Source organism: Triticum aestivum, chromosome 5D (genome assembly GCF_018294505.1).
Source record: "Triticum aestivum cultivar Chinese Spring chromosome 5D, IWGSC CS RefSeq v2.1, whole genome shotgun sequence".
Classification (NCBI taxonomy): Eukaryota; Viridiplantae; Streptophyta; class Magnoliopsida; order Poales; family Poaceae; genus Triticum; species Triticum aestivum.
Window position 1 is genome coordinate 115,349,280 of NC_057808.1, and position 72,089 is coordinate 115,421,368.

The 72,089-nt window shown below is 43.9% G+C and overlaps 2 protein-coding genes across 2 annotated transcripts; one reads left to right on the top strand and one right to left on the bottom strand.

Moving 5' to 3' along the window:
* Positions 1 to 32,340: 32,340 nt before the first annotated feature.
* On the top strand, positions 32,341 to 38,915 carry LOC123119773 (uncharacterized). The gene is made up of 11 exons (XM_044539695.1): positions 32,341 to 32,620; positions 32,815 to 33,148; positions 33,232 to 33,428; positions 33,704 to 34,153; positions 34,377 to 34,734; positions 34,813 to 34,898; positions 35,091 to 35,182; positions 35,605 to 35,821; positions 36,548 to 37,327; positions 37,432 to 37,627; positions 38,191 to 38,915. The coding sequence occupies exons 2-11, from the start codon at positions 32,827 to 32,829 to the stop codon at positions 38,721 to 38,723; spliced, it is 3,231 nt and encodes a 1,076-aa protein (XP_044395630.1). The 5' UTR covers positions 32,341 to 32,620; positions 32,815 to 32,826; the 3' UTR covers positions 38,724 to 38,915.
* Positions 38,916 to 40,556: 1,641 nt separating this feature from the next.
* LOC123119774 (calmodulin-binding protein 60 A) lies at positions 40,557 to 45,141 on the bottom strand. Its single transcript, XM_044539696.1, has 10 exons — positions 44,844 to 45,141; positions 44,621 to 44,720; positions 43,956 to 44,008; positions 43,329 to 43,813; positions 43,079 to 43,239; positions 42,796 to 42,993; positions 42,131 to 42,287; positions 41,924 to 42,039; positions 41,205 to 41,400; positions 40,557 to 40,967 (listed from the first exon to the last, which is right to left on the bottom strand). Exons 1-10 carry the CDS (start codon positions 44,939 to 44,941, stop codon positions 40,834 to 40,836), a joined length of 1,698 nt encoding a protein of 565 aa, XP_044395631.1. The 5' UTR covers positions 44,942 to 45,141; the 3' UTR covers positions 40,557 to 40,833.
* Positions 45,142 to 72,089: the final 26,948 nt, after the last annotated feature.

The following is a 72,089-nucleotide window of genomic DNA, read 5'->3' on the forward strand; positions in this document are numbered from 1 at the left end:
TGTGGGACTATCATTATCAACCTTACATCTTTTGGTATTCACACTATGAATATGTGTAACACTACGTTCGAGATTCATTAAGAATAAACCATTAACCAGCGGGGCATGACCATGAAACATATCTCTCATATAAATAGAACAACCATTATTCTCGGATTTAAATGAGTAGCCATCTCGAATTAAACGAGATCCTGATACAATGTTCATGCTCAAAGCTGGCACTAAATAACAATTATTGAGGTTTAAAACTAATCCCGTAGGTAAATGTAGAGGTAGCGTGCCGACGGCGATCACATCGACCTTGGAACCATTCCCGACGCGCATCGTCACCTCGTCCTTTGCCAGTCTCCGTTTATTCCGCAGCTCCTGCTTTGAGTTACAAATATGAGCAACCGCACCGGTATCAAATACCCAGGAGCTACTACGAGTGCTGGTAAGGTACACATCAATAACATGTATATCACATATACCTTTGGTGTTGCCGGCCTTCTTGTCCGCTAAGTACTTGGGGCAGTTCCGCTTCCAGTGACCACTTCCCTTGCAATAAAAGCACTCAGTCTCAGGCTTGGGTCCATTCTTTGGCTTCTTCCCGGCAACTGGCTTACCGGGCGCGGCAACTCCCTTGTCGTCCTTCTTGAAGTTCTTCTTACCCTTGCCTTTCTTGAACTTAGTGGTTTTATTCACCATCAACACTTGATGTTCCTTTTTGATCTCCACCTCCGCTGATTTCAGCATTGAATATACCTCAGGAATGGTCTTTTCCATCCCCTGCATATTGAAGTTCATCACAAAGCTCTTGTAGCTCGGTGGAAGCGACTGAAGGATTCTGTCAATGACCGCGTCATCCGGGAGATTAACTCCCAGCTGAGTCAAGCGGTTGTGTAACCCAGACATTTTGAGTATGTGCTCACTGACAGAACTATTTTCCTCCATCTTACAACTGAAGAACTTGTCGGAGACTTCATATCTCTCGACCCGGGCATGAGCTTGGAAAACCATTTTCAGCTCTTCGAACATCTCATATGCTCCGTGTTGCTCAAAACGCTTTTGGAGCCCCGGTTCTAAGCTGTAAAGCATGCCGCACTGAACGAGGGAGTAATCATCAGCACGCTGCTGCCAAGCGTTCATAACGTCTTGGTTCTCTGGGATGGGTGCGTCACCTAGCGGTGCTTCTAGGACATAATCTTTCTTGGCAGCTATGAGGATGATCCTCAGGTTCCGGACCCAGTCCGTATAGTTGCTGCCATCATCTTTCAGCTTGGTTTTCTCTAGGAACGCGTTGAAGTTGAGGGCAACATTAGCGTGGGCCATTTGATCTACAAGACATATTGTAAAGATTTTAGACTAAGTTCATGATAATTAAGTTCATCTAATCAAATTATTCAATGAACTCCCACTCAGATAGACATCCCTCTAGTCATCTAAGTGAAACATGATCCGAGTCAACTAGGCCGTGTCCGATCATCACGTGAGACGGACTAGTCAACATCGGTGAACATCTTCATGTTGATCGTATCTTCTATACGACTCATGCTCGACCTTTCGGTCTTCCGTGTTCCGAGGCCATGTCTGTACATGCTAGGCTCGTCAAGTCAACTTAAGTGTATTGCGTGTGTAAATCTGGCTTACACCCGTTGTATTCGAACGTTAGAATCTATCACACCCGATCATCACGTGGTGCTTCGAAACAACGAACCTTCGCAACGGTGCACAGTTAGGGGGAACACTTTCTTGAAATTATTGCGAGGGATCATCTTATTTAAGCTACCGTCGTTCTAAGCAAATAAGATGTAAAACATGATAAACATCACATGCAATCAAATAGTGACATGATATGGCCAGTATCATATTGCTCCTTTGATCTCCATCTTCGGGGCGCCATGATCATCTTCGTCACCGGCATGACACCATGATCTCCATCATCGTGTCTTCATGAAGTTGTCATGCCAACGATTACTTCTACTTCTATGGCTAACGTGTTTAGCAATAAAGTAAAGTAATTTACATGGCGTTATTCAATGACACGCAGGTCATACAAAGAATAAAGACAACTCCTATGGCTCCTGCCGGTTGTCATACTCATCGACATGCAAGTCGTGATTCCTATTACAAGAACATGATCAATCTCATACATCACATATATTTCATTCATCACATCCTTTTGGCCATATCACATCACAAGGCATATGCTGCAAAAACAAGTTAGACGTCCTCTAATTGTTGTTGCATGTTTTTACGTGGCTTCTATAGGTTTCTAGCAAGAACGTTTCTTACCTACGTAAAACCACAACGTGATATGCCAACTTCTATTTACCCTTCATAAGGACCCTTTTCATTGAATCCGATTCGACTAAAGTGGGAGAGACAGACACCCGCTAGCCACCTTATGCAACTAGTGCATGTCAGTCGGTGGAACCTGTCTCACGTAAGCGTACGTGTAAGGTCGGTCCGGGCCGCTTCATCCCACGATGCCGCCGAAACAAGATAAGACTAGTAGTGGCAAGAAAATTGACAACATCTACGCCCACAACAAGTTTGTGTTCTACTCGTGCATAGAAACTACGCATAGACCTAGCTCTGATACCACTGTTGGGGATCGTAGCAGAAATTTAAAATTGTCTATGTATCACCAAGATCAATCTATGGAGTCATCTAGAAACGAGAGAGAGGGGAGTGCATCTACATACCCTTGTAGATCGCGCGCGGAAGCGTTCAAGAGAACGGGGTTGATGGAGTCGTACTCGTCGTGATCCAAATCACCGATGATCCTAGCGTCGAACGGACGGCACCTCCGCGTTCAACACGCGTATGAAGCGGGGACGTCTCCTCCTTCTTGATCCATCAAGGGGGGGAGAAGTTGATGGAGATCCAGCAGCACGACGGCGTGGTGGCGGAAGTAGCGGGATCCCGGCAGGGCTTCGCCAAGCGCAAGCGGGGAGGAAGAGGTGTCACGGGAGGGAGGGAGGCGCCAGGGCTTGGGGTGCTGCTCCCATGCCCCTCCCCACTATATATAGGGGTGGAGGAGGCTGGTTTCTTGTCCTCCAAGTCCATTGGGGCGTTGGAAAAGGTGGGGGAAAGAAATCCCATCATTTCCCTTCCCCACCGATTGTTATCCCCCTTTTTTAGGGATCTTGATCTTATCCCTTCGGGATATGATCTTATTCCTTCTAAGGTGGGATCTTGGTGTGCCTTGACCAGGGGTGTGGGACCTTGCCCCCACTACCCTCGTTCATGTGGGTCCCCCCATGCAGGTGGGCCCCACTTCGGAACCTTCTAGAACCTTCCCGGTACAATACCAAAAAATCCCGAACATTTTCCGGTGGCCAAAATAGGACTTCCCATATATAAATCTTTACCTCCGGACCATTCCGTAACTCCTCGTGACGTCCGGGATCTCATCTGGGACTCCGAACAACTTTCGGTTAACCGCATACTAATATCTCTACAACTCTAGCGTCACCGAACCTCAAGTGTGTAGACCCTACGGGTTCGGGAGACATGTAGACATGACCGAGACGACTCTCCGGTCAATAACCAACAGCGGGATCTGGATACCCATTTTGGCTCCCACATGTTCCACGATGATCTCATCGGATGAACCACGATGTCGAGGATTCGATGAATCCCGTATACAATTCCCTTTGTCAATCGGTACGTTACTTGCCCGAGATTCAATCGTCGGTATCCCAATACCTTGTTCAATCTCGTTACCAGCAAGTCACTTTACTCGTACCGTAATGCATGATCCCGTGACCAAACACTTGGTCACATTGAGCTCATTATGATGATGCATTACCGAGTGGGCCCAGAGATACCTCTCCGTCATACGGAGTGACAAATCCCAGTCTCGATTCGTGCCAACCCAACAGACACTTTCGGAGATACCCGTAGTGCACCTTTATAGCCACCCAGTTACGTTGTGACGTTTGGCACACCCAAAGCACTCCTATGGTATCCGGGAGTTGCATAATCTCATGGTCTAAGGAAATGATACTTGACATTTGGAAAAGCTCTAGCAAACGAACTACATGATCTTGTGCTATGCTTAGGATTGGGTCTTGTCCATCACATCATTCTCCTAATGATGTGATCCCATTATCAATGACATCCAATGTCCATAGTCAGGAAACCATGACTATCTGTTGATCAACGAGCTAGTCAACTAGAGGCTCACTAGGGACATGTTGTGGTCTATGTATTCACACATGTATTATGATTTCCGGATAACACAATTATAGCATGAACAATAGACAATTATCATGAACAAGGAAATATAATAATAACCATTTTATTATTGCCTCTAGGGCATATTTCCAACACCAGCAACCCCGGAGTGACAATAGTCGGGACACTTCCCGATGATGACCGTAGTTTGAGGAGTTCATGTATTCACTAAGTGCTAATGCTTTGGTCCAGTACTATATTAAAAGGAGGCCTTAATATCCCTTAGTTTCCAATAGGACCCCGCTGCCACGAGAGGGTTGGACAAAAGATGTCATGCAAGTTCTTTTCCTTAAGCACGTATGACATTATTCGGAATACATGCCTACATTACATTGATGAATTGGAGCTAGTTCTGTGTCACCCTATGTTATAACTATTGCATGAATAATCGCATCTGGCATAATTCTCCATCACCGATCCAATGCCTACGAGCTTTTCACATATTGTTCTTCGCTTATTTACTTTTCCGTTGCCACTGTTACAATCACCACAAAACTATCACTGTTACTTTTGCCACCGTTACCGCTACTATCATACTACTTTGCTACTAAATACTTTGCTGCAGATATTAAGTTATCCAGGTGTGGTTGAATTGACAACTCAACTGCTAATACTTGAGAATATTCTTTGGCTCCCCTTGTGCCGAATCAATAAATTTGGGTTGAATACTCTACCCTCGAAAACTGTTGCGATCCCCTATACTTGTGGGTTATCAAGACTATTTTCTGGCGCCGTTGCCGGGGAGCACAACTCTATTCTTTGAGTCACTTGGGATTTATATCTGCTGGTCACTATGAGGAACTTGAAAGACGAAAGAACCAAAATTTATCCCTCAACTACGAGGGGAGGTTAGGAACTGCCATCTAGCTCTTCACTTGATTCACCTTCTGTTTTGAGTAAGCTTGCGACACCTAAACCTGCTTCTGCTATTAATTCTGATATGTCGCATGTTCTTGATGATGCCACTTCTGCTATGCATGATACTTATGATGAAACTACTTCTATGCTTGATAATACCGTGCCACTAGGTGAATTTCTTGATGAACAACTTGCTAGGGCTAGAGAGAATGAAATTATTGAAACTGATAATATCGATGAAAGTGATGATGAAGATTCTCCCCCTAGATATGAATTGCCTGTTGTGCCTGAGGGTTATGTTATGGATGAAGAAACTGCTAGAGACTTTCTTGCTTGCAATGATAGGAGCGATCTTAAGAAATTATTAGCTAAGCTGAAAGAAAAATCTCTGAATGCTAGAATGAAATATGACCCTGCTTATGCTACTTCACCTATCTTTGTTACTGATAAGGATTATGATTTCTCTGTCGATCCTGAGATAATTACTTTGGTTGAATCTGATCCTTTCTATGGCTATGAATCTGAAACTGTTGTGGCACATCTTACTAAATTAAATGATATAGCCACCCTATTCACTAATGATGAGAAAACTCGTTACTATTATATCCTTAAATTATTTCTGTTCTTATTAAAGGGTGATGCTAAGACATGGTTTAATTCTCTTGATCCTGGTTGTGTGCGTAGTCCCCAGGATATGATTTATTACTTCTCTGCTAAATACTTCCCAGCTCATAAGAAACAAGTTGCTTTAAGGGATATATATAATTTTGTGCAAATTGAAGAAGAAAGTCTCCCACAAGCTTGGGGGAGGCTTCTCCAATTACTTAATGCTTTGCCTGATCATCCTCTCAAGAAAAATGAAATACTTGATATCTTCTATAATGGACTAACCGATGCTTCCAGAGACCACCTGGATAGTTGTGCTGGTTGTGTTTTCAGGGAAAGAACTGTTGATCAAGCTGAAATTCTATTGAATAATATGTTGACTAATGAAAATAATTGGACACTCCCTGAACCAACTCCTAAGCCAACTCCGAAGAAAAGAGGTATTCTATTTCTCAGTCCTGAAGATATGCAAGAGGCAAAGAAATCTATGAAAGAAAAAGGTATAAAAGCTGAAGATGTTAAGAATTTACCTCCTGTTGAAGAAATACATGGCCTTAATTTACCACATATCAAAGAAATACATGGTGTTGATAACCCGACACAGGTAGTAAAGGTAAATTCTCTCTATAGATTTAATGAAGGTGATATTCCTCGTTATAAGTCTGCTAGCCAATGCTTAGATGAGTTTGATAATTTTATTGTTAAACAAGAAATTTTCGATGCTTATTTTGGTAGACAACTGAAACACAATGCTTATATGATTGAACACTTGAGTGATTATATGTCTAGAGTTAAAGGTGAACTTAAACTCATTAGTAAACATGCTTCTATGGTTACCACTCAAGTAGAACAAGTACTTAAAGCTTAGAATGATTTGCTCAATGAATTAAATAGTAAGAATAATGACTTTGCTGTTAGAGTTATGACTAGAGGGGGTAAAATGACTCAGGAACCTCTATATCCTGAAGGACACCCTAAGGGAATTGAGCAAGATTCTCAGAGAACTAATGTAGATGCACCTAGTCCTTCTAAGAAGAAGAAAAAGAAAAATGATAGGACTTTGCATGCTTCTAGTAAACCTGTTGTTGACACACCTGAGAATCCCAATGATATTTCTATTTTTGATGCTGAAACACAATCTGGTAATGAGCATGAACCTAGTGATAATGTTAATGATGATGTTCATGTTGATGCTCAACCTAGTAATGACAATGATGTAGAAATTGAACCTGCTGTTGATCTTGATAACCCACAATCAAAGAATCAACATTATGATAAGAGAGACTTTGTTGCTAGGAAGCACGGTAAAGAAAGAGAGCCATGGGTTCAGAAACCCATGCCTTTTCCTCCTAAACCATCCAAGAAAAAGGATGGTGAGTATTTTTAGCGCTTTGCTGAAATGATTAGACCTATCTTTTTGCGTATGCGTTTGACTGATATGCTCAAAATGAATCCTTATGCTAAGTATATGAAAGAAATTGTTACAAATAAAAGAAAGATACCGGAAGCTGAAATTTCCACCATGCTTGCTAATTATACTTTTAAGGGTGGAATACCAAAGAAACTAGGAGATCCAGGAGTACCAACTATACCATGCTCCATTAAAAGAAACTATGTTAGAACTGCTTTATGTGATCTTGGAGCCAGTGTTAGTGTTATGCCTCTCTCTTTATATCGTAGACTTGATTTGAATAAGTTGACACCTACTGAAATATCTTTGCAAATGGCCGATAAATCAACTGCTATACCTGTCGGTATTTGTGAGGACGTGCCTGTTGTGGTTGCAAACGTTACTATTTTAACAGACTTTGTTATTCTTGATATTCCCGAGGATGATAGTATGTCGATTATCCTTGGAAGAGCCTTTTTGAATACTGCAGCGGCTGTTATTGATTGCAACAAAGGCAATGTAACTTTTCATGTCAATGGTAATGAGCATACGGTACACTTTCCAAGGAAACAACCTCAAGTTATAGTATAAATTCTATTGGAAAAATTTTAACGATTATTTTTGGAGGTTTCGAATTTCCTCTTCCTACTGTCAAGAAGAAATATGATATTCTTATTATTGGGGACGTGCATATCCCCGTTGAGGTAACTTAGTGTTATTCGAAATTTCTCCGGTTCCATGTTATTCGGAATGAGTTTGTTAACAAGACTTGATCAACCTTGTTAGTGGATTCCTTTTGATGAGCATGAGATGGATGAAGTTAGAAAGCACAACCTTCTGTATCCTCCTTTTACTTTCTGTTATTTAGATTAAATAAAGCAAAAACAGTATATTCTGTCAGTTTTCTGAATTATCCGTGCAAAAAAAACCCCAAAAATAAAAGTTCTCCAAAAGCCCCGAAATTGAAATATGATTTTTTCTGGAATATTTGAGAATATCTGGCACTGAGAACGCAACAGGGGGAGCAAGCACCTGGCCACGAGGGTCCGGGGCGCGCCCACCCCCTGGGCGCGCCCCTGCCTCGTGGGCCCATGGTGGCTCCCCTCCACTTATTCCAGCCACCACACACTCCTTCTTCCTCCCAAAAAAAATCACCAGCCAGCTCAAGCACGAGTTCTAGCTCATCTTGCTGCCATTTTCGATCTCCTTGCTCAAAGCTCCATTCACAAAACTGCTTTGGGGGATTGTTCTTTGGTATGTGACTCCTCCAATGGTCCAATTAGTTTTTGTTCTAGTGCTTTATTCATTGCAAATTGTTGCTGCTTAGGTGACCCTGTTCTTGAGCTTGCATGTCAAATTTATTTGGTCCCAAGTAGTTCTAATGCATGATATAGTCTCTAGGCACTTGCGGGAGTAGTTGCTATCAATTTTGCTGAGTTTGGTTCATTTTTATTTGAAGTTACTAAAAATTTCTGAAATTTTCAGAAAACGATGAAGAGATTTTTGAGGGGCTCTTCGAGCCGAAGCTCGAAGGATAAGAAAAGTGAAGAAGACAAGAGGCCCAAATATAATCTCCCTCGCACCGTGGAGGTTCGGCCGTGTGAATGGCCTTGTGATGATTTCTTGAGAGCAGCCGGAATTTATGACAATTTTTATGAGTTGGCTGAGAATGTAGGCCTCACCGACTTCCTCCGCGACCAACGCGAACAGTATCTCTTACTCACTAATATTTTTGTTCAAAATTTTCATTTCCATGCTAGGAGGTCACCACCTTCGGTGGATTTCTATTTATATGATGAGTATAAGGAGATGTCCCTCTATGAACTTTGTGAGGTTTGCACGTTGCCCTTTTCGGGCAGCATAGAGGAACCACATCGTAACGATGTGGAGGGGTTTATTGATACAATTGTTGTAGGGGAAACGAGGAAAGTTTCCGACGCAAGAATTACTAGCATAAACTTTCCTGTTCTACGTTACTTTGCATTATTTGCTAGTAGATGCTTAATTGGTCGCGGAAACTGTGGCAACCTTAGTGCCCCTGATATTGTCATTTTGTGCCATGCCTTGTTCCATTTGATCTACAAGACATATTGTAAAGATCTTAGACTAAGTTCATGATAATTAAGTTCATCTAATCAAATTATGCAATGAACTCCCACTCAGATAGACATCCCTCTAGTCATCTAAGTGAAACATGATCCGAGTCAACTAGGCCGTGTCCGAACTTCACGTGAGACGGACTAGTCAACATCGGTGAACATCTTCATGTTGATCGTATCTTCTATACGACTCATGCTCGACCTTTCGGTCTTCCGTGTTCCGAGGCCATGTCTGTACATGCTAGGCTCGTCAAGTCAACCTAAGTGTATTGCGTGTGTAAATCTGGCTTACACCCGTTGTATTCGAACGTTAGAATCTATCACACCCGATCATCACGTGGTGCTTCGAAACAACGAACCTTCGCAACGGTGCACAGTTAGGGGGAACACTTTCTTGAAATTATTGCGAGGGATCATCTTATTTAAGCTACCGTCGTTCTAAGCAAATAAGATGTAAAACATGATAAACATCACATGCAATCAAATAGTGACATGATATGGCCAATATCATTTTGCTCCTTTGATCTCCATCTTCGGGGCGCCATGATCATCTTCGTCACCAGCATGACACCATGATCTCCATCATCGTGTCTTCATGAAGTTGTCACGCCAACGATTACTTCTACTTCTATGGCTAACGTGTTTAGCAATAAAGTAAAGTAATTTACATGGCGTTATTCAATGACTCGCAGGTCATACAAAAAATAAAGACAACTCCTATGGCTCCTGCCGGTTGTCATACTCATCGACATGCAAGTCGTGATTCCTATTACAAGAACATGATCAATCTCATACATCACATATATCTCATTCATCACATCCTTTTGGCCATATCACATCACAAGGCATATGCTGCAAAAACAAGTTAGACGTCCTCTAATTGTTGTTGCATGTTTTTACGTGGCTTCTATAGGTTTCTAGCAAGAACGTTTCTTACCTACGTGAAACCACAACGTGATATTCCAATTTCTATTTACCATTCATAAGGACCCTTTTCATCGAATCCGTTCCGACTAAAGTGGGAGAGACAGACACCCGCTAGCCACCTTATGCAACTAGTGCATGTCAGTCGGTGGAACCTGTCTCACGTAAGCGTACGTGTAAGGTCGGTCCGGGCCGCTTCATCCCACAATGCCGCCGAAACAAGATAAGACTAGTAGTGGCAAGAAAATTGACAACATCTACGCCCACAACAAGTTTGTGTTCTACTCGTGCATAGAAACTACGCATAAACCTGGCTCTGATACCACTGTTGGGGATCGTAGCAGAAATTTAATAATAATTTTCTACGCATCACCAAAATCCATCTATGGAGTCATCTAGCAACGAGAGAGAGGAGTGCATCTACATAGCCTTGTAGATCGCGAGCGGAAGCATTCAAGTGAACGGGGTTGATGGAGTCGTACTCGTCGTGATCCAAATCACCGATGACCGAGCGCCGAACGGACGGCACCTCCGCGTTCAACACACGTACGGAGCAGCGACGTCTCCTCCTTCTTGATCCAGCAAGGGGGAAGGAGAGGTTGATGGAGATCCAACAGCACGACGGCGTGGTGGTGGAAGTAGCGGGATTCCGACAGGGCTTCGCCGAGCGCTGCGGGAGGAGGGAGATGTGTCACGGGAGGGAGAGGGAGGCGCCAGGGGCTGTGTTGCATATATTAGCTGGTTTACTTTCTTGCTTGTAGTAGTAGTAACTAAAAGAAAACCCAAAAAGATTTCCTGTTCTTCTTTTGTTTGTTGGGAGCTTTCCCGTGTAAATAGTCTTATTTCTTTTCTTTTCTTTGGGGGTCGATAGGAGAAGACCATAATGAAAATGTTGAAGTGGCTCTTATATGCATTATTGTTGATTTAACCAAGAGCCCATATTGCCTTGTCTTCTCCTGTTTATTGAATGCTTGCAGATTCCAGCTTAGTCTAATGCACATGCACTACTATTATTATTATCATCGTTCGGTCGTGCAAGTGAAAGGCAATTGTGACGATATATGATGAACTGATTGAGATGAGAGAAGCTGGTATGAAGTCGACCTCTCTTGTTTTTGTAAATATGATTAGTTCATCGTTCCTGATTCAGCCTATTATGAAGAAACATATTTGCAATGACAATTAGAGATTATAGTTGCTTATGCCATGCTTAATCAGCTAGGAGTTTATAATGGTTTATCTTGCGTGCCAACATGCTATTAAAATGATTGTGATGTGGTATAATAGGGTGGTATCCTCCTTTGAATGATTCGAGTGACTCGACTTGGCACATGTTCACACATGTAGTTGAAACAAAATCAACATAGCCTCCACGATATTTATGTTCATGGTGGATTATATCCTACTCATACTTGCACTCAATGTTTATTAATTTTAATGCATGTTCATGACTCTTGTCGCTCTCTAGCTGGTCGCTTCCCAGTCTTTTTCTAGCCTTCACTTGTACTAAGTGGGAATACTGCTTGTGCATCCAATTCCTTAAACCCCAAAGTTATTCCATATGAGTCCACCATACCTTCCTATATGCGGTATCTACCTGCCGTTCCAAGTAAATTTGTATGTGCCAAACTCTAAACCTTCAAATGAAATTCTGTTTTGTATGCTCGAATAGCTCATGTATCAACTAGGGTTGTCTGTATCTTCCATGCTAGGCGGGTTATTCTCAAGAGGAGTGGACTCCGCTCCTCACTCACGAGAAAATGGCTGGTCACCGGGATGCCCAGTCCCATGCTTTAAGAAAATCAAATCAAAATAATTTAAACAAAACTCCCCCAGGATTGTTGATAGTTGGACGACACCCGTTGTTTCGGACAAGCCATGGAGTGTGATTGTTGGTGGAGGGGGAGTAAATTTTTTACCTTTCTGCTTGGGAACCGCCTATAATGTGTGTAGCATGGAAGATATCGAGATCTCTCGGTTGTTATGTTGACAATGAAAGTATGCCGCTCAAAATATTATTTATCTCTATTTCAAAAATCAAGCTCTGGCACCTCTACAAATCCCTGCTTCCCTCTGCGAAGGGCCTATCCATTTACTTTTATGTTGAGTCATCACCCTCTTATTAAAAAGCACCAGTTGGAGAGCACTGTTGTCATTTGCATCCATTACTATTAATTTATATTGAGTATGACTATGACTGGATCTCTTTTACCATGAATGACAATGTCTAGTCAGTCCTTGATCTTTAAGGGTGCTCTGCATTTATGTTTTGCGGTCTCAGAAAGGGCTAGCGAGATACCATCTTGTTATATCATATTAGGATTGTTTTGAGAAAGTGTTGTCATCCAAGATTTATTATTATTGCTCGCTAGTTGATTATGCCATTGATATGAGTAAACATGAGACCTAAGTGTTCTTGTGAATGTGGTTAGTCATAATCATTGCTGAAAACTTGAATGTTGGCTTTGCATATTTACAACAACAAGAGCAAACAGAGTTTGTAAAAGTTTTTCTTTATCACTTTCAGTTTATCAACTGAATTGCTTGAGGACAAGCAAAGGTTTAAGCTTGGGGGAGTTGATACGTCTCCGTCGTATCTACTTTTCCAAACACTTTTGCCCTTGTTTTGGACTCTAACTTGCATGATTTGAATGGAACTAACCCGGACTGACGATGTTTTCAGCAGAATTGCCATGGTGTTATTTTTGTGCAGAAACAAAAGTTCTCAGAATGACCTGAAACTTCACGGGGATTATTTTTGGAAATAATAAAAAATACTGGCGAAAGAATCAAGGCCAGGGGGCCCACACCCTGTCCACGAGGGTGGGGGCGCGCCTACCCCCTGGGCGCGCCCCCTGCCTCGTGGGCCCCCTGGAGCTCCACCGACCTCAACTCCAACTCTATATATTCATGTTCGGGGAGAAAAAAATCAAAGAGAAGGATTCATCGCGTTTTACGATACGGAGCCGCCGCCAAGCCCTAATCTCTCTCGGGAGGGCTGATCTGGAGTTCGTTCGGGGCTCCGGAGAGGGGAATCCGTTGCTATCGTCATCATCAACCATCCTCCATCACCAATTTCATGATGCTCACCGCCGTGCGTGAGTAATTCCATCGTAGGCTTGCTGGACGGTGATGGGTTGGATGAGATTTATCATGTAATCGAGTTAGTTTTGTTAGGGTTTGATCCCTAGTATCCACTATGTTCTGAGATTGATGTTGCTATGACTTTGCTATGCTTAATGCTTGTCACTAGGGCCCGAGTGCCATGATTTCAGATCTGAACCTATTATGTTTTCATGAATATATGTGAGTTCTAGATCCTATCTTGCAAGTCTATAGTCACCTATTATGTGTTATGATCCGGCAACCCCGAAGTGACAATAATCGGGACCACTCCCGGTGATGACCGCAGTTTGAGGAGTTCATGTATTCACTATGTGTTAATGCTTTGGTCCGGTGCTCTATTAAAAGGAGGCCTTAATATCCCTTAGTTTCCGATAGGACCCCGCTGCCACGGGAGGGTAGGACAAAAGATGTCATGCAAGTTCTTTTCCATAAGCACGTATGACTATATTCGGAATACATGCCTACATTACATTGATGAATTGGAGCTAGTTCTGTGTCACCCTATGTTATAACTGTTGCATGAATAATCGCATCCGGCATAATTCTCCATCACCGATCCAATGCCTACGAGCTTTTCACGTATTGTTCTTCGCTTATTTACTTTTCCGTTGCCACTGTTACAATCACCACAAAACTATCACTGTTACTTTTGCCACCATTACCGCTACTATCATACTACTTTGCTACTAAATACTTTGCTGCAGATATTAAGTTATCCAGGTGTGGTTGAATTGACAACTCAGCTGCTAATACTTGAGAATATTCTTTGGCTCCCCTTGTGTCAAATCAATAAATTTGGGTTGAATACTCTACCCTCGAAAACTAGTGCGATCCCCTATACTTGTGGGTTATTAGTCAACAAGACCACCAGTTTCAAGAAAAAGGGTAAAGGAAAGAAGGAGAACTTCAAGAAAAATGGCAAGCAAGTTGCTGCTCAAGTGAAGAAGCCTAAGTCTGGACCTAAGCCTGAGACTGAGTGCTTCTACTGCAAAGGGACTGGTCACTGGAAGCAGAACTGCCCCAAGTATTTGGCGGAGAAGAAGGATGGCAAAGTGAAAGGTATATGTGATATACATGTTATTGATGTGTACCTTACTAATGCTCGCAGTAGCAGCTGGGGATTTGATACTGGTTCTGTTGCTAATATTTGCAACTCGAAACAGGGGCTACGGATTAAGCGAAGATTGGCTAACGACGAGATGACGATGCGCGTGGGAAATGGTTCCAAAGTCGATGTGATCGCCGTCGGCACGCTACCTTTACATCTACCTTCGGGATTAGTTTTAGACCTGAATAATTGTTATTTGGTGCCAGCGTTAAGCATGAACATTATATCTGGATCTTGTTTGATGCGAGACGGTTATTCATTTAAATCAGAGAATAATGATTGTTCTATTTATATGAATAATATCTTTTATGGTCATGCACCCTTGATGAGTGGTCTATATTTACTAAATCTTGATAGCAGTGATACACATGTTCATAGTATTGAAGCCAAAAGATATAAGTTTAATAATGATAGTGCAACTTATTTGTGGCACTGCCGTTTAGGTCATATTGGTGTAAAGCGCATGAAGAAACTCCATTCTGATGGGCTTTTGGAATCACTTGATGCTTGCGAACCATGCCTCATAGGCAAGATGACTAAGACTCAGTTCTCCGGAACAATGGAGCGAGCAACGGACTTATTGGAAATAATACATACTGATGTATACAGTCCGATGAGTGTTGATGCTCACGGCAGGTATCATTATTTTCTTACCTTCACAGATGATTTGAGCAGATATGGGTATATCTACTTGATGAAACATAAGTCTGAAACATTTGAAAAGTTCAAAGAATTTCAGAGTGAAGTGGAAAATCATCGTAACAAGAAAATAAAGTTTCTACGGTCTGATCGTGGAGGATAATATTTGAGTTACGAGTTTGGTCTTCATTTGAAACAATGCAGAATAGTTTCGCAACTCACGCCAGCCGGAACACCACAGCGTAATGGTGTGTCCGAACATCGTAATCGTACTTTATTGGATATGGTGCGATCTATGATGTCTCTCGCTGATTTACCGCTATCGTTTTGGGGTTATGCTTTAGAGACAACTGCATTCACGTTAAATAGGGCACCATCTAAATCCGTTGAGATGACACCTTATGAACTGTGGTTTGGAAAGAAACCCAAGTTGTCGTTTCTTAAAGTTTGGGGTTGCGATGCTTATGTAAAAAAGCTTCAACCTGATAAGCTCGAACCCAAATCGGAGAAATGTGTCTTCATAGGATACCCAAAGGAGACTGTTGGGTACACCTTCTGTTGGGGATCGTAGCAGAAATTTAATAATAATTTTCTACGCATCACCAAAATCCATCTATGGAGTCATCTAGCAACGGGAGAGAGGAGTGCATCTACATACCCTTGTAGATCGCGAGCGGAAGCGTTCAAGTGAACGGGGTTGATGGAGTCGTACTCGTCGTGATCCAAATCACCGATGACCGAGCGCCGAACGGACGACACCTCCGCGTTCAACACACGTACGAAGCAGCGACGTCTCCTCCTTCTTGATCCAGCAAGGGGGAAGGAGAGGTTGATGGAGATCCAACAGCACGACGGCGTGGTGGTGGAAGTAGCGGGATTCCGACAGGGCTTCGCCGAGCGCTGCGGGAGGAGGGAGATGTGTCACGGGAGGGAGAGGAAGGCGCCAAGGGCTGTGTTGCGGCTGCCCTCCCTCCCCCCTCCTATATATAGGCCTCCTGGGGGGGCGCCGGCCCTGGGAGATCTGATCTCCAAGGGGGGCGGCGGCCAAGGGGTGGCTTCCCCCCCAAGCCAAGTGGGGGGCGCCCCCACCCCTAGGGTTTCCAACCCTAGGCGCAGGGGGAGGCCCAAGGGGGGGCGCACCAGCCCACCAGGGGCTGGTTCCCCTCCCACTTCAGCCCATGGGGCCCTCCGGGATAGGTGGCCCCACCCGGTAGACCCCCGGGACCCTTCCGGTGGTCCCGGTGCAATACCGGTAACCCCCGAAACTTTCCCGGTGGCCGAAACTGGACTTCCTATATATAATTCTTCACCTCCGGACCATTCCGGAACTCCTCGTGACGTCCGGGATCACATCCGGGACTCCGAACAACTTTCGGGTTACCACATACTAATATCTCTACAACCCTAGCGTCACCGAACCTTAAGTGTGTAGACCCTACGGGTTCGGGAGACACGCAGACATGACCGAGACGACTCTCCGGTCAATAACCAACAGCGGGATCTGGATACCCATGTTGGCTCCCACATGTTCCACGATGATCTCATCGGATGAACCACGATGTCGAGGATTCAATCAATCCCGTATACAATTCCCTTTGTCAATCGGTACGTTACTTGCCCGAGATTCGATCGTCGGTATCCCAATACCTCGTTCAATCTCGTTACCGGCAAGTCACTTTACTCGTACCGTAATGCATGATCCCGTGACCAACCACTTGGTCACTTTGAGCTCATTATGATGATGCATTACCAAGTGGGCCCAGAGATACCTCTCCGTCATACGGAGTGACAAATCCCAGTCTCGATCCGTGTCAACCCAACAGACACTTTCAGAGATACCTGTAGTGTACCTTTATAGTCACCCAGTTACGTTGTGACGTTTGGTACACCCAAAGCACTCCTACGCATCCGGGAGTTACACGATCTCATGGTCTAAGGAAATGATACTTGACATTGGAAAAGCTCTAGCAAACGAACTACACGATCTTTGTGCTATGCTTAGGATTGGGTCTTGTCCATCACATCATTCTCCTAATGATGTGATCCCGTTATCAATGACATCCAATGTCCATAGTCAGGAAACCATGACTATCTGTTGATCAACGAGCTAGTCAACTAGAGGCTTACTAGGGACACGTTGTGGTCTATGTATTCACACATGTATTACGATTTCCGGATAACACAATTATACCATGAACAATAGACAATTATCATGAACAAGGAAATATAATAATAACCATTTTATTATTGCCTCTAGGGCATATTTCCAACAGTCTCCCACTTGCACTAGAGTCAATAATCTAGTTACATTGTGATGAATCGAACACCCATAGAGTTCTAGTGTTGATCATGTTTTGCTCTAGGGAGAGGTTTAGTCAACGGATCTGCTACATTCAGGTCCATATGTACTTTACAAATATCTATGTCTCCATTTTGAACACTTTCACAAATGGAGTTGAAGCGACGCTTGATATGCCTGGTCTTCCTGTGAAACCTGGGCTCCTTGGCAAGGGCAATAGCTCCAGTGTTGTCACGGAAGAGAGTCATCGGGCCCGACGCATTGGGAATCACCCCTAGGTCGGTAATGAACTCCTTCATCCAGATTGCTTCTTGCGCTGCCTCTGAGGCCGCCATGTACTCCGCTTCACATGTAGATCCCGCCCCGATGCTTTGCTTGCAACTGCACCAGCTTACTGCCCCTCCATTCAAAATATACACGTATACGGTTTGTGACTTAGAGTCATCCAGATCTGTGTCGAAGCTAGCATCGATGTAACCCTTTACGACGAGCTCTTCGTCACCTCCATAAATGAGAAACATATCCTTAGTCCTCTTCAGGTACTTCAGGATCTTCTTGACCGCTGTCCAGTGTTCCATGCCGGGATTACTTTGGTACCTTCCTACCAAACTTACGGCAAGGTTTACATCAGGTCTGGTACACAGCATGGCATACATAATAGACCCTATGGCCGAGGCATAGGGGATGACACTCATCTTTTCTCTATCTTCTGCCGTGGTCGGGCATTGAGCCGTGCTCAATTGCACACCTTGCAATACAGGCAAGAACCCCTTCTTGGACTGATCCATATTGAACTTCTTCAATATCTTGTCAAGGTACGTACTCTGTGAAAGACCAACGAGGCATCTTGATCTATCTCTATAGATCTTGATGCCTAATATATAAGCAGCTTCTCCAAGGTCCTTCATTGAAAAACACTTATTCAAATAGGCCTTTATACTTTCCAAGAATTCTATATCATTTCCCATCAATAGTATGTCATCCACATATAATATGAGAAATGCTACAGAGCTCCCACTCACTTTCTTGTAAACACAGGCTTCTCCATAAGTCTGTGTTAACCCAAACGCTTTGATCATCTCATCAAATCGAATGTTCCAACTCCGAGATGCTTGCACCAGCCCATAGATGGAGCGCTGGAGCTTGCATACCTTCTTAGCATTCTTAGGATCGACAAAACCTTCCGGCTGCATCATATACAATTCTTCCTTAAGAAAGCCGTTAAGGAATGCCGTTTTGACGTCCATTTGCCATATCTCATAATCATAGAATGCGGCAATTGCTAACATGATTCGGACGGACTTCAGCTTCGCTACGGGTGAGAAAGTCTCATCGTAGTCAACCCCTTGAACTTGTCGATAACCCTTAGCGACAAGTCGAGCCTTATAGATGGTCACGTTACCATCCGCGTCTGTCTTCTTCTTAAAGATCCATTTATTTTCTATGGCTCGCCGATCATCGGGCAAGTCAGTTAAAGTCCATACTTCATTTTCATACATGGATCCTATCTCGGATTGAATGGATTCAAGCCATTTGTTGGAATCTGGGCCCGCCATCACTTCTTCATAGTTCGAAGGTTCACCGTTGTCTAACAAAATGATTTCCATGACAAGGTTGCCGTACCACTCTGGTGCGGAACGTGTCCTTGTGGACCTATGAAGTTCAGCAGTAACTTGATCTGAAGCTTCATGATCATCATCATTAACTTCCTCCCCAGTCGGTGCAGGCACCACCGGAACATCTTCCCGCGCTGCGCTACTTTCCGGTTCGGAAGGGGTGACTATCACCTCATCAAGTTCCACTTTCCTCCCACTCACTTCTTTCGAGAGAAACTCTTTCTCCAGAAAGGACCCGTTCTTGGCAACAAAGATTTTGCCTTCGGATCCGAGGTAGAAGGTATACCCAATGGTTTCCTTAGGGTATCCTATGAAGACGCATTTTTCCGACTTGGGTTCGAGCTTTTCAGGTTGAAGTTTCTTGACATAAGTATCGCATCCCCAAACTTTTAGAAACGACAGCTTGGGTTTCTTCCCAAACCATAATTCATATGGTGTCGTCTCAACGGATTTCGACGGAGCCCTATTTAAAGTGAATGCGGCAGTCTCTAAAGCATAGCCCCAAAATGAGAGCGGTAGATCGGTAAGAGACATTATAGATCGCACCATATCCAATAGAGTGCGATTACGATGTTCGGACACACCGTTTCGCTGAGGTGTTCCAGGCGGCATGAGTTGTGAAACGATTCCACATTTCCTTAAGTGCGTACCAAATTCGTGACTTAAATATTCTCCCCCACGATCTGATCGTAAGAACTTTATCTTTCGGTCACGTATGTGGGACTATCGTTATCAACTTTACATCTTTTGGTATTCACACTATGAATATGTGTAACATCACGTTCGAGATTCATTAAGAATAAACCATTGACTAGCGGGGCATGACCATAAAACATATCTCTCATATAAATAGAACAACCATTATTCTCGGATTTAAATGAGTAGCCATCTCGCATTAAAGGTATATGTGATATACATGTTATTGATGTGTACCTTACTAATGCTCGCAGTAGCAGCTGGGGATTTGATACTGGTTCTGTTGCTAATATTTGCAACTCGAAACAGGGGCTACGGATTAAGCGAAGATTGGCTAACGACAAGGTGACGATGCGCGTGGGAAATGGTTCCAAAGTCGATGTGACCGCCGTCGGCACGCTACCTTTACATCTACCTTCGATTAGTTTTAGACCTGAATAATTGTTATTTGGTGCCAGCGTTAAGCATGAACATTATATCTGGATCTTGTTTGATGCGAGACGGTTATTCATTTAAATCAGAGAATAATGATTGTTCTATTTATATGAATAATATCTTTTATGGTCATGCACCCTTGATGAGTGGTCTATATTTACTAAATCTTGATAGCAGTGATACACATGTTCATAGTATTGAAGCCAAAAGATATAAGTTTAATAATGATAGTGCAACTTATTTGTGGCACTGCCGTTTAGGTCATATTGGTGTAAAGCGCATGAAGAAACTCCATTCTGATGGGCTTTTGGAATCACTTGATGCTTGCGAACCATGCCTCATGGGCAAGATGACTAAGACTCAGTTCTCCGGAACAATGGAGCGAGCAACGGACTTATTGGAAATAATACATACTGATGTATACAGTCCGATGAGTGTTGATGCTCACGGCAGGTATCATTATTTTCTTACCTTCACAGATGATTTGAGCAGATATGGGTATATCTACTTGATGAAACATAAGTCTGAAACATTTGAAAAGTTCAAAGAATTTCAGAGTGAAGTGGAAAATCATCGTAACAAGAAAATAAAGTTTCTACGGTCTGATCGTGGAGGATAATATTTGAGTTACGAGTTTGGTCTTCATTTGAAACAATGCAGAATAGTTTCGCAACTCACGCCAGCCGAAACACCACAGTGTAATGGTGTGTCCGAACATCGTAATCGTACTTTATTGGATATGGTGCGATCTATGATGTCTCTCGCTGATTTACCGCTATCGTTTTGGGGTTATGCTTTAGAGACAACTGCATTCACGTTAAATAGGGCACCATCTAAATCCGTTGAGATGACACCTTATGAACTGTGGTTTGGCAAGAAACCCAAGTTGTCGTTTCTTAAAGTTTGGGGTTGCGATGCTTATGTAAAAAAGCTTCAACCTGATAAGCTCGAACCAAAATCGGAGAAATGTGTCTTCATAGGATACCCAAAGGAGACTGTTGGGTACACCTTCTATCACAGATCCGAAGGCAAGATATTCGTTGCTAAGAATGGATCCTTTCTAGAGAAGGAGTTTCTCTCGAAAGAAGTGAGTGGGAGGAAAGTAGAACTTGATGAGGTAACAGTACCTGCTCCCTTATTGGAAAGTAGTTCATCACAGAAATTAGTTCCAGTGATTCCTACACTAGTAAGTGAGGAAGCTAATGATGATGATCATGAAACTTCTGATCAAGTTACTACCGAACCTCGTAGGTCAACAAGAGTAAGATCTGCACCAGAGTGGTACAGTAATCCTATTCTGGAAGTCATGTTACTTGACCATGACGAACCTACGAAATATGAGGAAGCGATGATGAGCCCAGATTCCGCGAAATGGCTTGAGGCCATGAAATCTAAGATGGGATCCATGTATGATAACAAAGTATGGACTTTGATTGACTTGCCCGATGATCGGCGAGCCATTGAGAATAAATGGATCTTCAAGAAGAATTGTATATGATGCAACCAGAAGGTTTTGCCAATCCTAAAGGTGCTAACAAAATGTGAAAGCTCAAGTGATCCATCTATGGACTGGTGCAAGCATCTCGGAGTTGGAATCTACGCTTTGATAAGTTGATCAAAGCATATAAATTTTTGAAGTAGTTCAAAATGGAACAGTCAAAGAAAGAGTTCTTGCATGTGTTGCAAGGTATGAAGTTGAGTAAAGACTCAAAACCCGACCACGGCAGAAAATAGAAAGAGAATGAAAAGTCATTCCCTATGCCTCAGTCATAGGTTCTATAAAGTATGCTATGTTGTGTACCAGACCTATTATGTACCTCACCATGAGTTTGGCAAGAGGGTACAATAGTGATCCAGGAGTGGATCACTGGACAGCGGTCAAAATTATCCTTAGTGGAATAAGGAAATGTTTCTCAGTTATGGAGGTGACAAAGAGTTCATCGTAAAGAGTTACGTCGATGAAAGCTTTGACACTGATCTGGATGACTCTAAGTCTTGATCTAGATACATATTGAAAGTGGGAGCAATTAGCTAGAGTAGCCCCGTGTAGAGCATTGTAGACATAGAAATTTGCAAAATACAACGGATCTTAATGTGGCAGACCCATTGACTAAACTTCTCTCACAAGCAAAACATGATCACACCTTAGTACTCTTTGGGTGTTAATCACATGGCGATGTAAACTAGATTATTGACTCTAGTAAACCCTTTGGGTATTGGTCACATAGCGATGTGAACTATAGAGTTTTAAATCACATGACGATGTGAACTATTGGTGTTAAATCACATGGCGATGTGAACTAGATTATTGACTCTAGTGCAAGTGGGAGACCGAAGGAAATATGCCCTAGAGGCAATAATAAAGTTGTTATTTATATTTCCTTATATCATGATAAATGTTTATTATTCATGCTAGAATTGTATTAACCGGAAACTTAGTACATGTGTGAATACATAGACAAACAGAGGGTCCCTAGTATGCCTACTTGACTAGCTCGTTAATCAAAGATGGTTAAGTTTCCTAACCATAGACATGTGTTGTCATTTGATGAACGGGATCACATCATTAGAGAATGATGTGATGGACATGACCCATCCGTTAGCTTAGCATAAATGATCGTTTAGTTTTATTGCTATTGCTTTCATCATGACTTATACATGTTCCTCTGACTATGAGATTATGCAACTCCCGAATACCGGAGGAACACCTTGTGTGCTATCAAACGTCACAACGTAACTGGGTGATTATAAAGATGCTCTAAAGGTATCTCCGATGGTGTTTGTTGAGTTGGCATAGATCGAGATTAGGATTTGTCACTCCGTGTATCGGAGAGGTATCTCTAGGCCCTCTCGGCAATGCTCATCACTATAAGCCTTGCAAGCAATGTGACTAATGCGTTAGTTTCGGGATGATGCATTACGGAACGAGTAAATAGACTTGCCGGTAATGAGGTTGAACTAGGTATGATGATACCGACGATCGAATCTCAGGCAAGTAACATACCGATGACAAAGGGAACAACGTATGTTGTTATGCGGTTTGACCGATAAAGATCTTCGTAGAATATGTAGGAGCCAATATGAGCATCCAGGTTCCGCTATTGGTTATTGACCGAAGATGTGTCTCGGTCATGTCTACATAGTTCTCGAACCCGTAGGGTCCGCACGCTTAACGTTCGATGACGATCGGTATTATGAGTTTATGTGTTTTGATGAACCGAAGGTTGTTCGGAGTCCCGGATGTGATCACGGGCATGACGAGGAGTCTCGAAATGGTCGAGACATAAAGATCGATATATTGGATGACTATGTTTGGACATCGGAATGGTTCCGAGTGAGTTCGGGCATATACCGGAGTACCAGGGGGTTACCGGATCCCCCCGGGGAATATATGGGCCCTAATGGGCTTTAGTGGAGAGAGAGGGGCAGCCAGGGCAGGCCACGCGCCCCCTCCCCATCTGGTCCGAATTGGACTAGGAAGGGGGGGCGGCGCCCCCCTTTCCTTCCTCCCTCTCTCCCCCTTCCTTCTCTCCTAGTCCAACTAGGGAAGGGGGAAATCCTACTCCCGGTGGGAGTAGGATTCCTCCAGGGCGCGCCATAGAGGGTCGGCCCTCCACCCTTCTCCACTCCTTTATATACGGGGGAGGGGGGCACCCCATAGACACACAAGTTGATCATTGATCTCTTAGCCATGTGCGGTGCCCCCTCCACCATAATCCACCTCGGTCATATCATTGCAGTGCTTAGGCGAAGCCCTGCGCTGGTAGCTTCATCATCACCGTCATCATGCCGTCGTGCTGACGAAAATCTCCCTCGGCCTCAACTGGATCAAGAGTTCGAGGGACGTCACCGAGCTGAACGTGTGCAGATCGCGGAGGTGCCGTGCGTTCGGTACTTGGATCGGTTGGATCGCAAAGACGTTCGACTACATCAACCGCGTTACTAAACGCTTCTGCTTTCGGTCTACGAGGGTACGTGGACACACTCTCCCCGCTCGTTGCTATGCTTCTCCTAGATAGATCTTGCGTGATTGTATGAATTTTTTTGAAATACTACATTCCCCAATAGGGGCCCCCTCACGTTTGCGCGAGACGGAGGGCACCGTAAGACAGCACCATAAATAAAATATACAATCATACCAACCAAGATCACGATTAACCCACAGGACAAAATGGATCTACTCAAACATCATAGGATAGCCATAGATCATTGGGAAATAATATAGGGAGTTGAGCACCATGTTTAAGTAGAGATTACAGTGGGGAGAAGGGTCTTACACCGTTGCATAGAGGGGGAGAGAGTTGGTGTTGACGGTAGCAAGATTTTTGATGTAGATCGCCGTCCCGATCATTGCCCCGGCGGCACTCCGGCGCCACCGGGAGAGAGGGGGAGAGAGCCCCCCTCCTTCTTATTCTTCTTCCTTGGCCTCCCCCTAGATGGGAGGAGAGTTCTCCCTCTGGTCCATGGCCTTCATGGCTGCGGAGGGGCAGGAGCCCCTCCGAGATTGGATCTCGCTCTCTGTTCTCTTCTGTTTCGCGTTCCCCAGATCTGGCCGAAAACCGTTTCTTATGTTCCCGGAGATCCGTAACTCCGATTGTGCTGAGATTTTAACACGATTTGTTTTCCAGATATAAGCTTCCTTGGGCCCGAAGTAGAGCTCCAACTGATGTACGAGGTGAGCACAACCCACCACCACGCGCCAGGGGCCTCTGGCGCACCCTGGTGTCTTGTGGGCCGTGTGGGCCTTCGTTTGCGGTGATTCCAACTCCCAAAAATCACATATATTCCAAAATAATTCTCCGTGAAATTTTATTGCACTTGGACTTCATTTGATATGGATTTTCTGTGATACAAAAAACATGCAAAAAACTGGAACTGGCACTGGGCACTGGATCAATAGGTTAGTCCAATAAATCATATAAAAAGTTGCCAAAAGTATGTGAAAGTTGTATAATATTGTCATGAAACAATCAAAAATTATAGATACGATGGAGACGTATCATAATCATCATTGCAATTTTATATGAGGGAGAGGCATAAGCTAACATACTTTCTCTACTTGGATCATATGCACTTGTGATTGGAACTCTAGCAAGCATCCGCAACTACTAAAGATCATTAGGGTAAAACCCAACCATAGCATTAAAGTATCAAGTCCCCTTTATCCCATACTCTATACGCAACAACCCCCTTACTCGGGTTTAAACTTTTGTCACTCTAGCAACCCACTATAAGTGAATCATGAATGTATTGCAACACCCTACAGCGGGAATCCTTCACGTGTGCGCGGCATGGAAGGCACCATAGGACAGCACCAAAATAAAACATACGACTCAAACCAATCTAGATCATCAATCAACCCAAAAGACAAAAGAAATCTACTCAAAACATCATAGGATGGCAACACATCATTGGATCATAATATGTGGCATAAAGCACCATGTTCAAGTAGGGGATTACAGTGGGGTGCGGGGTAGTGGACCGCTTAAAAGAGACGAGGAAGATGATGAAGATGGTGATGTTGATGAAGACGATCACCGCGACGATGATTCCCCCGGCGGCACTCTGGCGCAACCGAGAGAGAGGGGGAGAGAGTCTCCCCCTTGTGCTTCTTTCTCCATGGCCTCCCCCTAGATGGGGAGAGGTTCTCCCTCTGGTCCTTGGCCTCCATGGTGATGATGGCCCCCTCCGGCTTCCTCCTCCATGGCCTCCGGTGATGATGGCCCCCTCTGGCAGGGTGCCGAAGAGGGCCTAGATTGATTTTTCGTGGCTACAGAGGCTTGCGGCGGCGGAACTTCCAATCTAGGGTTCTTTTCGAAGGTTTGGGGATTTATAAGAATTTTTGGTGTCGGTCTCACGTCAAGGGGGTACCCGAGGGGCCCACAAGCCATAGGGGTGCGCCCTGATGGCTTGTGCCACCTTGGTCCCTTCCTGGACCAGCTCCAGTGCTTCGGGGGTCTCTTTTCATCCATAAAAAATCATCGTAAACCACCAAGGATGAACTGCCCCATGCAGTTTCCTTTCCCATCGCGGCAAACAGTTGCAGCCGCTCCATCTGTATGATTTTGAGAAATACTTGCATCAACATGTATCTTATCATACCCATGTAGAGGAGCCTTAGGGCGTACCATAGTCCTGCTCATGGTGATAGGTGCAGATGATGTCTTCCCTGGAGCGATGTCTAGTTCTTCAATGAATTTGCATATAAAATGGTGAGTGGCCGAAGGACTCTGAAAGATTTCTTCATGTATTGCTTTTCTTCTTGACCACCATATATCCCACAATGTCACAGACAATCTTGTGAAAGCTACATGTGATAACCTATCTATCATGGAGAAGATCCACTACTTGGAACTTGGTTCTATTGTTGCACATAAATGCTCAGCTAGCTCTCCATCAACTAGTGCCCAAATGCATCTCGCCATCGAGCATTCAAGCAAAGAATGTCGCCAAGAACCTTCTGCCCCACACAATCCACAAGAACTCGTGGTAGACATATTCCGATGTGCTCTAACGTCATTTGTGGGTAAAGAGTGTTTAGCAAGTCTCCATAGAAACATCTTGATCTTCCCTGGGACCAGAACTTTCCATAGAAGCTTCCAAGATGACGCATCACGGTCCCTACTGGAAGAACTTGCCGCACCATCCAACCATGTCACCCTTCTAAATTTTGTGTTAATCATCATCCTGTACACCGGCCTCATAGTGAAGATCCCACTTTTCTCAAAGTGCCATGCCCAACTATCATATATATTTGATGTACATAGAGGAATGCTCACAATCACGGCGATATCAATGGGAAGACACGGCTCATCTAGCTTCGCCTGATCCCAAGTAGCCAAGGTACTGTCAATCAAACTGGATACTAACTCGGGGGGGGGGGGGTGTTAGGCACCCGACATCCAAAGGGTCGCATCATAGCATCTCTAGGGATCCAATTATCTCCCTAGATATTAGTGGTCTCACCATTTCCAATCTGCCTTATCAAACCCTGTTTCAAAATGTCTCGTCCTTCAAGTATTGACCTCCAAATTTGACTTGCATGGCCTCCAAGTTCAGCATTTAAAATGGACCCGTTGGGGAAGTAAATACTCTCCAACGGCCTCGTGCTAAGTGATCCCGGGGATGTCAAGATTCACCAAGCATGCTTGGCCAACAAAGAAAGGTTAAATAATTCAAAATCCTTAAACCCCAAAGCTCACATGCTCTTCGGTTGTGTCATTCCTTCCCAAGATACCTAACTGGGCTTACGTATCCCATCTTTGCTTCCCCACCAGAATTTCCTTACCAACATATTTAGATGCTCACACAGACCCCTAGGCAATTTAAAGCAAGACATGGAAAAATCGGGACTGCATGTGCAACTGCCTTTTACTAGAACTTCTTTACCTGTTGTTGACATTGTGTGTTCGATCCATCCTTGCACCTTGCTCCACAGATAGTCCTTTAGATACTTAAATGCACCATTTTTTGAGGACCCCAGCTGCGTGGGCATACCAAAATATTTTGCACTAAGGGTTTCATTTGGGATATACAATAACGCTTTTACTTCCTGTTTAACAAAATTTGGGCAACCTTTGCTGAAGAAGATAGATGACTTATCATGATTTATGCGTTGCCCAAATGCTTGGCAATAAGTGTTCAACACCTAGTTTACCTCATTAGCTCGACCGACACTTGCCTAGAAGAACAACAGGCTGTCAGCAGCGAATAATAAATGGTTGACTGGTGGCGCCGAAGTAGCCACCTGAAGACCATTCAGGTTGGACGACTCATCTGTAAATTTTAGGAGGCACGAAAGTCCCTTTGCTGCTATCAAGAAAAGGTACGGAGAAATAGGGTCTCCCTGTCGAATCCCATGAGATGGTTTAAACTCCTGTGATTTCTTACCATTAAAGAGAACTGGAAATTTTACTAAACTCACCATGCTCATCACAATTTCCACCCACTTTTCAGAAAAATCAACTTCAACATTATTGCTTGCAAGTAATCCCACTCCACTCTATCATATGTGTTCATCATATCCAGCTTCAAGGCACAATACCTGTTTCTCTCGGCTGTATTCCTCTTCATAAAATGGAGGCATTCATAGGCCGCAATTATATTGTCAGTAATGAGTCTACCTAGGACGAAGGCAGAATGCTCCTCTGATATAATGTCTGGATTTCAGCCTATTGGATATGACTTTGGAAGCAATCGTCTACAGCACGTTGCATAAGGAAGTAGGTCTAAATTGTGTCAATTGGGTGGCTCGCCTTTGGCATTGGAACTAGAATCTCTCATTAATATTTTCAACTGACTCAGTACCTTTAATAATGCGAAGAATAGCCTGGGTGATGTCAGCCCCACATACCTCCGAGTGGCGCTAAAAAATGCGCTGGAAATTCATCTGGCCCCCGTGCCTTAGTAGGGAACATCTGAAATAATCTGCTTTAACTTCCTCTTGAGTGTACCTGACATTTAAAATATCATTCATTGCTGGAGTTACTCTAAGTGGTACCACATTTAACACCTGGTCCATGTCATGAACTCCCTCGGATGTAGACTAACCATAGTGGAAGTAACATAGATGACACATAATCAAAAAATATGATGTGGCAGCTAATTAATGAGAAGAGAGACAAATTAAATAACATATCTAGTTACTCACTATGAGTAATATCACACATACCAAGACAAGATGAGTCTACAACCTAATATGTTACTCCCCACTATAGAGGATTAGAGGTAAGTAACATAGACTAGTAACATATGCATGTTACTCCCTCCGGGTTTATTAAGCCCCACTTATTTTGGGCTAAAGTTTGACCTAAAAATGCAACTAACAAAATGTAAATTATATGTCACAAAAATTATATTGTTAGAAAGCTCTTTCAAATACAAATCTAACAACATAATTTTTATAGCATATACTTTATATTTTAGTAGTCTAAGTCTGACCCAAAATACGAAGGGACCCAATAAACCCGGAACGGGGGTATTATTAGTCTAGGTTATTCCCCACACTATGGGTAGTCGTATACAAAGTTTTACTAGTAGAATGCCCGTGCGTTGCCACGGGCTTCTGAAATAGTCATAGATAGAGACAATATAGCACGGTCATAGTTGCATAATAATTTAAGTCCATTTCACTTGTAATGTAAAGTGATAACAAAATAGCAAATTAACAATGTATACATATAAAGCGGTGATCCAACTAAAAATCTATTACAAATTATTTAGATCTACTTGATGCACTTAAGAAATCCTCTCACACTATCAGACAAGTTGTCTTTAGCTTCATTCGCATGATGTTTGAGCAAGTATAATAAAAACTGCTTCCTCAACTCATACCCATCCTACAAAAGCAATATATGTAGTTAGCACGAATACTTCACGTGGAATGTTTTAAAACATGTGTAGCGCACAATACTCACCGCACAAACCGGCTTCGCCAGGTCTTTACCGTTCCACAATAGCATAAAATGAAAGACAAAATAGCCGGACAAATCCCTGCAATTTCCTAAATTGTTATTGTATTACATGTGGTGATAACAAAAATAAATTAGCCTTCTACGCTCGTTGGAAATCCATTAGGAAATAAACGTTGCCATTTTGATATATCAGAATTCCATCCTGGTTGCTTTATTTCGAGTGCTTCTTTGAATTCCCTTGCAAACATTTTAATTTCACTAAGTGCCTTAGAATTTTCATCTCCGACGATTTTGTTGTATGAATAGGGTCCAGAATAGATAAACGACGTGCCTCTTTGTCGATGACGTACAAGATGTATCGTCCGATGGATTCATATGGAAGATAAATCTACAAGTGGTAGCTATTACAGACAACAATAAACCATGATAAACAATGAACAAAAGACCTTACTTACCATGTTGCATGATGAGATTTTGTTTATCCTAGGCCAGCAATCAAACAAAGTTGCCAACTTCTGAATAGTTTTCTTATCGCAGAACTTTTGATCTCGTGTTGAATCCCGCATCATGGACTGGGTAAAAAACTATTTAGAAACATGTTGATACTAATGATATTGAATGAAGAATTTTGATAACTTACACAAAATTGTCCATGTAGTGTATATGAGGGTCTGTGAACATACTCCCTTGTCACATGCCAGTATACGCACGACACTCCCTTGTCACATGCCAGTATACGCACGACAATGTTGAAACAATCATTGTCTATAGACTGCTCCATGTTAAGTATGCCCTGAAGTTTTTTGAGACTTGAACCCATTGGACGGGGTGTCGAGCTTCAGACCCATTCCTTCCTGAAAATTGGATGGTAAGAATAACAATAATGTATACTGGCACATTACATATTGATAAATGATACTTACTCCAAACACTTGGCATCATCAATCGACATGATGTAGTTGCAGAGGCCGGTAAATAATTCACATTGATCTGTGGGCATGACGGAGATTGGGCTAGGACGTTTATCTTTGACTCCATCAAGTGGATTCTCCATGAGCTCGAGATCAAAATTAGATAAACTATCTTCATTGTCAGATTGATGGTATATCGGACATCCTTTTAGCTTATTGAGTTCTGAATCTAGCAAAATGACAGCTAATTTTCGTCGAAAGTGTTTCATATCTTCCTGCAAGATATAAAAATACAAAATTGATATAATATTTTGAGATAAAATGACGAGATAATGTATACAAATGAAATACCTTGGTGAACTGATCTGTTAATGCATTTGTTGTCCAATATTCCATATAATTTAGCATAAACAGTCCACATGATGCGCTATAATATCATAAAATAATGTTTTAGAATATCACGTAGAGGAATCAAATAAATGGACCATTTGAACAAGTGTTCATCATACCCACTTGCTTGCATCAACTAATAGATACACTACGACACTTTACTATCAATATTTTCTATTATATGATATTTTTGTGTTCATGAGTACCAAACATAATATTTTTCAATTTGTGACAAGTGCTTACCCAACCGTTTGTATTGCCTCCTGAAACAGTTCTACGACATTCCATTTTGTAACGTTGAGATCGAGCCACTTATAATCTCTGTTAAACTCCTATGTTCTCCAAGTTTCAGACGCTTTTCAAGTCATCGTAACTATGTTATATATGAAAAATAGTAGGGGTTAAGGCAAATAAAACATATGTTAAGAGGACCAAAAAACAATAGTAGTTACCGTAGTAGTAAGGTCACTCTGTTCGATCCTAGAACCAAGTGAGTCCAATACTTGAATCTCACGTTTTTTGGCGTTGAGATACCAATGAGTTTGAGGCATGCTAATCTGAATGAACAGCTGGTGTAAACATCATATAAGTCGTAGTCACAATTAGATATAAATAATAATAAATCATTATACACATGGATTAATTAAAAAAATACATAATGATATGCATGGATAATAAGGCGATACAAACCATATCTTATTGTAGATAGGTATTAACATGTTCTACGATGTGACAATATTTTGATGAGTCTATGTCTTTTTCTCTGTCTTTTTCTCTGTCTTCTTTCATCTGGCCAGAAACGAACGTGTTAATAATATGTATCTTTTCATCCGCCCTGTCTCGTAGATGGTCGTGAGCATTTATAATACATTAATCATTTATCACCTGTAATTCCATGTTTAGATTATATATATATGTTTTATGATATATAGTGTTACTATTCATCACCCAGGGTGCAGAATAAGTTATTCTTCACCCGAGGTAATCTTACGATCATTTCATAAATAAATTATATTTTAAATACAAATAGTTACATTCATATTGATTTAATGCATAAAATTTGGCATAACAAAAAAATATAGGTCAAAAATTGTATTTTATGTACATTTTACACTAAGTTTTTACATTTGTAATTTTACGTAACATAAAAAAATATTTATGACGATTATAGGTTTTCTTACGTTCTCCTTTTATGTCTAAAATAAGACAAAATTTACGAAACGTAAAATTACGGTGCATAGATGTTAAAATAGAGGTGGGTGAAGAATAATTATTCCTCACCCAGGATGACGAATAGTCAATCCCGATATATATATATATTTTATATTATTAATTATAAAGTTAATGCAATTGATCTTACACCATCGTCTAAGAATATATCATCCTTCGTAAGGCATCCGAGGCAAAACGTTTCCGAAAAGGACACGAATAAAAACCGGCTCACTGCGCCGCGCTACTGGACCGGCCCACCTCGGGCGCAGGCAAGGTGGGCCTATTCGGGCGTCCGTCGGTGTGCGCGAGTGTCGCGTTCGTGGGCTGCTGGGGTTTATCCGAGGCCGTCACCGGTTCGGCTTCGGTCGGAGGGGTTTGCCGTTCCTCAAAATAAAAAAAAGGCCGGAGAGGTTTGCCATTGCCATTGCTTTGCCTTCTCCGGCCGCTCTTGTGCGGTCGTGCGTTCGTTTTTTCCGCTTCTCGAGGTTCCGGCCGTGCGGTCGCTGTTCGGTTCGGTGGGCGGTCCCGCAGCTGCGCGGGGTCGCTTCTGCGGGCTTGGTCGCCGTCGGCGGCGGCTGCTCGGTCGTCGTTGTCGGCGCGGTCGCCGGTCCTCTTTCTTGCCCCGCCCTTTGTTCTTCGTTCGGTGCCGTCGACGGGCAGGCGGGCCGTCCTTGGTGAGTGCCTTCGCTTCTCTATTGTATTTTCCCTATTGATTTGGGTGAACAGATTTGGGCTCGATAGCGGTGGGTGTTCGTTCCTACTATTATATTCGGTATTGATAGGCAATTTAGGGATTTTTTGTTAGGGGTTTGTGCATTGCTATTTGTCTGTGCATTGTTGGTTTATATGTTGATCCTCGTATCTTTAGGCCTGCATTCACATGTACCAGACGCCGCCATACCCAGGCGCAGCGGAGGGCGCCGTTCCTTCTAGTTTGATGGATACGCCTCTTACCGAGGAAAGAAGGGCGGCTAGGCGAGTTCGCCGGAGGGTTTGCTCCTCTGGCTCGCCAACTTCTCTGAACCATGGCGAGTCAGACGATGCACAAGAAATGAGCACAAATTCCACCGAGATATCAAGCAGTGATTGCTATACTCAGTTGTCAAGTGAAAGTTCAGACGAAGGATGCGAAAATAGAAGCTCAGGCCATCGCAGAAAACGACGCAAGACATCTGTCATATCCTCTGCATCCGAGCAATCAGGTAATGTTGTTTACTTGCTTGCACATCCGTGTCGAACTTTAAATTGCTATTATAGTCCATTTACCTGTGAACATTTTGTACAGGGCAAGACAGTCCTTCTGCATGCGAGTCTCTTGAGTCGGATGATGTTCAGATAACTCCAGGGAAAGATTATGTGTTACCGCAAAGGTGTGATCTATCTGACGCAGAAAAGAATAGAGTAGTTGCGCTTATCAAAGAAATCAAAGCTAAAGTTACTGTTTTTGTGGCTATCATGTTGAGGTCTTACTCTTCATATGTGGTAAGTTCACTGTTCTTTTCTGTTGAATGCACAGCTCACTGCTTTCAGTCTTAACTCTTTGTTGCTTGCTGATGTGCTACATTCATGTTTTCAATATTATTGAAGAATTATATTATCTGCAAACTTTCATGAACTTTTGGAGAACTTATGGATAAAAAAAAAATTTCTTGCTTGTCAATGGAAACAATACACTTTTTGGGTTCCAAGCTTAACTTTGGTATATTATATTTTTTTTGTTTGAAAGTGGCATAACATTCTGTTCCATCTGTGGTCAGACCATTCCTAAGGAATATGCTGCTGTGCACTTTCCACCTGAAAGTGCAACCATCACGCTTCGGAGTCCAGGCAAGAACAAGAAGTGGCATCCCAGATTCTACAAGAAAGGAACTATGATCAAGCTTACGGGCAGTTGGTTACACTTTGTGCGTGACAATGACGTGCATGAGGGAGATATCTGCATTTTTGTACCGGCAAAAGGTGGAAAGCCATTCATGTTTACAGTCCATCTACTTCGCAAAGAAACAACTGATTCTCAAACTGAAGTTTCTCATGAATCTTCGGAGTGTGAGGACTCTCATGGTCAGCCGCCCTACATTTTACCATATGGAGCCCGTCTATCTCCCTCTCAGAGGAGTGCCGTTAAAAAGAAAGTGGACTCCATCCAATCTGAAGTTCCAATTTACGTGTCAATCATGACAAAGAGCAACCTTGGTTCCAGACACATGGTAGTAAGCTAATTCCTTTTTAATATCGAATTGTTACCTTTTGATCTTTATTAACTTTTATGAGTATATGATTCTTGACCTTCCTACAAGAAACTATATTTGGTTAACTATATAACTCCAAATTAAACCTAGAAATACAGTTTCTGATGTTTTAATGGAAAATTATTCAGTCTGTGACTAAAGTCTATACCATGTATCTAACTATCTATCTATGGAATACCAGGAATTGAGTAAACGATATGCCGCTGAACATCTCCCCCACAGAAATGTAACTTTGATGTTCCAGTACATGGGAAAGATATGGAATATCAATATGTTGTTTCATGATCGGAAGTACCCCAAAAGGTGGTACCTTATCGGAGGTTGGTCCAAATTTATCTCTGACAACAGTCTGCGATTAGGAGATATCTGTCTCTTTGAACTGAAAAAGGACGAGAAGGAGCTTACCGTGATAGTCCATCTACTTCGCAAAGAGAGTATTGATCACCCCTCTGGTGTAAGTCCTGTTCTGGACTCGAATTATGTGAGGGCAAGCACAATGATTGCCTCAACAGTGCATGTTGGGGAGGAGCCAGATGACGGTATGACAGTATTACACAAGTATTAGTACTATAAAAATTCACATATTTTATTTCTGATTTATGCGAAACCTTGTTCAGAAGAAGAAACCGCCTCTTCAGGGCGTGAAGAACAAGGATTCGATGACGAGCCTATCGAGCATAACTATTCCGAGGGAGCCTCTAAGGTCTCCTATATGCTTTTCTATGCCAACTTCACTTCTCTTAAATATTATGTTTGATATTCCTTAATAACATTCTGGTCCTTTTAAACATTTTGTTGAGTCGTTTTTTGTAATATCCTGGTTCGTTTCTCTTAGTACAATATTTCCATGTTCATCAGACGACATAAAAGTTGTATTGTCAATTTTTTTGTACAGGCACACATGCCTACTGCTCCATGCTCAGAGAGTAACGCGTCTGGAATCAGCCCGTCACCGGAAGCTAGAGAGCAAGCTGCTGGTTGTTCAAAGTAATTCACTTAGCCATGCATAAATGCCTGTATTCATTTAATTACTAGATGCTACCTTGATGTCACTTGGCATGCATTTAATAGCCTACTCCCTCCGTCCTCAAATAAGTGGACGTTTAGCATTCCAAATTTGTCCACAAAAGAGTGTACTTTTATCTTCTCGATGCACTTTAAAGTAGAAAAAAATGCTTCTTTTTCATCACACGAGAATCAAACCCAATAACATTCAACACATGGTCTCCACATTTTTTACATGCACTTAGCTCATTGGAGGTGATGGAATAAAAGAGGAGAGAGGTGGTGGCTTGCACCTTCCCAATGCATTTTCTACTCCACGCCATAATTTGTCTTGACATTTCTATATGTACACTTATTTGAGGATGGAGGGAGTAACTGATTTTTTGATCACCTTATGTTTGCAGCAAAAGTTTTGCAACAGAATTTCCAAATAAGCCTAGCTCCACTATGGAACACAACAGGATTATCCACACTGACAGAGCGGCAGCATCAGAAGTTATTGGTTTGTCAGACTACAGGATCCACAACAGTTGTGATAGTATTGATTCACAAGGAGGAGAGTCTCTTGCTGTTCAACAGCAATCGAGTCCTAGTCCTGGAATTGGCAATTCGGTTAATCCGGTATGGGATAGCTTGTTCTCTGGAACACCTTCAAAATGCTGTTTTTGCTTGTTTATATAATCCTCTTATTTCAACAGAGCAGGTGTTCTATTTTTAGAAGTTTTTTTGTGCAGTGTCGTGTTTCTAGCATATGAGTTTTGTCAGAGCAGGTGTTCTATCATATGCAACAGATTTTTGAGTTTTGACCGTGACACATTCACAACCAATGTCGTGTGTATATAAGACTAGCAATATTGAACCTCCAGTAAAGTCTCCATGAGCTGTGTTGTTGATAGACGGCAGATTAGTTGTTTATAAGTTCTTGTTCTTCGTGACATACCAAAATACGAATTTAGGAGGCTAATATAGTATATGGTCTTTTTTGGCGTTCAAACATAGCAATGCGAATTTAGTTAGTCAGTCCCTTCCCAGCATTGCACAGCATAGCCATCAAGCTAGAACTGTATGTTGTATGTTCCTTTTCATACGGAACACTCTTCGGAGCATGACTTTGCCCATTTGTTTGGTTGTACTTAAGTTGTGGATATTCTGTCTGGTGCAGCTTACAGTTTGTCTATCTCTCAGGGTCAGTGCTGAGCAGTGTTCATGTTTTAATTGGTGTTAATTCAGTGCTTCGTGGAGCCCTGTGGTGTACATTTCCTATCATTCTGCAAGTATTTTATTTTCATGCTATTGTATTGTATACTCCGTACGTTCCAGAATAATTCATTGTATGACATGTATCAGGATTCTTCAAGTGGTGACCATAGAAGCGCTGAACGTGTGGAGGGAGAGAGTGATGTTGCTTTACAGTCATTAGTAAGAGTTACAGGCCAGCAGGTAGGCGATGCTGAAAAGGAAGTTAATGCCAGCGGTGGAGAAAATAGTCTTGCAGATCTACCTCATTTAGAGCCTCAAAATGTGGCAGCTGTGCCCAGCCAGGCTGCCTTGCCCATGCCTAAAGAAAAAACTGATACTCAGACAAATCGATCTGCCCAACCAGATGTAGCGCAAGCACAACCTCCACAAGGAGAGGTAGAGCAAGCAGGTCTGTCTGGTGTGGCATCGCCTCAGCCTTTACAACCAGCACAACTTGCGCAAGGAGAGGCAGAACAAGATCTATCTGGTGTAGCCTCACCTTCACAACCTGAAACCCGACCGTCAATATCTGGGTTTGTCGAAACTCGGTCCAATCTTGTAACTCAGTCTGTCGAACAAAGTATAGCACCCGTACAATTTCCACAAGAACAAGCAGGTCTGTCTGGTGTAGCATCTGCTCAGCCTTTGGTGCCTGAAATGCAGCCATCAACCCCATTGTCAAATATTCCGCTCGAAAGAGCACACCCGAATCGGGGTCAATCAAGTCGTCAACCAGAGGCCGCAGCTGGTTCTGCCCAGCCTGCACAACTCTTTCCGGCGCCGTCGATGATGTTTAATCACCCACCAATTGGTGATGAACCACTGAAAAATGAGCTGCACAGGTTACGGTTACACATTGACTCACTTGATAAAATCTATGAATTAAAGGTTTGCATTCTTTCCTCTTGCTTACATACATCTTGAGTTTGAATTTGTCATGCTAATTCTGGATTCATCATGTTCTCATTGATTCCACTTTCACTTATGAACAGCAATCGCAACTTCAGACAGAGTGCAGCCAAGAAATTGAGAAGATAAAACAAAAATATGATTTGTTACTTGAGGAACAGGATTCTGTTCACCTTGAGCAAATGAAGACACTTGATGGTTTATTGGAGAAAGTTGTCTTCCACCAATCACTAGCTGCCGATTTCCGAGCCAAATTCATATCACCATCTGCAGCACAAGGTAATCAATATAGGCAATCATATTTGATGTGTAGAGAAGGATTTTGTGAGCCAAATTTCTGTTGCCACGTCTTATTTTTATCGTGGGTTTTGGATTCGAAGATTCTGTTTTCCTCTCTACATATTTGTTTTCTGTTCTTCAGTGTTTGGATGATCAATTATGTTTATGCTTTATTACTTTGTTTTCATAATGAGTTCCTGAGCGCAACTGCCAAGCGTGTATGCTTGTCAAGTTGTCATGCTCTCATGGTTTGAATAGGCTCGTGCTGAAAATAGTACTACCTCCGCCCCGGTGTATAAGTCATTCGCGTAGTTCCAGGTCGACAATTTAACTATCTAAATATGTATTATATGTGACAAAAAATATATATTTAGAAACTACATCCGTGTAGAAATCTAGTGATATACTTTTCATGACATATAACACATATTTAATTCCTCAAATCGATGACCTAGAACTACGCGAATGACTTATACACCGAGGTGGAGGTAGTAACAGTAGTTGTGAATTAAGTTTATCCTCACAGATTTATTGATCACTAATGCTCATTTCTTTCTTTGCAGCAAAAGCCTATAGCCGTCCAATTCATCAGACACCTCAGGCTTCTCAGCAAGCACCCATGAGGCCGCCAGGTATGACATCGACTTCGCCGCCAGCTGCGTGGTCATCAGCTGGTCGACCAGTAGTGCCGGGAGGTGCACAGCCATCACAGGTGGATCGACCATCAACGCCGGCATCATCACAGGCGCCTCGTCCGCCATTGCCATCTACACCAGTAGTCCGGCTTCCCATAAACCCTGGCAACCTTGTCAGAACAACAGGTGCCCCCATGCCTCGAGTTCCACCACGTGGAAGCCATGGAGTTCCGAGTGCACCCGCTCCTCATCTTCAGTGCAGATTGCCGCCACGGGCGCATTCCACGGCCCCTGCAAATCAGAGGCAGCAGCAGCATGCCACATCTGTAAGCCCGCAGTCTTCACATGCAGTTCCCCCTGTGAGCTCATCACCCTTGCCGCCGTCAAGTTCACAAGCAACTCACCATGGTTCGTCGACTCGGATGGATGTGGATGTGGTATGCCTGTCTGATGATGAGTGAGGAAGAGGACCTAGACTAATGGCTAGAGAGTAGGGGTAGGGGAGCCTGACAAGGAATGGAACCCATTCATTCGGCTCCATGTTTGTGCACCGCCGTAGTACCGCGCCCTGTATATGACCGTCCTTACCTTCTGTTGCTGTAAATTACGAACCACCAGGTGTTAAGAATGTGTACTTGTTCGTCCATGTTTAATTATGGGTCCTCATCTCATCCTAAAATTCTTATGTTATTAATAGTTGTTACGACATTGATAAATTTGATACACCAATGACCCAAGAAGGAAGCAAACTCCACACAACAGAGCAAGCCATTCTAATTTAATTTATGAACAATCATGAAAATCACCATATTTATTTTGGTTTCCAAAGTTTTACCTGAACTATCTTGCCTTTGCTGTTTTTTTTTCTATTTTCACTTCTAAAAGGTCCCATGGCTTTCAATATTTTACTCGTATCTCAAAAACAAATCACACGTTTTTTAAAATGAAATTTGGTTGCTGAGAAAGATTTTTTTTACTTGTTTTATGTACTCCCTCTGATCCATATTAATTTGTGTACTAGGTGTACCGGCCAAAGCCATTTAAAAAATTGTAGATCAATGCTGTACAACTCAAACTGGCATTCAACCCTCACATGCTCCCATGATACCAACTTACAAATTTCAAATTTAAACATCTCAAAAAAAATTCTGAAAAAAGCATGCATGTTTAGAACACATGTGTCGACAACCCCTAAAAATTTCAGATCAAAATTCGAAATACACATGGAGAAACAAAAATGACAAATTCAGACATGATTAGTGTCATTTCTGCTTTTATCTTCTTTTGACACTATTCATGAAGATTTGTCTTTTTTGTTTCTCTGTGTATATTCTGAATTTGGATCTAAATTTTTTTAGGGGATGATTCGCAAAATAAAATAAAATAGGGGATGTCTACATATATGCTGTGAACATCCATGATTTGTTTCGGAATTTTTTGAAACGTCTAAATTTGAATTTTTTAAGGTGGTAGCATGGGAGCATTTATGGGTTGGTATCACCTTATACGTCCAGTGATACCAGCCATTTTAGAAGACACCCAAAAAAATGAGAGAGAGAGAGAGAGAGGGAGGGAGGGAGGGAGAGTTTCGAGGGCACTGCGCCTCTGTCTCAATCGATTGAGAATTAATATACCCTGTCATTTTTACAAATCGATTCATATAAATCAAAAAGATGTTCACCGTGTTATGAAAATATATTTATCTAGTAAAGATGGTAATATAAAAATATGTTCACCATGACATAACCTGTTCATCTAGCGCAAAAAAATACTCCCTCCATCCCATAATGTAAGTGGGACGGAGGAGTACTAGTGTTTTCTCTCTTAGTTTATGAAAATATGAAATCTTGCACTGATCTCAATGTTAAATCGGTGGTCTTCGATGCGACTAAGATTTAACTAATTCTCAGGCGAATGAGAATTAGCATATGAGATAAGAACTAGTTTCTGTAAGTAGAACAAAAAAAATGGACACAAACCACCCTGTACAAATTAAACTATTGCAATAACAGAATGCCAATACAAGAATTAAGAATATAACCACCGTTATTAAAAAAATCTCTGTGCTTTAGGAAATCCAATCTTTGTGGTTCATTCCTGTGCCCGACTGCCAGCTCTTAGAAACCATTAGATATGTCTTATCTGGGTTACTTTGAATTAGATGACACAATTTAATCCGACCCTTTCTAAAAGAGGTTCTAACTCAAACCTCTCTACTATCTAATAATGTCAAAGCTAGTATTTTAAGTCTGCATGTCTCAGTTAAGCAGAAGTGCACTTGAAGCAGGAACACAAGATCGAAATTCTTTCAGACTTATGAAGAGCAGCTAGTTCAGTAAAATACAGATTGCATTCGCGTGCAATACTTGGAGCTTCTTTTATGAATTTACAAGACATTAACAATTCAATATATAGTACATCACAAACCAAACAATGCCGTCCATCACCGCTGACAAATTTAACAGAAATGTCAAAATAGCATGACTATGTAAGTGTCAACTATAGTTATATATGTTACTCAGGGAATCCTTTAAGATCTGATCAATGTCGTTGCAGTGCCAGTCGTATTGTTCAAACAGATGGTTCTGCTCCCAATGCTAGCATCTCGTGACAGTCGCTCTCTCTGAAGCTGACATGCCTCGAGTAAATAGGCTCATCTGTGAAAGCGCCTAAAGCAGACACATCAAACAGATGGAGTGAAGCATCTGCAAAGGAAGTATCAGTGAGTTTGGAACTTGTTCTAGGGATTTGCTATACAGAAGAATGCATACTACTCTAGCCGAATCATGTAATATCATCTTGACAAATAACATAGGGAGGTTGTTGATTAAAGAGGGGGAAATCGACAAAAGCTTTGGGCGTTGATGCACCAAGGAGAAGAAAATGCTACAGGGGGTATTTTATATTTGCAAACAGAAGATTAAAATGTACTGAGTAATTACCACTGGGTACAAAAGGTATGTCATAGTCCTCATCGACCATTGTCAAGGATGCTTGCTTTAATAACACTGATCCTGAAAATTCGTCTGCAGCAGGGCAATGGAGCGTGACTGAACCTGGTATGTCATTTGCAGCGGTGCTTCCATGGTATTGTTCGGAGCCAGAACCAAGGTAAACACTGATGTCAAAAGACGCATCCTGGGAGAGTACGATGCACATAATGGTATCAGATGACAGATTATAGACCAACTGAGTTATTAAACATAGAGGAAATTTTGGGCCACCTTTGAATGTATTCTGTGTTCCTGTTTTGAAAGAGATGGTAAGAGCCCTCCCATCCATTAAAGAGAGATGGCAGGAAACAAAGCACAACTTTTGCAAACAAAGGAAAGAGGATATTCTATTGCAGTGCCAGTTTGAGCAATCCCCCCGGTTTCAAGTAAACGAGGAAAGTAAAGAAGAAGCTAGCTACATATGTGCCTTAATACTTGCTCTATTTTTTCCCGAAAAGAGAACTTCCCTTGGGCTTCATAGCCAGAGTATAACAAAGACAATTCTGTACAGAAGTAATTCTGATGAAATGTACTACAAAATCACAAAAATAGTATAGTCCCGAGTAAGATTGGGAATAATGACAATTCGCTCTGGAGGATATGAAAGTAGCTGAATTGCATTACAAATATACTTTTTGCAGGACCTATTATATAACAGCATTACTTACTTCTTCATTTGGTGTCACTCGTATGGATCCAAGCCTTTTTAATGTGCACTGCTTGGGATGACTGCCTGAAGTACCTTGATGACCATCAGCTTCATGAACATTTCGCTCTGCACAATCTAAGTTTTCATGCCAATAAAGCACTTCAGTTGCTTGTTAAGAAGTTAATATTGTTGTCAAAAAAGATGACAGGCATGTGGACAGTATTACTCTGTTGATGTCCTTGCATAAATTTAGGTTCCAGCATGATCGACCCTTGGGAAATACTCTGGTTGATTGGTCTTGGTTTTCCATTATCCATTACATAATCAGGCTGAAGGTTGGTCCAAGTTTCATATGCAACTTTGCTCCATTGTTCCACCCGCCCCTGCAAACGTGAACCCCGATAAGTGTACATATATTTCAGAATATGTTTGTGAAACCAAAGCAAGATTAACAACCTTTTCATCTTTCTGCAACACTAAGTTCGGAACTTCGAGGCCTTTTTTGATGATAAAGAAAATATTCACTGGCCTGCATCCTGAGATGCACACAGCCAAGAACTTCATGTACCCAAATTATATGTGCATGTTATAAAGTGCATTGAGATAGCTCATAGCTGACTGATTGAGGTTATACGTTTGCGGAATGTATCTGTTGTTTGATCTTTTGTCAAAGTCAACAACTGTCATGAGTAAAAAAATACTAGATTTCCAAAAACTAATGATAATTTGTTATAAGAAGAGATGTATGTCCATACAAAACTTATTTATTCTGAATTCTGATGCATTTCTCTTGTATGCATGGAGCTGTTATGTTAAAATGGCAAATTCATTATGCACAACCTGCAATTCAGAAATTTCTAGGAGAAGCTCAAAATAGTATGAGAGGAACACCTGCATCCGTTGATTGAGGTCCTTGAAGGGAGTGTACTGGTCACTGGATGTGACTCCAACAATCCTATAGAAACAGTTGAAGAACAGAACAACATCATGGCCTTCCACGATGAAAGAGTAAAGCTCCTTTCCAGGATCACACTTTTTAGCATGATCAACAATAGTCGTCCATACTAGCTTTGTGGCCTTTTTGAGAACCTAAATGCAGCGGGAAATAAACTTAACTTGCTATCATACTCAGTATCAAAGTGAGCAAGTAGTACAGAAGGAATTCATTTCTTACTTTGCGGAGAGTATGTTCATCCTTGTAATATGACGTCAAGAAATCCTTCACAGAAAAGATGCCACTCCCTTTGAGTGCCTCATGGAAGACACCATCCTTTGAAATTTTCTGCAGGCGCCAAACATCATCATCCAATGATGGAATGGCATGCTTTTGGGATCCTGCAAGTACAAGAAATAGATTGATCACTAGTTTCAACATCGCAAAAAAACTAAGTTAACACAAAATCAAATTTTAAATCCAAGCCTACCTTCTCCGCGACGATCCTTTACTGTGAAAGGTTCAGTTACCCCTTCTAGGATCCGTTCACCAAGCTCGTCAACAACCATTACCCCAAGCCTGAACTTGCCACTCCTCGTGAACTTGGAGTTATCAATAAAAGTAGCGTCACGGAGATCAGCCTTGCCATTCTTCAGGCTAAGCTCGAGCTCTCCCGTCAGCACTGCCCCAATTTTGTCCCGTGGACGTACGATATGTCTGCTGAAATTCTCTAATGTCCAGCAATCTTCATTATCTATGTTGAAGTCGCCATCGAGAACAACAATTTTGATCTTGGCAGAAAGAAGGCGATGAGAATTGTTCTCTTGTTGGTTGTTGTCCTCCAGACATATCTTGAGAGGATCGCCATTTGCTGCGCGGATTCCCTTCTTTGTGAAAATTTCATTACTCAAGCCATTCAGGAACCTAAGCTTGTATCTTGGAGGCTGGTTTTGGTCAACCACCGTTCTGCACAAACTGTGTAACGCAGCACATGAGAAGGTCAAGGCAACCATAAATGGTATTTAAAGGGCAAAAATTTAGTAAAACAAAAACTTATATTATTACTACTATTTTATGGTTGGACAGAAAAGTGGTGTTTGTAGTCAGGAAATGGTACCTAGGAGCACGGCTTAAGTAGCCTGTAATCGCTTTAGTCACCGCTTCTGGTATCTGTCAAAAGGAAGAGGAAAACTTTGAGTGGTTGACCTTCCGAAAAAGTCCAGAAATTGCCATAATAAAGTAAACTACTACCTCCATTCCTAAATATAAGACGTTTTGGCAGTTTAAATTGAACCAACAAAACGTCTTATATTTATTTTTTTAGGAACAGAGGGAATACAAAAGAACAGGATCACGAAAGACTGCTATCTTCATAGTATTATGCATCACTAACACCAATAGCACCCTCTGTTAATGAAACATATAGCACATATCCTGTCATCTTGATTTTGGTTTAAACCAATTTCGACAGCCACTGGAATTAGCTAAGGTTTTCAATTTGGCCGAAGATCCAGCATTTTCGTCTGGATCTCACTGAAATGAAATCACCGCAATTTCCAGAAAATATCTCTTTGCAGAATGTCAATGGAATTTGAAATTGGCCAACCTACTAAATGGCGCCTAGTGTTCCGTCACATCAGATTGCATTGCAGACAAATAGGTTCCGTTCAATAGACTAGTTAGTGAACCGCGTGCTACTGCTACATGATCAACGAAACGGTCAATCAATATATACCATGTAGTTTATCAAGAATCTTCATGGAGTGTGAGATGATTGATTACCCGGCTGATGGCAGACTCAATCACGGACTCAACCGCAGCCTCCACCCTCTGCACGCAGTTGGTGACCATCTCCTCCAGATGCCTGCATCCCCTGATCTCTCTGCAGAGTAATCAATCAAACGGTCAATATCTCTTACGAGTCGAGAGTTGAGACAAGAACGGATCAAGAAAGGGACGGAACGCGAGGGAAAGAAGAAGAAGAAGAAGAAGACGGGAGACTCACAGGTCGAAGGAGCGACACCTCTTCTTCAGCGCTGGCGAACGCGCCGGCGACGGGGAGTCCCCTCCGCCGCCGCCCTCCAGCGGCCGCTTCGCCGGCATGGGCGGGCGCTAGCTAACTGGCTGCTCAGCGCGGCGGGAATCGGCTGCAGGTCAAGCCAGGTAGTCTCGCTCGCTCGCTTGCTTGCTTGATTGCTGCTCTAGACTCTCTAGTCAATGTCAATGTGTGTGCTTCTGGTGAGGTGGGGAGTGGGGAGTGGGGAGTATCGGCGCTCGGCGGTATGTTTATATATGGCCCCGCTTGAGACGGGAAGGGAAATGTTCCGCACTTTTCCTCCTCTCCCTCTCCGGGGCGGGCGAGGCGAGCGACGCGGCCGGGGAGAAGATTCCTAGGAGAGACGCGGCCGGGGCGAACCGATGTGTGATATCTTCGTCCACTAGGATCCAAGTCCTCAACTTAAAATTGATGCTCACTTTATTTCTGAATTTATTTTAGGTTTTCGGTAATGTTTGGTAAGAGCACCTCCAACAGACGCACGGTTACGAAGCGTGCTAATTTTTTTTGCAGCGCTGAAATAGCGTTTTCGCACGCTAGGCTGGTGTTTTGCTTTACCAGAAGCGCTATATTTCACGCCGTACGTAGCGCTTCAGCAGGCGCGCTAAATTACAACTAACACAAACAACACTTCTCATTCAACATAGAAAAACACACACAAATAAATCAACAATAAATAGTTCAATTATTGTTAGAACTCAAACAAATAGTTTATCTGCAATGCAACAAATAGTGCATGACCACCATTTCTCAATTAGATCCTTTTGAAGGTCATCATGCGTTTCACCACGTCGAATGACATGACAGGAGGCAACAAAGCGGGCCACCCACGCAGCCCTCCTTCGCACTCGCACGGGATGTCCCATCAACTCATACTAAGACCCCATGCTCATTCTCGATGATCATGTTATGCATGATCACACAAGCGTTCATTGTGTACCAAATGATCTTTTGATCCCAAAATCTAGTCGGTCCTCTCACAATAGCAAATTGGGCTTACAAAATCCTAAAAGCTCTCTCCACATCTTTCCTAGCCGCCGCCTGAGCATTGTGAGAATCAATATTTTTCTTACCTTGCGGTGCCGTCAACGGCTTGACAAATGTTTGCCACCTTGGGTAGATGCCATCCGCAAGATAATAGCCATAGTTGTATATATGGTCATTTTTACAAACTCCACCGGTGGAGTTTCACCATTTGCAATCCTATTAATGAGTAGTGACCGTTGAAGAACATTGATGTCATTACAAGATCCAGGCATTCCGAAAAAAGCATGCCAAATCCAAGTCTCATAATCGGCCGCTACTTCAACGATTATAGTGGAACCCTTTTTCTGGCCGTGGAATTGTTCATACCATGCCTTAGGACAGTTCTTCCAACTACATGCATGCAATCTATTGAGCCAAGCATACCTAGGAACCCGCGAGCTTTATTCGTCGCCAAAAGCCTTGCGGTGTCTTCAGCATTGGGAGCTCTCAAATATTCCAGACCAAACACTTACACAATTCCAACTACGAAGCGCTTGACATACATGATGGCTTGACTTTCACCCATGGCAAGTGGTCATCAACTAGATCCGTCGGAATACCATATGCCAACATACGCAAAGCGGCGATCACCGTTTGAAAGGTGATATGCCCGAGTTCTCGGGTGGCATTCCTCCGTTACTGAAAAAACGATCATGGCTCGTCAGTTTCTCCGCAATGTGTTTGAACAACTCGATGCTCATCCTAAAACGGCGCCGAAAGTAGGACTCGGGGTATGTGGGATTGTTCACAAAATAGTTCCTCATAAATTTGTTGTGGGCATCTATCCTTTCCGTCCATAATTTCTGACGACCGAAAACCGAACCACCATGCTTCGGCTTTTTATTGACGTGCATAGCTAGGATCATTGCGACGCCCCCTCCTCTTGAAGATCAAATTCTTCATCGGAAGAATCATAGGACGAACTCATCTACAAACTTTAATTTAAACTAATTTAAAACTACAAACAACATGCACCAAATTCATCTACAAATGTAAAGTCAGAAACAATATATACCTTGCAAGTATTTTTTCAAGCACCTTGTGGGCACCGAGCTGCAAACGGCCGACGTGCACTTTTCGTCCGAGGAACGGTGCGCTCAAGGGGTGGCGGCGAGGAGAGAAGCAGCTTCAGCCACCGGGAGAAGCAGGGGAAGCGGCGGCGCGCTGGGCATAGGCGAGGGAAGCGCAGACGGGTCGCCAGAGCGAATGGGGGAAGGTGTGGGCGGAGGCGCCAGCGCCTGGAGGTTTCAGATCTGGTGGTTGGTGAGATTTGCATGCCCGATTGGCTTGTCTAGCGCGCGTGAACGGGCGCACCAAATACATAGCGCGCGATGCCATTTTTCTCAGCGTGCTGAACCTACTTTATCGCGCGCGCGATATTAGCGCGTTGCTAGAGCGCGCCGTATAGCCATTTTTTCAGCGCGCGACTTATCTAGCGCGTCTGTTGGAGATGCTCTAAGTGGGAGGAGACGTTCTCGTCGACTGCGAGGCGTCTGTGGTGACTTCGTAAAATCTAAGATATTATGTTGACTCAGTCTCTGAAGATGCTCATAGGGGTAGGATATGCGTGCATGCATCTATAGGGGTGAGCGTATACTTATATATGAAGCGACTTTGATTGTATTGTATTAAAAAAAGTTGGATCGTGGGAGTGTCCAACTGCTCTTTTCCTCATCGATTTCCCCATGATAATGAAATAATGAAAAAAACAGCAACATAACCCATCTCCGAACTCATCCTTGACGCCCTTAACCCTGTCAAGTCTCAAGCATAAAATCCCGGTGATTAGACTTCTAAAGTCTGTAGAGCACCATGCCATTCAAATTCTAAAAAATAAAAAATGATCAGACAGACATGAAACCTTGTTTGACGTAATATCATGCCACCAAGATGATGTGGTAAAATAATTGGTCTGTTTGACGAAAATTTGGACACACATCCCTCACAAACTGGAGCAACTCACTAGAAGGCTTGTGGTTTCGAGAGCGAACAATGCAAGTTTGATGACGAACGGGCGATAGCTTTCTCTTATGGGCTTCAAAAAAATTCTATAGTTAACGTGCACTAATATAACTGTCATGTCAAAATTTGAAAAATTTCAGGGGTCATTTGACCTTTTTAAGACATTTAATTGATTTTCTAGCCATTTAATGACCGTATTCAAAATTTGAACTACATCTAGATGCAGCTGCTAACCATAACGGTTGAAAAATATATTTGTGTACTTGTGTGCGAGTTAATTCCATGTGCAGAAATTGAAACGAATTTTCAAACATATTGGTGTCACGGCTTGGACACATGCATGGAGTGACATGCATTTAAATTCCAAAAAAATAAAAAAATCATCGGACGATGTAAATATCTGGTGTTTAAAAAAGAAAATGTAAAGATCTGGCAAGACAACCGGGCCCCGCAAGATTGGCACTCTACCAGGGTTATTAATCAGACACGGTTCTGTATTGAAAATCGTCGGCTATTAAGTTCACACACGGATTTTGCTGCGCGAATCATGTGTAATTCAAACTATAGTACACATAAATTCCGGCGACCGGCGTGTGTACTGTTCCCGTCGATCTAGATTCCAGCTGCCAATAAATACTACCTTGCTCACATCGTCCCACCTGCATTCTCATCTACATCCTCCCCCCTCTCTCTCTCTCTCTCAAATCTTAGCCATGGCGCCGTCGATCTGCCCACGCGCCGACGAGGAGGCACCGTCCCCCGAGGACGCTCAATCGAAGAGCAGTGATGAGGAGGACCCCTACGCGCCGCCGGACGAGGTTGCGTCGGACCCCCCAATTTCGGAGTGGTTTTGGGGCCAGTATAATCATTGTCTGTGGAAGTCGCTGCCGCCGGCTGAGAAAGCCAGGCAAGTGGCGTTCAAGAAGGAGATGGCGGAGGAGGAAGCCAGGTACCAGGCGGCCTGTGAAGCCCATGATGCCACCTGGAAAAAGGAGGCGGTGGAGCTTTGGGGGCGGGCGCGTCGTCGTGCGGAGGAGGTGTATGAAGAAGGGTACTTCGTGAGGAAGGTCAAAGGTGCTAGGCGCCTCATCGTTGCGTGGAGGTGGGCCGATAAGCTCCAGTGTGCCACCGACGAGGAGCGCCGGTGGGCGCCCAACGAAATGGCAAGATCTTTCGCGCTCGTCCGCCAGCAAGAGGCAGATCAGTACGTCAAGCGCTGTGAGGCGGAGTACTGCTTCCGTGCTAGGAAGACGTCGCGCACCAGGTGTCGGTGTCAAAACCGGCGGATCTCGGGTAGGGGGTCCCGAACTATGCGTCTAAGGTTGATGGTAATAGGAGATGGGGGACGCAATGTTTACCTAGGTTCGGGCCCTCTCTATGGAGGTAATACCCTACTTCTTGCTTGCTTGATCTTGATGAATATGAGTATTACAAGAGTTGATCTACCACGAGATCGTAATGGCTAAAACCCTAGAAGTCTAGCCTGTATGATTGTATATGTTTCCGGACTAAGCCCTCCGGTTTATATACACATCGGAGGGGACTAGGGTTGTACAAAGTCGATTACAGAGAAAGGAATCTTCATATTTGGTCGCCAAGCTTGCCTTCCACGCCAAGGAGAGTCCTATCCGGACACGGGAGAGAGTCTTCGGTCTTGTATCTTCACAGCCCATTAGTCCGGCCCATGTCCAGCAGGCCGAACGCCCGAGGACCCCTTAGTCCAGGACTCCCTTAGTAGCCCCAGGCTTCAATGACGAGGTGTCCGGCGCAGATTGTCTTTGGCATTGCAAGGCGGGTTCCCCTTTCCGAATACTCCAAGACAGTCTTCAGATGAACGAACGTGTCCAGATCTGCAACACAAGTACCACACACACAGCCGTAGAGAGTATAATATTTCACGAGTCCCAGCCGCTGACAACTTTTCGCAAGATGACATCACGTCTACGCGGTCATTATTTCGAACCGTTTTCGTCTGCCTTTCCGCATTTCGAGATGCAGTTTCCATTGGCACGTCTTGTCAAAGCAGAGATCGTGTCCCCTTATTACGGGATTCTCATCAATACGGGCGTGGGTAATCCAACCGTGCCATTTGCACAGCCCTTGGGAATAGACGAGTTTTAAGGTGAGTGGGGAGGCGTTCGATATTCACTGCCTTTATAAGGGGATAAGGATTCCCTTTCTTCACCCACACCTTCTTTCTTCCTCTACCCTTCCATTCTCGAGATCCAGCACCCAAGTTCTCGTTTCTTCCACCTCGAGCAAGCACTCAACCATGTCCGGATCTGGAGGGCAAGGCAAGTGGATGGCCTCCTCCGTTATGGAGAAGGACATCACCGAGCTTCGGGAGGCCGGGTATCTGGCGAAAGAGATCGCCCACCGGCTTTCGGCCAAGGGGCAAGTCGTCCCTACACCGAAGCCCAACGAGAGGGTGGTGTTCCTCCCTCATTTCGTCCACGGGTTAGGGTTTCCACTCCACCCTTTCGTCCGCGGACTTATGTTCTACTATGGGCTAGATTTCCATGATCTAGCCCCGAACTCTTTCCTCAACATCTCGGCATTCATTGTCCTGTGTGAGGATTTCCTCCGCATCCAGCCCCACTTCGGCCTGTGGCTCAAGATCTTCAGCGTGAAGCCAAAGGTGGTGGATGGCCAACACGCGGAGTGCGGAGGAGCCATGGTGAGCAAGATGCCCAATGTCACATGGCCCAAAGGCACGTTTGTGGAGACCGTCAAGGAGTGGCAGAAGCTGTGGTTCTATATCACAGAGCCCCGTGATGCCACCTGGGCCGCGGCTTCCGAATTCAAGTCCGGAGCTCCAATGCGGCTGACCTCCTGGATGGAGAAGGGCCCAAATTGGTCTTCGTCGGATGAGCTGATGGCGCTGCAAACGCGCATCCAAAGCATGGTGGACAAAAACATCAAGCTCGTCGACGTGATCCAGGTTATGCTAGTTCGCCAGATCCTCCCCTGTGAAAGCCGAACCTCCCCTTTATGGGAATTCGATCTGGAGAAGCACCAGACCTTGGTGAGGCTCTTCGGAACCACTCACGAAGATGCCTGGAAGCTTCTCTTCAAGGGCGACGAGAAGCCGCCAACCATAGGCTCGGACCGTGGGCACGATCTTGCCCACCCCGCCAACGCGGTAAGTCCTTCACATCTCAAGGCGTACCCTCTACTTGCTTGTCCAAGGAGGGTAACTAAACTTTGCTAATTTATCATTTCAGGTGTGGACAGAGAAAGCGGAGCGGATTCAATGTCCGGCTCCGCTGCCCGAAGAACCAGTCATCCAGCTCCTGGCGAAGATGCTGGTCCCGGCGCCCTATCAGCCGCCGGAGAAGAAGGCCAAGAAGAAGGCCAAGGGGGGCCGAGGTGTCCCCCGCCGTAAGGGCACTTCGGACGTGATGTCTGATGATAAGACTCACTCCTCCGCTGCCGAAGATGGTGACGAGGAGGAGGAAAGCAACTCTCCCCCTGACGGGGGGAGGAAGAAGAGGGCGGCCTCCACAAATCTGGAGGCGGAGGCGCCCAAGAGGAGGAAGGGCCCCCTCGCGGATAACTCCGCGTGGGACGTCGACAGCAGCCCAGTGCGACCCCCCCGAAGCAAGCCCCTGGGCGCATCGTAAGTACTAAAAAAGCCCAGATGCATCCCTGTATCTAGCTTCCCCTCTTTATGGTATTAATATGGTTAATTATGTTATTGCAGCCCGGCCCACGACAGCTCCCAGCGATCCTCCTCAAGGGGCTCATTGGATTCAAAGGCGATGGCCAACGAGTCACCGCCGGCCGCTTACTCTCCCACGGCCAAGGGCGACGCCGAGGTGCTGTCGTGAAGGATCTTACCAGGCCAGGGGGAGTCTCAGGAGGCCGTCAGGGTGGCGCCAGAGGGTGAAACCTCGACCGCCGGACACATGGGGGAGCAGATCCCCATGGAGACTTGCGATGGGGGCCATGTTCAGTTCGGCCCCCATCCGGATACGGTTCCGGAGACCTACACGGCTCCGGAGTCCAACGTGCAGCCTCCTTTGAAAGAAGGAGGTGTGCCTATCCCACCGGTGACCTCTGTCCAACCAGGGGCACCGGACAATTTTCTGGAAGCGCTACGAGGCGCTTCCATTGTGGAGGAACACCGTATCCTTATGGGTACGGTGACTGAGAGGGTTCAATCCATCAAAAGCGGACTGACCGAAGCCTGCAGCGGCCTGCTGACAGGTTTTGAGGTGAGCGACGCAAAATAGAAAATCCCCATATTAGACAATGGCCCCTGAGACACTGTCCGGTGTTCGGAAAGCAAGGCCGGATAGAGGATCAATTCATTTTTGCAGGAAACTAACTAAATGTGTCTTGTATGAGCAGGTGTCATTGCTGGCCGCCACCTCACATGCTGCCGAAGTCTCCGGACTAAAGCAGAGACTGGAGCAGGCCGAGGAGGAGCTCGGCCAAGCGAGGAAACAGCTAGAAGACCAGCAAGGTATGTAATGACTCGCTATATATTCGGAAAGAATAAATGATATGCATTGACCATAGTGTTATGATATGTGTAGGAGCGACGACCGAGGTCGAGGCCCTTAAAAAGGCCCTCGCCGAAGCAGAGGAGAAAGCTGCCAAGGAGCAAGCCGCCCGTAAGAAGCTCAAGGCTAGGCTTAACGAGGTCCAGCAAGAGCTCCAGGACGCTGTGAAGAAATGCGAGGCCTTGGAGTGCGATGTTTCGGCTCGAGAGGCCGAACTCGCCAAGGCTCACCAAAGCGCGGAAGAAGCCCGGTTTGAGGCCCAGGGCGCCCTCCAGGAGGTCCAGGAGGCCAAGAAGATCGCGGCGGGTAAGGCGTTTAGTATGCAAAGCAAGTATCTGAAGAAGAAGTATGTCTTAGTAACCCGGATTCGGAGTTCTCCAGGGGCGTTTGCGGATCTGTCGCGCAGTGTGTCCGACGCTGCAGAGTTCTTCCGGGCCGAAGAAGGGAGTTCAACGAAGAAGCTGTTCTGGTCGCAATACCTTGCGCCAGAACATCCGATGCCCTTCACCGATTAGCTAAAACAGCTGGTCGAGCTGCATAGGGTGGCCGAACTGGCCATGAAGGATTTAATAATCCGGCTGTGGCCTGCCAAAGCTATACCCAGCAGCTAATTCGGCCTCGTGAAGCGGCTGGTGAATGCCTGTCCTCAGCTGGACGTCAAGCGGTCGGTCTGCATCGAGGGCGCGCGCATGGCCTTCGCCCGCGTCAAGGTCTGGTGGGCGAAGATGGACGCCGTCGAGCTTGTGACCTAAGGGCCGCCTGAGGGCAAGGAGCACCGCACGCCCGAGCGATATTTTGAAGATGTCCTGGAGGGTCTCGCACTGTGGCGACGCAATGTGCGAAAGACATTATCTTTGAATGAATACATTCATGTTGTCTCTGCCTTGTATGATGAAACCAAGTTGTTATGTAATATAATTTTTGTTATGTTTAAATTTTTTTACCTCCTGTGCGGCCATGTTGTATGAAATCTGAGAGTTGGCCAGTCGTCGGCTTCTACCCCCACGTGGGTAGTACGGGGGTGTTCGGGATGGAATCTAAACACTCTTGATCCAATTGTTTGGTCCTTGAAGGAGGTGTTTAGCGCAACGAACCAGGCAATCAGACTATGCGGCTTTAGCACCCTCACTTAGCCATAGGAGTTTGACAATAAAAATGTGGGCGCAGCCCCTAGTATCTGAACTAGAATGCTATAAGCACCTGATCGGGCAAGTACCGATCCCTCGCATAATGCGGAAAAAATCTCTAACGATTTGAAACCTCCGAAGAGCTGACCGGCTCTCGGCGCATCATGACAGTCAGTTTTTGGCTATCTCTACTGAGGTGCTCCTTCGGGTAAACCAGGGCACAATCGCAGTAGTGCTCCCTTTACTACCTTAGCCGATATAGCAGAACGTAAGGTAGCAAGCATAGGAGCCGGGCAACCCAACTATTGACCAAAGACATGATTCGGAGCCAATGCATATAGTGCTAAATTCGGGGTGCCGAACTATACTGTAAAAAGTGTTCGAACTTTGTTGCCATAGTGTGGGGCGCTATGAAGCCCCTGGCAAATTGAAACGTACCACAGTGTACGGGTGCTATCTGATAAGCTTATTAATAAAAATAAAAAAGGAAAACAGAAAAGGAGCAAAGGCAATGAGCAGGGGCCCTAAAATTTGAGCCGCAAACTGTTTTGATTAATACGTCAAAGCGCATTGATACAAATACTGCGATAAGCAACATGCTATTTAACATGCCACGACCAAGGGAGAGCTGCGTGTGGGCCCTGGAAACAGGTAGAGTGGTCGTTAAAGAAACCACCTAGAAATTCGCCTCTACGTCCAAGCTGACTGCCGGCTTGGTGTATTTGTCCTTTGAAAGGACCTGCGATCAAGCCATCAGGGAAGGCCTGCGGAAAATAAACCTGAAAAGGAGAAAAGAAACAGTGAAAGTATATGTGTCCGGGAGCGGTCAAGCCGTATTGTGGATCACAAGCTAGTTGTGCCTCCGTCTATGCCCATGGTATTTTGAGTGCGTAATTATGTACGCGCGGTGCGAATGCCGCCACTTCATCAAGACTGGGACGGAAGCCAAATTGCTAGTCGAGCTCTTGACGAGCCGAGCTGTCCTGCTGCAGAATAGTCCGGACCCTCTTGATAGTGTCCGGGGGCTCGGCCGCCGAATTAAGGTTCTGCTTGAAAGGGCCGCTCTGTACTTCCGCTGCTAAGGCGGCGGTGTGCTCCTCGGTGCGGAGGGAGCGTTCCGTGTTTCCATTGACTGTTATGACGCCACGTGGTCTGGGCATCTTGAGCTTGAGATAAGCATAGTGAGGCACCGCATTGAATCGAGCGAATGCGGTTCGTCCAAGCAGTGCGTGATAGCCGCTGCGAAAAGGGATGATATCGAAGATTAGCTCTTCGCTTCGGAAGTTGTCCGGAGATCCGAAGATGACTTCTAGCGTGATTGAGCCCGTACAGCGAGCCTCTACACCTGGTATGACTCCTTTAAAGGTAGTCTTCTTGGGCTTGATCCGTGATGGGTTAATGCCCATTTTGCGCACTGTATCCTGATAGAGCAGATTGAGGCTGCTGCCACCGTCCACGAGGACTCGCGTCAGGTGGAATCCGTGAATGATTGGGTCGAGGACCAGTCCGGCTGAACCGCCATGACGGATATTGGTCGGATGATCCCGGCGATCAAAAGTGATCGGGCATGATGACCATGGATTAAATTTTGGGGCGACTGGCTCTATCGCATAGACGTCCCTGAGCGCGTGATTGCGCTCCCTCTTGGGGATGTGCGTAGTATATATCATGTTCACCATTTTGACCTGAGGGGGAAACTTCTTTTGTCCCCCTGTGTTCAGTTGCCGGGGCTCCTCATCATCGTCCTCGCTTTGCGATCCCTTTTCCTTGTTCTCGGCATTTAACTTGTCGGCCTGTTTAAAACCCAACAATCTCTGTTGGTATGATTGGCTGGTTTGTCTGGGGTGCCATGGATCTGGCACGTACGATTGAGTATGCGGTCTAAGCTGGATGGTCCCTGATTGTTTCTTTTATATGGATTTTTCCGCTGTCCGGACTTGGAGCCACTGAATCTGGCGTTGACTGTCGTGTCATCGGTGTTGTCACCATTGCTTCGGCGTTTGTATCTGCTGCGTCGGAGCTTGCCGTTGCCATTTTTGGCCTCGGGGGTGCCCATTTCACTTGCTGTGTTTTTGCTACGGGCCAGCCAACTATCCTCACCCGCGCAAAAGTGGCTCATGAGTGCCGTGAGGGCTGCCATGGACTTCGGCTTTTCCTGGCCGAGGTGGCGGGCGAGCCATTCGTCACGGATGCTATGTTTAAAGGCCGCTAGGGCTTCAGCATCCGGACAGTTGACGATCTGGTTCTTTTTAGTTAGGAACCTAGTCCAGAATTTCCTGGCTGACTCTCCAGGCTGTTGAACTATGTGACTTAAGTCATCGGCATCTGGTGGCCGGATGTATGTACCTTGGAAGTTGTCAAGAAAGGCTTCTTCCAAGTCCTCCCAGCTGCCAATAGAATTTCTAGGCAGACTGTTTAACCAGTGCCGAGCTGGCCCTTTGAGTTTTAATGGGAGGTATTTGATGGCGTGAAGGTCATCTCCGCGGGCCATATGGATGTGGAGAATAAAATCCTCGATCCATACCGCGGGATCGGTTGTTCCATCGTATGGTTCGATATTTACAGGTTTAAACCCTTCTAGGAATTCATGATCCATTACTTCATCAGTGAAGCAAAGAGGGTGTGCAGTGCCTCTATATCGGGCCGCCTCACGACGTAGCTCCGATGGAGTCTGTCTATGGTTTTCGGCCCGGGCGTGACTAGGTTTGTCGCGTCCGAATAGATAGCCGTCGTCGCGTGTCGAGGCACGTCCTCGCGATCCGTAGATCGATCTTGTATGTCCTGCTCTACTGTCCAGGTCCTGTCGAAGGTCATATGTATAACCCCGAGCTGTTTTATCCCTGCCTTTACGGCGAGGTGGGGCGGTCTGGTGTTCGGCTTGAGTTGCCGCTTTATCCTGACCGCATGGTGGTCGTCAGCCGCATTGCGCGATGATGGTACGGGCTCCGGCGCCTCGTCATCGAACTGAGGTAGCAATTTGCGCTTTGGGTAACTTTTGGCTGGGCGCTTAAGGCCGTATTCTTTGGCTGCCAGGACATCAGTCCATCTGTCGTTGAGCAGATCTTGATCAGCTTGAAGCTGCTGCTGCTTCTTTTTCAAGCTCCTTGCGGTGGCTATTAGCTGGCGCTTAAAGCGCTCTTGCTCGAGAGGTTCCTCAGGCACGATAAAATCCTTGTTGCCAAGGCTCGTCTCATCCTCCGAGAGTGGAAGATAAGTGCTGCCCTCTGAGTCGTCGTTTATGGCCTGTTCATCAGGGCTAACTTGCCCATCTTCCCGATCGTCTTGTTCGGCCGTTTGTTCGTCGGGATTTTCTCTGTCTTCGGCACCATTTGGAGTGTGATCGTCTCCTCTGCCGGTGTTGCTGTCCTTGCTACGGTGGGATTTAGTGCGGCGCCGCTGACGCCGGCGCTTTGGTTGCGTCTTAGGAGGCTCATCCTCAATTGGATTTTCCTTGTCCTCGCCATTATTCTCTTTGGGTGTATCCACCATGTATACGTCGTACGAAGAAGTGGCCGTCCAGCGTTCGGTAAACAGTGGGTTTTGGCCATGCTCCTCATCTGCATCGTCATCCATACCGTCGATGTCTTCAGAGCCGTAATCGAGCATGTCGGTTAAGTCCTCGACAGTGGCTATGTAGTGGGTGGCGGGTGGGAAGCAAAACTCCCCGTCATCAGCCTCCAGTTCGAATCGGACATAGTTCGGCTGTGAGTCCCCTGCTAAGGACATATTTTTAACGAGTTCAGCACGTCGCCTAAAGGCGAGTGCCGGAAGATGTCCGCGGTGCTGAATTCGGCGATCAATGACCGATCCGGCTCGACATAAGCGGACGCATATGGTTCAGAACTTATCACCGGAAATGGGTCCGAGGTTTCGGAGACACAGATATCACTCGAGGTTAGGTCTGTGTGCGGCTCCAACACCGTGGAGTCTGTGGCTTCCGTGGCGGGGTTGAGCTTCCCGTCCTCGGATGGCGCGATCTGCTCCGGATCTAAGGCCAGAGCGGTCACAGGTGCAGTTTCCTGAGTATGGTCCGATGACAGATCTAAGTCATGTTCATCGTAGGGATAGGGAGCGGCTGTCATGGTCTCGAATCCGTCGAAGATCAAGTCTCCGCAGATGTCCGCGACATAGTTCAAGCTCCCAAATCTGACCTGATGGCCAGGGGCGTAGCTGTCGATCTGCTCCAGATGGCCAAGTGAGTTGGCCCGCAGTGCGAAGACGCTGAACACGAAGATTTGTCTGGGGAGGAAGGTTTCCCCTTGGACGACATCGTTGTTGAAGATTGAAAGGAGCCATCAAACCTTTTGAGGACGACACAGTGGAACTCTCAATGAAAGCACCAATGTCGATGTCAAAACCGGCGGATCTCGGGTAGGGGGTCCCGAACTGTGCGTCTAAGATTGATGGTGACAGGAGACGGGGGACACAATGTTTATCCCGGTTCGGGCCCTCTCTATGGAGGTAATACCCTACCTCCTGCTTGCTTGATCTTGATGAATATGAGTATTACAAGAGTTGATCTACCACGAGATCGTAATGGCTAAAACCCTAGAAGTCTAGCCTGTATGATTGTATATGTTTCCGGACTAAGCCCTCCGGTTTATATAGACACCGGAGGGGACTAGGGTTGTACAAAGTCGATTACAGAGAAAGGAATCTTCATATTTGGTCGCCAAGCTTGCCTTCCACGCTAAGGAGAGTCCTATCCGGACACGGGAGAGAGTCTTCGGTCTTGTATCTTCACAGCCCATTAGTCCGGCCCATGTCCAGCAGGCCGGACGCCCGAGGACCCCTTAGTCCAGGACTCCCTCACCAAGGAACTACTGGCGAGGGGCTGCCTGAATACTGCCCCCAGGAGGGATTATTAGTTTTAGTATTGTTCGTTTCCAATTTTATGCATTGTACCTACTAGTTAAGTATCATCATGTATATGTGATAATATTATATATATTCTATGATGAACTAATGAACAATTAATATATATTATGAATTCCATTTTTATTTGTTTTTGTATACTAATTTGTATCTACCTGTTATCGTCTATATATACATAATGGAAAGCATATATACACACATTGAAACAGAAATATAAGAACGGAAAACAAAGTAGAGACATTGAAACAGAGCAAATAAACAGATCAATATTATGATTGCTGTGAATACATAGCAATCCATGTCAAAACGACTCAACAAAATAAAACGCGTCCATAAGACCATGACCAGTAGCCCTTGCCTACAGTAGCTCTTGGCTCTGCCTGAACTCGTGCAGGCGTTCATCCAAGCGGTCGACACGATTGCGGTACATCTGGAGCACGACCTCGAGCTTCAAGTTGTCTATTTCATCAGAGATCACCAGCTCGAGGATGCGACGGCCATGTTCCTCTACTGCGTCTAGGTGGACACCCGGGCCAAGGAGGCGCTCGAGCCTAGCGACTAGCGCGTTGGCATCGAGCGGGCCGCAGACAAGGTGAACGTCGCGACCCGTGCGAACCGCGCGGTGGGCATTCGGTGCAAGTATGACGCGACCGGCCTCTAGTGCAAGTATGGCGCAGAGGGCCTCTGCCCACTCTTGGCAAGGAATGGGGGTACTGACGGGACGTGTACCCAGCTGCGATGCCCTGTCAACAGCAGGCAAGCGCTGATGGATCCGCTCTTGCTGTGCGGTGAGCCGCAGCCTATCGGCGCAGACATGCCTAACTTGCTCTACGGCGCTCCATCGATCATGTTGTGCGACGAGCTGCAGCCTCTCGGCGCCGACATGCCTATCTTGATCCGCGGCGCTGAGGTGCCATGCGCCAAGGGTCTGCTCAACCCTGGCGATGACGCGCATCACTGCGTCATCCATCGTGTTGCCGGGGAGCGCCTCGGCCTCAACGGGCCGTGGCGCCTTCTCGTTTTCCTCGTCGACGAGGTTGATGGCAGAGGCGGTGATGTCTACTACGCAACCTTCTTCTTATAGACGTTGTTGGGCCTCCAAGTACAGCGGTTTGTAGGACAGTAGCAAATTTCCCTCAAGTGGATGACCTAAGGTTTATCAATCCGTGGGAGGCGTAGGATGAAGATGGTCTCTCTCAAACAACCCTGCAACCAAATAACAAAGAGTCTCCTGTGTCCCCAACACACCCAATACAATGGTAAATTGTATAGGTGCACTAGTTCGGCGAAGAGATGGTGATACAAGTGCAATATGGATGGTAGATATAGGTTTTTGTAATCTGAAAATATAAAAACAGCAAGGTAACTAATGATAAAAGTGAGCACAAACGGTATTGCAATGCGTTGAAACAAGGCCTAGGGTTCATACTTTCACTAGTGCAAGTTCTCTCAACAATAATAACATAACTGGATCATATAACTATCCCTCAACATGCAACAAAGAGTCACTCCAAATTCACTAATAGAGGAGAACAAATGAAGAGATTATTGTAGGGTACGAAACCACCTCAAAGTTATCCTTTCTGGTCGATCTATTCAAGAGTCCATAGTAAAATAACACGAAGCTATTCTTTCCGTTCGATCTATTCTAGAGTTCGTACTAGAATAACACTTTAAGACACAAATCAACCAAAACCCTAATGTCACCTAGATACTCCAATGTCACCACAAGTATCCGCGGGTATGATTATACGATATGCATCACACAATCTCAGATTCATCTATTCAACCAACACAAAGAACTTCAAAGAGTGCCCCAAAGTTTCTACCGGAGAGTCAAGACGAAAACGTATGCCAACCCCTATGCATAAGTTCACAAGGTCACTGGACCCGCAAGTTGATCACCAAAACATACATCAAGTAGATCACGTGAATATCCCATTGTCACCACAGATAAGCACATGCAAGACATACATCAAGTGTTCTCAAATCCTTAAAGACTCAATCTGATAAGATAACTTCAAAGGGAAAACTCAATCCATTACAAGAGAGTAGAGGGGGAGAAACATCATAAGATCCAACTATAATAGCAAAGCCCGCGGTACATCAAGATCGTGCCATGTCAAGAACACGAGAGAGAGAGAGAGATCAAACACATAGCTACTGGTACATACCCTCAGCCCCGAGGGTGAACTACTCCCTCCTCGTCATGAAGAGCGCCGAGATGATGAAGATGGCCACCGGTGAGGGATTCCCCCTCTAGCAGGGTGCCGGAATAGGGTCCCGATTGGTTTTTGGTGGCTACAGAGGCTTGCGGCGGTGGAACTCCCGATCTAGGTTTCTTTCTGGAAGTTTCTGTATTTATAGGAATTTTTGGCGTCGGTCTCACGTCAGGGGGGGGGGTCTCCGAGTCATCCACGAGGCAGGGGAACGCCCAGGGGGGTAGGGCGCGCCCTCCACCCTCGTGGACGGCCCGGGACTCTTCTAGCCCAACTATTTTGCTTCGGGGGCTTCTTTTGGTCCATAAAAAATCATAAAAAATTGGCACGTCAATTGGACTCCGTTTGGTATTCCTTTTCTGTAAAACTCAAAAACAAGGAAAAAACAGAAACTGGCACTGGGCTCTAGGTTAATAGGTTAGTCCCATAAATCATAGCATATAAATGCATATAAAACATCCTAGATGGATAATATAATAGCATGGAACAATCAAAAATTGTAGATACGTTGGAGACGTATCAAGCATCCCCAAGCTTAATTCCTGCTCGTCCTCGAGTAGGTAAATGATAAAAACAGAATTTTTGATGTGGAATGCTACCTAGAATAATTATCAATGCAATTTTCTTTATTGTGGCATGAATGTTCAGATCCGAAAGATTCAAGACAAAAGTTTAATATTGACATAAAAATAATAATAATACTTCAAGCATACTAACCAAGCAATTATGTCTTCTCAAAATAACATAGCCAAAGAAAGCTCATCCCTACAAAATCATATAGTTTGGCCATGCTCCATCTTCGTCACACAAAATGCTCCAATCATGCACAACCCCGATGACAAGCCAAGCAATTGTTTCATACTTTAGTATTCTCAAACTTTTTGAACTTTCACACAATACATGAGCGCGAGCCATGGACATAGCACTATAGGTGGAATAGAATGGTGGTTGTGGAGAAGACAAAAAACAGGAAGATGGTCTCACATCAACTAGGCGTATTAATGGGCTATGGAGATGCCCATCAATAGATATCAATGTGAGTGAGTAGGGATTGCCATGCAACGGATGCACTAGAGCTATAAATGTATGAAAGCTCAACAAAAGAAACTAAGTGGGTGTGCATCCAACTTGCTTGCTCACGAAGACCTAGGGCATTTGAGGAAGCCCATCGTTGGAATATACAAGCCAAGTTCTATAAAAAATTCCCACTAGTATATGAAAGTGACAAAACAAGAGACTCTCTATCATGAAGATCATGGTGCTACTTTGAAGCACAAGTGTAGTAAAAGGATAGTAGCATTGTCCCTTCTCTCTTTTTCTCTAATTTTTTTGGGCCTTCTCTTTTTTTATTTGGCCTTTCTCTTTTGTTTTTGGGCCTTCAATTTTTTTATTTGGCCTTTCTCTTTTTTTTCCTCACACGGGACAATGCTCTAATAATGAAGATCATCACACTTCTATTTACTTACAACTCGATACTAGAACAAAATATGACTCTATATGCATGCCTCCGGCGGTGTACCGGGATGTGCAATGAATCAAGAGTGACTTGTATGAAAAATTATGAACGGTGGCTTTGCCACAAATATGATGTCAACTACATGATCATGCAAGGCAATATGACAATGATGAAGCGTGTCATAATAAACAAAACGGTGGAAAGTTGCATGACAATATATCTCGGAATGGCTATGGAAATGCCATAATAGGTAGGTATGGTGGCTGTTTTGAGGAAGGTAAATGGTGGGTTTATGGTACCGGCGAAAGTTGCGCGGTACTAGAGAGGCTAGCAATGATGGAAGGGTGAGAGTGCGTATAATCCATGGACTCAACATTAGTCATAAAGAACTCACATACTTATTGCAAAAATCTACAAGTCATCAAAACCAAGCACTACGCGCATGCTCCTAGGGGGATAGATTGGTAGGAAAAGACCGTCGCTCGTCCCCGACCGCCACCCATAAGGAGGACAATCAAAGAAACACCTCATGCTTCAAATTTGTTACACAACGGTTACCATACGTGCATGCTACAAGACTTGCAAACCTCAACACAAGTATTTCTCAAATTCACAATTACTCAACTAGCACGACTCTAATATCACCATCTTCATATCTCAAAACATTCATCAAGTATCAAACTTCTCTCATAGTATTCAATGCACTCTATATGAAAGTTTTTATTATACCCATCTTGAATGCCCATCATATTAGGACTAATTTTATAACCAAAGCAAATTACCATGCTGTTCTAAAAGACTCTAAAAATAATATAAGTGAAGCATGAGAGATCAATAATTTCTATAAAATAAAACCACCACCGTGCTCTAAAAAATATATAAGTGAAGCAGTAGAGCAAAATTATCTAGCTCAAAAGATATAAGTGAAGCACATAGAGTATTCTAATAAATTCCGATTCATGTGTGTCTCTCCCAAAAGGTGTGTATAGCAAGGATGACTATGGTAAACTAAAAAGCAAAGACTCAAATCATACAAGACGCTCCAAGCAAAACACATATCATGTGGTGAATAAAAATATAGCCTCAAGTAAAGTTACCGATAAACGAAGACGAAAGAGGGGATGCCATCCGGGGCATCCCCAAGCTTAGGCTCTTGGTTGTCCTTGAATATTAACTTGGGGTGCCTTGGGCATCCCCAAGCTTAGGCTCTTGCCACTCCTTATTCCATAGTCCATCGAATCTTTACCCAAAACTTGAAAACTTCACAACACAAAACTCAACAGAAAACTCGTAAGCTCCGTTAGTATAAGAAAATAAATCACCACTTTTGGTACTGTTATGAACTCATTATAAATTCATATTGGTGTAATATCTACTGTATTCCAACTTCTCTATGGTTCATACCCTCCGATACTACTCATAGATTCATCAAAATAAGCAAACAACACACAAAAACAGAATCTGTCAAAAACAGAACAGTCTGTAGAAATCTGATTTGTTCGAATACTTATGGAACTCTTAAAATTCTGAAATAAATTGGTGGACGTGAGGAATTTGTCTATTAATCATCTTCAAAAATAATCAACCTAAAAGCACTCTCCAGTAAAAAAATGGCAGCTAATCTCGTGAGCGCAAAAGTTTATGTTTTTTACAGCAAGATCGCAAAGACTTCACCCAAGTCTTCCCAAAGGTTCTACTTGGCACAAACACTAATTAAAACATAAAACCACATATAAACAGAGGCTAGATGAATTATTTATTACTAAACAGGAGAAAAAGGCAAAGAACAAAAATAAAATTGGGTTGCCTCCCAACAAGCGCTAGCGTTTAACGCCCCTAGCTAGGCATGTGATTTCAATGATGCTCACATAAAAGATAAGAATTGAAACATAAAGAGAGCATCATGAAGAATATGACTAGCACATTTAAGTCTAACCCGCTTCCTATGCATAGTGATTTTGTGAGCAAACAACTTATGAGAACAATAATCAACTAGCATAGGAAGGCAAAACAAGCATAACTTCAAAACTTTTTACACATAGAGAGGAAACTTGATATTGTTTCAATTCCTACAAGCATATATTCCTCCCTCAAAATAATTTTCAGTAGCAGCATGAATAAATTCAACAATATAACCATCACATAAAACGTTCTTTTCATGATCTACAAGCATAGAAATTTTATTACTCTCCACATAAGCAAAATTCTTCTCATTCGAAATAGTGGGAGTATCATAAGAAACTAGAATACTATAAATTGTTTCACATTAAAAGAGTAATGTTCAGAAAAAGGGTAATCATGACAAGTTCTATAAATATAATCATCACTACTTTTTATAGCATAAGTGTCATCACAATAATCATCATAAATAGGAGGCATGCTATCATCATAATAAATTTGCTCATCAAAACTTGGGAGGCTAAAAATATCATCTTCATTAAACATAGCATCCCCAAGCTTGGGACAAACATTAATTGCAGCAAATAAATTCTCAAACATGTCATTCTCATCAAACATAGCATCCCCAAGCTTGGGCCTTTTCATATCATAAGCAAATCACTCTCATCATTAATAGTATGGATAGCACCAATAGTATAGCAATTATCATCATCACAATGAGTAATAGGAGCAACATCATTTGGGAGGGATACCTTTTTACCTTTGCTTCTCCGTATTTTCTTTTTCTTCTTCGCATCATGTGTGGGTTTAATCCTCTTTTTGGAGCTCCTTATTAATGAGATTGGTTGAATAGAAGGCTCCTCCTCGTTACCTGATTCATCATAAGAAATAATAGGAGAATATTGGGAAGTCTCTTCCCTTTCATTAGTATTCTCTTCATCGTCTATTTGTTTTCTTGTCTTTATGTAATTGACAATATAAGGATTTTCAATGCAATTCACCGCACAATACATAAAAATTTCTTCTAGATCAAAATCAAGAACTCTCTCAAGGGGAAATTCTGGAATATCCTTAGTTATACGTTTGATTTCTTCATAACCCAAAAGCAAACTAAGTTCATTATGATGCGCAAGGGAAATCAAGTCATCACAATTTTTGGACACGATTCGATCATGAAACAATTTGCATTGGATATTTAAATGACCATGTTCATTGCAAAGTTCACAAGGATGGCTAATAAAATTTAAATTTTCAGCACAAACATCTAGCCTTTCTTGCAACCATTTAGTTTCTAAATACTTATGCCTCTTGCAAAATCTATCTTCCCTATTAGGTGTGTACTTGCAAACTCTATGTACTCCACAAAAGTTGACATGCTTATAAGAGACATTTTCATCATGACTAGTGCAATCATCATTAGTACTATGGATATTCAAAGAGTTTATACTAACAACATTGCAATCGTGCTCATCATTCAAAGATTTAGTGTAGCGATCCGACCTCAGACGGTCAAATCTCGGTGTATAAGTGTCATCCCTGGAGCGGTAATGCTGACACACATAGTACTCAAAGGATTTATAACAGAGTAGCAATCACACACTTATTACAACGATAGTCTCAAGAGAGAACTTATTACAATAAATATGGCTTAAGGCCATCTAACAAGATAACATCGGAAGGCTTGGAAGATAAAGTGAGTCCATCAACTCCAATGCCATAGCTGAGTGCACGACAACGACCTAGCGCACCTTACTCTTCATCTGAAAAGTCTGCAACATGATATGTTGCAGCCCGAAACGGGCCAGCACATGGAATATGCTGGCAATGTAACACAGTAGAGCAATGAACGGAATAAAAGCTATCAAGACATGCATATACGACTGGTGGAGGCTCTATGGTTACAATGTTTTTGCGGAAAGCCAATTTTTTCCTACATCAAAGGAATATATTTTGTTTAACTATCATGGTAGTTGATAAACATTGAGAATGGTACCCCCATCTCAATCCCAATTAAAGTAATTAATAACCCAACAAAATTAATTTAGAGTGATGAGATCAACATGATAATCCAAGAACCAGATACTCAAGATGTCCATAACCGGGGACACTGCTAACCATGATTAGTTTGTACACTCTGCAGAGCTTTGCGCACTTTTCCCCACAAGACTCGATCTCCTCCGTGGATTTCTCGCACTACATGGTGTTTGAGAAACGGATGAACGAGACACAGTCTTTCAGAAACATTAACTCTTTACTCTGGGTGGACAGTTACACCTACTTTCCCCTACATCTGCTAGCCCACCACTGAAAGAGGTCATGCAACATACTTAGCTATGCTAGAGCCCATAATAGCTTGTGGCTGCACACGGAAGTTTCTAGCATGAATAATCTTATGATCCCTTTGAGCCTGGGTGGCGAACCAAAAAGGACAGCACTGGTATATCCCCAGGTGCCCGCAACCAATCCACCCAGATGTGTATTAAAGTAGCCACCTTAAGTTAACCATTAATTAACAATCTCACATCTGTCATGGATACACTCAAACCCAATCCACGTCTACGAGCATAGCATGGCAAAATAAGCATAACGTAGAAGTAGCACCCAAGGGTTTGATAATAAAAAGGGCAATAGGTTCTACCTCATCAACTACTTCCCAATACCCACATGTTAAAAGATCCTACTCATGCAATGTATGAGGGCTGTAACTAATGCGTAAAACTGGGTATGAAAAGAGTATGATCAATGTGTTACTTGCCTTGCTGACGATCTGCAAACCCTAGAGACTCGTAGTAGCACGCTTCGCACTCCGGGAATTCTATCGCAAAGAAACAATAGCATACATAAGCACTCAAGCAAAGATGCACCGGTAAAACTCAAATAAGAAGATCAAATCTTAAAGTTCAACTGAAGAGATCCGATATGCAAAAAGAATCAATCAAATTGGAGCTACGAAACTGAAACTACGGTTAAAAGAACTTCAAAATCAAATCTGCTTGAAACCAAATTTAAATTGTCAAAACCTTGTTCAAGTTGATTAACCAGAAAGAGGGGCTCGATATGAAGATTTTGGCATTGGTTTCACTGGATTTGGACAAATGGTTTAGAAACGGCAGGGGTTTAAATATCGGGGGCTAATCTGCGGTAAAAATAATCGCGGATAGGTCCCTCGCCGAAAAAGAAAATAAAAGGAAAAAACTACGGCGCGAACGTTCGCTAACAGAACAAATCTAAGGAAAATCGTTCACTAACAGATCTTAATGAACGAACGTTCGTTAAATAAACTAAACCGAAATAAAACCCGATCTAAAAAAAACCGATCTAGGGTTTTTACCGAAAATAAAACCGAAGAAAACTGGTAAGTTTTCCGGCGAACTCCAGCGGACGGCGACGGCGGGCTCCGGTGCGGCGTCGGCAGCGGCGGCGTGTGGCGAGGCGCGGTGCGGCGACGACGGGCTCCGGCAGCGGCACCGGCGTCGGCGACGACGGCGCGTGGCGAGGCGCGGCGGGCTCCGGCGGCGGCAGCGGCGGGTGGCGGCGGCGCTAGGGTTTCGGGCGGGCGGGCTGGTGGGCTGGGGCGGCGGCCTCGGCGGCTTATAAAGCCTGGGCGTGGACAGAGTCCGGGTCGCCCACGGCCCAAAGGTCGGTTCACATAAAAAAAAACAGATTCCGTCGAGAAAATCCTAAATAAATATAAATTTTTTTCTAAAAATGCCAAAAACAATTTTCACCGTCTAAATAAAATATTTAAAACTTAGTGAACATTTTCTTGGCCTAAAATGCAATTTTTGGAAAATGCATATTTTTCTAATTCAAAAAAATGGCAATAAAAATCCAAATAAAATATTTATTTGATTTTAATATTTTTCCTCCAATATTCCTTTTATTTTGGATAAGTCATTTTATCTCCGCTCTTTATTTTTATATTGGAAATATTTTGGAGAGGAAAATAATTAAAACCAAAATGATCGTCTTTTCAATATGGGATATTTAAATTAGTGCCCCTGGTTCCTTAGTTGTGCTCACTTTTCCCCACGCTCCAAACGTTTGCTCACTTTTCCCCTCTTCCTTAGCTGAAACTCTCACAAATGCTCATAGCGGGTGTTTGCCGTCTTGACCGTCCATTGACCGTTAATTGCTGACGAGTGGGGCCGAGTCTTCGTCTGACTGTTGCTTGCTGACGGGTGGGACCGCAAGGAGACACGTATTGGGCAGCTTTTCTGAATCTGAAACAGATCTAGACAGGCCGCACTGCACCGCGCCTCCCCGCCCCCTCCGCCAGCATCGTGCCGCGTCCATCGCAGTTGTTTCCTCCACCCTATGCCCCTATTCAGTTCGTCGGCGACGCCGCGTCTCCGCCAGATATAGCCCACCTCCCCATCTGGGATTACATAGCAATGTTGAGTGAGGACGGTCGGAATGCAGTCGACCGTGGAGAGGATTGGGTCGAATCCGCGGCAGATAATTCATGGATTAAACCTGGGTAAGCATTGTTTCCTCTCAAATTGACGTTCTAAGTCGTATTGTAGGCTGTATTTGACTTCTGTTTGCTTGAATCGTTCGAATTTGTGCTCGATTTTACCCGGCTAACTGAAGCCTTTGTTTCCTTCAACAAAATAGGATTGATCCCGCGCTGGCTTTCCGGCTGGCGATTAGAATGGAAACTAGCGTGCTGCGTGGTACTAAACCGCATTTGATTTCATCATTTTCTATCCCAAAGTGGTAGAAACCAGCATATCTTTCAAAGATTTGCGAGCTGAGCTCCGAAACACCTATCCCTGGAGTGATGCCGATGCTGTTGAACTGAATTACTTCAGCAATGACGAGCAAAGATTTCTCCCACTAACTTGTGACGATCATATGCCGTTGCTTTGTGCTGGGATTGCTGGCTGCCGATTCGGTAAACTCCAAATCGATGTGCTTCAGCCACGCGCAGAACGGGCGAAGGGGAAGGGAGTTCAGACATCATCTGTCTGTGCTAATAGCCAGCACCCCGGCACTCCTTGTAGGTCGACACCAAGTAAAGCAAGTGGTTCATGGAGCCACAACATGCCTGCTGCCAATTCTAGTTCCGATTCAGCTGCTGCTTCTCGTGTACCTTCTGCAGTTGGTGTAGAAGAAGATGCAGAACCTGACGAGGCAGTGCCTACAAATGATGATGAAGACGAGATGATGTTTCCTGAACTGGTCGATGTAGCCAGTCAGCAAGCAGTGGATGACGAATATATGGAGGAGCCCATCAGCCAAGCTAGGTTTGATGACACTGACGATGAAGAGAAGGTGGAGAACATGGACAGCTTAATCGAGGATGAATACGATGGTGATGACATGCCAACAATTGAGTGGAACAGGGAAAAACCTGAGCTTAGTGTAGGTACCATTTTCCAATCAATGGTGGACTGTCGGAATGCAGTGACAACATGGTGCATTATATCTGAAAACACCTATAAGATTAAAAGGAGTGAGCCAGCAAGGTTCACAGTATTTTGTCCATATCCTAGGTGTAGGTGGAAGTTGCATGCATCTCGTATGAGAAAGAGCAAATATATTCAGGTAATCCAAGTTCAGTTAGTAATTTAGTTTCAGATCGTTGAGTAAGGTTTCTTAACTGTTTTTTACCCTTTTATTTTGTTTCAGATAAAGAAAAACCCACACAAGCACACATGTCCACCTGGAGGGGGAGGGGGGAAGGCCAAAACCAAGCTAGCAAAAACTAGGTGGGTGGCAGATGCTATATTGGATTGGCTGAGAGAAGAACCTGGACTTGGTCCAACAGCACTCCATGGGAAGCTTTTTGAGAAGTACAAGATAGAAATTCCTTACATGAGAATTTTCAATGCTAGGGAAAAGGCTCTTGACAGAATTAATGGTCAATGGAATGACAGTTTTCAGCTGCTTTACACTTTCAAAGCTGAAGTGGAGATGGCAAGTCCAGGGAGTGTTGTAGAGATTGACAAGCATACAGTTCCATTCAAAATAAAAGGGAAGTCATTTCAGAAGGAGTGCTTCAGAAGGGCTTTTGTTTGTTTCAAGGCTTGCTGGCAGGGGTTTCTAGATGGTTGCAGGCCCTATTTGGCTGTAGATGCTACACATTTGACTGGAAGATGGAGAGGACAGCTAGTAGCAGCTTCTGCAGTTGATGGACACAACTGGCTATTCCCAGTTGCATTTGGTGTGGTGGAGGCAGAGTCTGAGGAAAGTTGGGTCTGGTTTCTGCAGCAGTTGCGCAACATTATAGGCACACCCCCAGGTTTAGCTATACACACAGATGCTTGCAAGGGTTTAGAGAGTGCAGTGGAAATTGTATTCCCTGGAGTGGAGCATAGGGAATGTATGCGACACCTAGCGCATAATTTCAAAAAGAAGTTCAAAGGTAAAGTTTATGATGAGAACTTATGGCCAGCATCATACACATGCAGCAAAAGGAAGCATGAACACCATTTGAGAGTGTTGTATGCTCAAAATCCTCTTGTGAAGGAGTACATGGATGCACATCATGGTAAGGTGTGGTCAAGAAGCAAATTCAACGAAATCTGCAAAGTAGATTATGTGACCAGTAACCTTGCAGAATGCTTCAATTCAAAGTTCAAGTCAGTGAAAGGGCTCTTGTTGTGGCAAGCATTTGACAAGATGAGGCAAATGATCATGATAAAGATGGCTCTTCGCAAAAGAATTGCAGAAACACAATATGTTGGTCATCAAATGCTCCCATCACTGATTAAGGCATTGCACTTGAAGGCAAGAGGACTGAAGATGAAATGTATTCGATCTGGTACATATGAGGGAGAGGTTACCTATACTGACATTAAAAATAGGGTATGGAGGTATCCTGTGAACCTAAGTACTAGAGAATGTACTTGCAGGCAATGGCAGATCCGTGGGAAGCCATGCATACATGCCCTACATCTGATGACCGTTATCGGGGGTGCAGATGGTGAAGTTGATCAATATTGCTCTGAGTATTTCTTTGTTGCCAAATTTATGGCTGCTTATGCTGACAATGTGCCTGCACTATTGGGGAAAGATCAATGGAACATAGTAGATCCAGGGTTCAAACTCCACACTCCTGTCATTACTAGACCACCAGGAAGACCAAGGAACCAGAGGATTAGAGCAGGTGAGGAGGGTCGTCTACCAAAGAAGCGTGCTTGCAAAAAATGTGGAGTTCTGGGGCATATTGCTAGGCTTTGTACCAATGCAGTGGATGCATCATTTGGAGAGGAGGAAAGATGGACAGCAGCCAATGCTGAGGAGAATGCAGCAGCAATGGAGAATGAAGATGCAGTGGAGAATGCAGCAGCAAATGAAGCAGTGGAGAATGCAGCAGCAAATGAAGCATCTTGGTATGTGTTTGCACCCTTTGTAGAATGTAGCTACCCTTTTGTTTGCATTGGTTGTCTTTTTTGCCTATGGCTTATAATTTTATTTACCAGCTCTAGGGAGAAAAGGCCAAGAGATGAAGAAGCAGAAGATTTTGAAACCATGGCCTTTGATGGTTTTGAAGCTATAAGAGAGGAAGAGGAGGGGGTAATTTTTCCGACCGTGCCTTTAAAGATTATTGAACCCATAGATGACCGTCAAATGGTCGTCAAGTGCTCGGCGAGTGGAACTACTCCATCAACACCTCCACGGGGAAAACCCCAAGTAAAGACCAAGATCAAAAGGAACAAGAGTCTGAAAGAAAAGAGCATCTCAACTAGGGAAACCAGGAGCAAGACGGTGAAGCCAGCTGCAAACACAAGGAGCAAGTCGAAAATTTGAATTAAGTTGTTGGGAAATGTTTGTGTTGTCAAGTTGAGGGCGAGTCGATCGCTTAAAACTTGGTAGATTTGTATTAAGATGTTGGCATCTTAAAACTTGGTATATTTGAGCTACTGTGAAAACTTATCAGTTGTAATAATGTTGCTTCTACTTTGGTTTCTTATTTGTGTCAGAATTCAAATTTCCATCAAAATTTGAATTTAAATCAATATTTTAATTTGGGCCAAAATTTGGATTCGAGCCAAAGTTGAAGTTGAACATTGGAGGTTCATTGCTCTGTGCGGTGTATTTGATCGAGCATTTGAAGTCCAATATTCGTAGGTGAACAGTCCGAATGAGAAATGTGCTAGAAACAAGCTCAAAAG

Bases quoted from the DNA above. Each gene is read 5' to 3' on its own strand.
- LOC123119773 (XM_044539695.1), top strand. From the start codon at position 32,827: ATGTACCAGACGCCGCCATACCCAGGCGCAGCGGAGGGCGCCGTTCCT. The intron at 34,154-34,376 runs GTAGTAAGCTAA...ATGGAATACCAG, and splicing joins ACCTTGGTTCCAGACACATG to GAATTGAGTAAACGATATGC. The intron at 37,628-38,190 runs GTAATCAATATA...CTTTCTTTGCAG, and splicing joins ATCACCATCTGCAGCACAAG to CAAAAGCCTATAGCCGTCCA.
- LOC123119774 (XM_044539696.1), bottom strand. From the start codon at position 44,941: ATGCCGGCGAAGCGGCCGCTGGAGGGCGGCGGCGGAGGGGACTCCCCG. The intron at 44,009-44,620 runs GTAATCAATCAT...TCCTTTTGACAG, and splicing joins TTGAGTCTGCCATCAGCCGG to ATACCAGAAGCGGTGACTAA. The intron at 40,968-41,204 runs GTAATTACTCAG...CTTCCTTTGCAG, and splicing joins CATACCTTTTGTACCCAGTG to ATGCTTCACTCCATCTGTTT.